This window comes from Benincasa hispida, chromosome 3 (genome assembly GCF_009727055.1).
Source record: "Benincasa hispida cultivar B227 chromosome 3, ASM972705v1, whole genome shotgun sequence".
Taxonomy (NCBI): Eukaryota; Viridiplantae; Streptophyta; class Magnoliopsida; order Cucurbitales; family Cucurbitaceae; genus Benincasa; species Benincasa hispida.
In genome coordinates, this window is record NC_052351.1 from 47,579,134 (window position 1) to 47,651,222 (window position 72,089).

General features: G+C 32.1%; 2 protein-coding genes across 2 annotated transcripts; both read right to left on the bottom strand.

Moving 5' to 3' along the window:
• Positions 1–9,942: 9,942 nt before the first annotated feature.
• Positions 9,943–13,264, bottom strand: LOC120072663 (macrophage migration inhibitory factor homolog). The gene is made up of 3 exons (XM_039025100.1): positions 13,093–13,264; positions 10,427–10,627; positions 9,943–10,114 (listed from the first exon to the last, which is right to left on the bottom strand). Exons 1-3 carry the CDS (start codon positions 13,201–13,203, stop codon positions 10,079–10,081), a joined length of 348 nt encoding a protein of 115 aa, XP_038881028.1. The 5' UTR covers positions 13,204–13,264; the 3' UTR covers positions 9,943–10,078.
• An 11,398-nt stretch (positions 13,265–24,662) lies between these two features.
• Positions 24,663–25,663, bottom strand: LOC120074491 (macrophage migration inhibitory factor homolog). The gene is made up of 2 exons (XM_039027634.1): positions 25,484–25,663; positions 24,663–24,965 (listed from the first exon to the last, which is right to left on the bottom strand). The coding sequence occupies exons 1-2, from the start codon at positions 25,592–25,594 to the stop codon at positions 24,738–24,740; spliced, it is 339 nt and encodes a 112-aa protein (XP_038883562.1). The 5' UTR covers positions 25,595–25,663; the 3' UTR covers positions 24,663–24,737.
• Positions 25,664–72,089: the final 46,426 nt, after the last annotated feature.

A 72,089-nucleotide genomic window follows, 5' to 3' on the forward strand; every position in this document is an offset into this window, starting at 1 on the left:
ATTGTATTTGATACAATAAAAAAACTATAGGTTGTGTGTTATATTCGATATAACATCTGTCTCTTATACACATCTAGATGTGTATAAGAGACAGATCTATCCCTCCTATCCAAAATAGTCAGAGCTCACCACTCTTGGGTTCTCACCCTGAGAATACCAAGGACTCCATTGTGGTAGTGTTCGTTCTTGATTGAGGTTGTTCCTGTCTCTTATACACATCTAGATGTGTATAAGAGACAGGCTTTATAATATCTCTTCCTCTCAACACTCTCAAATCCCTCTTTTCCAAAATAGTCAGAGCTCACCACTCTTGGGTTCTCACCCTGAGAATACCAAGGACTCCATTGTGGTCGTGTCCGAGTTCTGTTGGAGAAAATATTGAAGAAAGTCTTCAAGAAGTTGTTGTTTCTGTTCGAAGTTCGTGACTGTTCAAGAGAGTTTTGTTGAAGAAAGGTTCTTCAAAGGTGATATCTCTTGAACCATTTTTCTTATAAAAAGCATGTTGTAATTTATTTTGAATGCATATCTCTTGTATATTTGCTGTAGATTAAGTTTTCAATAATTAATGGAATTTGGACGATCCGTTTCCGCTCAAGGATCTCCTTAATATGGGTTCATTCTATTCAACATTTAGTAGCGTTAACCCACAAAACCAATAAACAAATATCCAAGGTTATCTTCTGTAGTTTAAACATTATGTAGAGACATACAAGTGGATCATGTTTAAGCGGTAACCTAAATGGTCTGTAGTAGTGGATAAGGTTGAATACCTTATTCTGTTGACAATACGAATACAACCTGCTTTATAGATGTTACAATTATTGTAAAGTTCTAAGAAATTACAAATGATCTGATCCTAGTCATTCATGTAGAGTTATGTAAGCGGGGGTGTTCTATACAAAAGGGTTTGTATAAGATCGAACCACAAAATGAATAGTCTCATTATATAACATCGTTAATAATAGAAACTTACGTTTCACCAGGATGACCATAAGTGACATGACATGAATCTCGAGTGAGTTATGAATTCTTGCCTATGAAGGCGGTCCTTTGATTTGCATGGATGAGAGTGGCCAGTTTGTCGACTTAATATGCCTACCAGTTTGGGAATTCTTTTGATTGGGGAGTTGGGAATATAATTACACAAGACGGAATTCACTCCTTCCTTAATGTCGGGGTAAATAGATAAATTTCTCCCTTAAGGGCTGATTCCAGGGTTTGAACAATGTGGCATTACACCCCTCTTGGCCCAAGAAAGGTTTGGTCATAGTTGGACTATGACTTATTATTCATTAAATGGATTCGTGGTACTTAAGGAGTTAGACGTAACTACAGAGGCAAAATAATAATTTGAACCCAGATATACTTACGAGCAATTCTTGAAGCGTCGTCGTACTGTTGGCTGGCTATATCTAATTGACACAAAAATATATTTGTAGTGTGAAGAATGTAGCTTTCGATCTTTATTGGAGTGACCGGCAGTTAACGAAAGTTGATTAATTTAATTAAAGGGGTTTAATTAATTGATCAAGTACCATTGGAGCTTAAAACTATAGGTCCATAAGGTCCACTATGTAGCTCAATTGGGGTAATTGAGAATCGATTTAATTTTGGATTAATTTGAATTGTTCAAATTAATTGAGGGAATTAATTATATATGATATAATTCATTTAATTTAATTATATATGAAATAGTTAGTATAATGTATTTGATACATTATAAAATAAAGTTTATTTTGAGAGGAAATAAATATTTGAACATAATTCAAATATTAATTATATGAATTAGATTTATATAATTAAATTTAATATAAATTTGATTTATATTAAATATTGTAAATGATTAAGAGAATTCAAACTATAGGTTATATTGTATTTGATACAATAAAAAAACTATAGGTTGTGTGTTATATTCGATATAACATATAGTTTAATATATACTATATGATAAGGTGGTTATCATGTATATGTTAAATAAATTATTAAATCATTTTTTTAATTTAATTAAGACTCCCCTTGTTTCTCTCTTATCAGGGGCGTGGGAGATTGGAAGGTTATGATGATGATCGTCTTCTTCCTCACAAAAAAACACAAAGTGTCAGTAAGGTTTTGGCTCTCCCAAGAACGCTCTCCAAATTCATTTTCTGTGAAAAAAATCCTTCCTTTCCCTCACTACGAAGTTAATACACAAAGCTCACAAACTCTTGTGATTATCAACCCTAAGGAGAATACAAAAGGCTCTTTTGTGGTAGTGTCCATATTGGGTATTACTGTTTTCTTGTTCATTGAGATCAAGTTTCAAGAGAAGAGTTCCTGATCATTGGAGAGGATTTCATGAAGGCTTTGTGACTTCAATGGTCAATAATCTAAATCCTATTTTCTCTTTTCTGATCTATTTTAAGCATGTTGTAAAATTTTGTTAAAATGTGTAACGACCTGACTTTCTAGGACTTATACTAGGTCATTATTACATGCGTGCATAAATCTCAAAACGACTCTCTCACAAGTTTTAACTAAATCAAACAAATTTTATTAAATAAATAACTTCTGTAAAATCTAAATAACTGAAAATCTTTGATTGGGATCCCCTTGAAATATAAGTTCAAAATAAATTTCTTGAAATTTTATAAATAAAAACATCAAAAATGGAACTCTAAGTTCAAATATCAAGATTGGAATTTAAAACACTAAAACATGAAAACATGAGTGGAAGCATCTCTCTAGTCCCAATGGCACGATCACGAATTCCTTTTGTCATTCACCAGTACGTCCTTGCACTTACCTGAAAAACATAACATTAAAAAAAATGAGTATAAAATACTCAGTAAGTAACCCCCACTACCGGGGTTAGGTTAAGCATCTATGTCCTCTAGACGTCACTCTCCAGTGGGACACGCATAAATCTCTACTTTCCATGAGATGACTAACTAGTAAATAGTTAAACCCACTCTACCATAGATTAGGTATACCCACAAATCTCTAGTGAATCCAAAAAAAAACACAAACCTCTGGTGAATCCCAAAGGAAACACGAAATTCTGGTAAACCCCGAAAGAAACACGAAACCTCTGGTGAATCCCGAAGAAAACACAAAATCTTTGGTGAAATCTCGAATGAGATCACCACCTCTGGTGAATTCCGAAGGAAACACAAATCTCTGGTGAATCTCGAAGGAAACACAAACCTCTGATGAAATCCCGAGGGGGATCATCACATCTAATGGGTGTCTAATTACAAGTAAGGATAACTACCACTTTCATAAACATAACATGCATCATAAAACATAGTCCCAAAACATGCAAAGACATATCATCAAACTCAATGTTCATCTAGCAAATCATAATAACAAATTAACTTAGTTCATACGTACTAGCACTCATAACATACTTCAAAACATAACCAAGATCAACTTATATATCCATATTCATCTCGATGTAAGCAGTCTTAGAATCCTTAAAATTAATCTTAAATTTATCACCTAACACATAGGTGGTTTCAGTAGTAAAATTACTTACCTCGAGATGAAATTCTAAAATTAATCCAAGAAACCAACCTCTAACAAAAACTTGAATTAATATCTCAAACGCTTTGTTTACTCCAAATTTATTCCAAACTTCGCTCAAAGATTCAAATCTATACCTAAACTATAATTTATGATTTAAAATCTAATTTCCAATATTTATAACTAATCCAAAAATTTCCATAATCTTAATACTCACTAATTATACACTTCAAAGCTCCGAAACTTGTTGAATAGTACACTAACGACTTTCAAAAACTTGAATTGATGCTCCAAATCTTATAGGTAAATCAAGTTAGCCCAAAATTTAATGTGTACTAAAGAACCAATCAAGAAATCCAAAGAAAAATCATCAACAACTTACCAAATAAAAATCCAGCAGGCGGCGGTGACCGACAGACGCACAATGGCAAACAATTAAAAAAAATATGAAAGTAACGGGGATTTTTCGCTCTAATTGACCTCCCTTTGGAATGAAATGAATTGTTTCGAATGAAGTGAATTGTTTCGAATGAAGTGAATGGTTATATTTTAGAAGAAAATCCATATTTTAATTAATTAGAAAATCCGTCATCTAATTAATTTAATTAAATCCAAATTTCTCTTATCAACTCAAATTCCAAAATTAAAGAGGATAAAATTTAGAACTACAATGTCTCATGTCCTTCTTAAATTTCAGATTCTTTTAATTTCCAAATCCTAATTTTTTTTTCCTTTTCTTTATTTTCAAATCTTTATCCAAAATAATATAAAAAATATCAAATTTCTTATCAAATGAGTCTCAACCCAATTAACTTCTCCAATTAACTTAATTTTGGCTCCAAATTAAATTTAAAGAGAACAAACAATCCAATAGTTGAGATAAATTACATCCTTCCAGATATTTAATCAATTTAAAAACACACTTTCACCAAAATAAATTAATTCAATTTTCCCTCAAATTGAATTAAAATTCCAATTCCTCACAAATATCTTTTAAATTAATTATCTTGACTCCTAAATTAAATTTTTAACCCAATTTATCTAAAAAAACCCAAATATTTCAAGATAATTTAATGCAAATTACTTGAAAAATTCAGGATGTTATACAATGCATAATTTTTGTTTCTGAATTTTAATTCACAGTGAAAGTGTAAATTGGTGACGATCCTTACTTCTGTATCGGATCTCACAATCCTTCAAAAATAACAAGTTATTGATGAAAAATTATGAATCTCCACCAACCGGAACGACACCATTCCTGTGAATTTTAATAATAATCATGGTCGAGGTCGAGGTCGTGGTCGTGACCGCAGTAGAGGAAGAAATAATTTTTCTTTTCGTGGTGTACATTATAATCATCCAAATTTCAGGAGAACCACACGAAATGATGATCATAAATAAAGAAAAAAAAACTCCACAAGATAAGAATTCAAAAGATGATAAAAAAAAATGATTCCAATGTGGTATGACTGGGCATTGGTCACGTATCAGTCGTATATTGAAACACTTAGTTGATCTGTATCAAGCTTCTTTGAAGGAAAAAGAGAAAAATGTGGAAGCAAATTTTGTATATCAGGATAATGATATATTTGACCCATTTTATATAACAAATGTAGCGGACTTCTTTGAATCTCCTGAAGAGAAGATTGACACAGTCGATGGAACATCAACTATTTCTTTTGACTTTGAGAATATTTAGAATTAATGTTTTTTGTATCTATCTTCATGTATTTTTCCTAAGTTAATGTAAACCTTTGTATATTCTAAATGTTGTTTTTCTTATTGTAATTAGTTTATTTTAATGAAGAAACATGGATCATTTTCACATGTTTTGTGATTAAAAAATGAGTAAATAAGATCTATGTCTAGCAGATAGTGCACCTACACATACAATACTTACCAGTAAAAAATAATTTTCCAAATTGACAATGTTGGAAGCTAAAGTAAATACAATATCAGGTTCTGCAAACTTGATTGAAGGATTTGGAAAAGCAAATATTATTTTGCTAAGAGAAACAAAATTTACAATTAACAATGCATTCTTCTCTCGTCAATCAAAGAGAAATCTTCTAAGTTTTAAAGATATACGTTGCAATGGTTATCATATTGAGACTGATAATAAGAATAATATGGAGTATCTTTATATTATCTCTACTATCTCAAATGAAAAACGTATATTGGAAAAGTTGTTTGCTTTATCTTCTGGATTGTATGCTACTCAAATACGAGTAATTGAAACACATGCAACAATTAACCTAAAGTTCATGAATCCAGATATATTTACTATTTGGCATGACAGATTGGGTCATCCAGGGTTTATAATGAGGAGAAGAATTATTGAAAATTCAAATGGACACCCATTGAAGAGCCAAAAAAATCTTCAATCTAATGAATTATCATGTGATGCTTGTTTTCAAGGCAAATCAATAATTAGATCATCACTAGCTATAGTGGGAACTGAATCACTTGCATTCTTAGAACGAATTCATGGTGATATATGTAGACCTATTAACCCACCAAGTGGATCATTTAGATATTTTAAGATATTAATAGACGCATCCAGTAGATGGTCACATATGTGTTTATTATTAAGTTGAAATTTTTCATTTGTAAAATTACTTACTCAAATAATTAAATTATGAGCACAATTTTTTATTATACAATTAAAACTATTTGTCTTGATAATGTTGGTGAATTTGCATCCCAGGCTTTTGATAATTATTGTATGTCAATTGGAATAAGTGTTGAACATCATGTAGCTCATATTCATACACAAAATGGTTTAGCAAAATCATTTATAAAATGTTTGCAGTTGATTACTAGAGCATTACTTATGAGAATTAAGCGTCCTACATCTGTATGAGGGCATGCTATTTTGCATGCAACGTCACTTGTACGCATTAGGCTAGTAGCTTATCATTAGTACTCGTCATTACAATTAGCTTATGACCATGAGCCAAATATTTTCCATCTGAGAATTTTTTGGGTATGAAGTATATGTTCCAATTGCTCTACCACAACATACTAAGACGGGTCCTCAAAGAAGGTTAGGAATATATGTTGGATATGATTTCTATCAATTATTAAATATCTTGAAACCCCTAAAGGGTGATATGTTTACTTCATGATTTGTTGATTTTCATTTCAATGAGACAAAATTTCAATATTAGGATTGGAAAAAGAAATTACATGGAGTAATCATTCTTGTCTCATTTAGATCCCTGTACAGATCAGTGTGAATTTGAAGTTTAGAAAATAATTCATTTGCAAAATATAGCAAATCAATTACCAGATGTATTTATAGATGCAAAGAAAGTAACTAAATTACATATACCAACGGTAAATGTTCCATCGAAAATTGATATTCCAACACAGCAAATGTCACTAATGAGTCTAGAACATGCCAGAAACGTAGTAGATCAATGGGTTCCAAAGATAAAAATCCTCGAAAAAAAATTAGTTAATAGTAAAAAAGACTTGGTTGATGATATAAATACCCATGAAAAATCTTTGACATGTCTAGTGAAGAAGGTGAAATACCTAAAGATAATAATGAGATTTCAATAAACTATGACATGACAAAAAAAAAGATGAAAACTGAACTAATATAATTAACAATATTTTTGCATACAATGTTGCTCTTGATATTATATCTGAAATGAAGATTCTAAACCAAAATCTAAAGAATGTCAACATAGAAAAGATTGACTTCAATGGAAAGAAGCAATCAAGGCAGAACTAAACTCACTTCCAAAATGTCATGTTTTTGGACCAATAGTCCAAACACCAAAATTTGTCAAACTTGTGGGATATAAATGGGTATTTGTAAGAAAAAGAAATGAAAGGAGTGAGATCACAAGATATAAAGTATTACTAGTTGTACAAGGTTTTTTTACAAAGACTTAGTATTGATTATGAAGAAATATATTCTTCAATGATAGATGCAATTATACTAAGATATTTAATTGATTGTGTGAAAGTCTGGGCATGCATCTTATGGGTATAATCATGGCATACTTATATGGATCTCTCAATAATGATATTTATATGAAAATCCCAGAAGAATTTAAGATACCTGAAACATATAAATTAAGTTCTCGAGAACTGTATTCAATAAAGTTGCAAATATCACTATATAGATTGAAATATTCCAGACGAATGTGGTACAATCGCTTTAGGAGATATTTGTTGAAAGAATGATATTGAAATAATCTAATATGTCCGTCTGTTTTTATAAAGAAATCACGGTCAAGATTTATTATTATAATTGTATATGTTGATGACTTAAATATAATTGAAACTCCTAAGGAACTTTCAAAAGCAATAGATATCTTAAGAAAGAATTTGAGATAAAAGATATCGGAAAAACAAAATTTTGTCTTGGTTTGCAAATTGAACGTTTAGCAAGTGAGATATTTGTTCATCAGTAAACTTATATAGGAAAAATTTTGAAAAAGTTTTATAGGCACAAAACACATCCATTAAACATTGCAATGGAAGTTAAACATTCCAATGGAAGTCTGTTCATTAGATGTGAAGAAAAATATACTTCAATGATAATGAAGAGCTACTTAGTCCTAGAGTACCAAATCTTAATACGCTTGGTGTACATATGTATCTTGCTAATAATACAAGACAAATATTACATTTTCAGTAAATTTATTAGCTAGATACAGTTCTTCTCCAACAAAAAAAAAAATGGAATGGAGTTAAGCATATACTTCCTTATCTTCAAGAAACAACATATCTGCATTTGTTTTATTCAAATAAATCAAATTTTGATCTAGTTGATTATGCAGATTTTGGATACTTATCTGATCCATATAAAATTAGATCTCAAACAGATTATCTATTCACATGCGGAGGAACTACTATATCATGACAATTAGTAAACAAACCATAGTCAAGAATGTATAAGATTAAGATCAATGACTCAACCACTCAAGGAACATATGGCTTATCTTCTAATAAAACTCTTCCAACAATATTATAAATCTCAAGTGATGTTTGTACAAGGGGAAGCAATCTCGAGTGATGTTTTCATGAGAGAGAGCAAATATATTATATACTTCTAGAAGTATAAATTATATGAAATGTGTACTCTTTTTCATTCACTAGAATTTTTTCTCATTACATTTTTTCGTAGCAAGGCTTTAACAAGGCATAATATGGACATCTAAGGGAAAATATTATAAATATGTTAATTGGGTGTAATTAGATGTCTAAATCATGTGTCACTCTACCCACGTATCTTATACCTACACATTATTGGTATCCATAATAAGCCACCTTCTACTTATCATTTTACCTATAAATAGAAGTATTTTATGAAACTTGAGAGAAAGATTGAAAAAGTGAAAAAATTCATCTTTTATTATTTATTTATTTTATATACTTTTATTATATTATATTTTTTCCATATTCTTGTTCTAGTTGTTTATCGTTGTGCTCCTCAATTTTACAAAAGATCACAAATTTTGGTTAATTTTATCTTTTTAATAGTTGCATTTTAAAAAATAATAAATAAATAAAAATTATTTTAGTTCTACTTCTATACGGAATAAAAACAAACATTTCACTCTCCTAACTTCTACACATTTCCCACGGGAAAATGTCCACAGTTGTCCAGATTTTAAAGAGTAAACATTAATGGAACAAACATGATTTATTTATATTCTAAAAACCTATAAAAAAATGTATGACCTTAATTAATGGATAAAAGAGAAAAACTAATCACCTAAAAACTTTTCAAATAACCCAGAAACCTCCCAGGTGATCTATGGAAATTACTTAATGTCAAAACTTATCAAATAATTGACTAATATTACTTATTTCCAAAAAAAAAAAAACAAAGAATAACTTGCAAAATATATATATAAATAAATATATATATATTGTAAGTTAGTTGCTCATTGACAATATGTGAGATGAGGTGATCGAATTTCATATCGATTTCGAATGATTTGAAATCAGATTTCATGTTTGATAGCACATGATGAGGGGGTGATTCCAAACTTGGAGTGATTCCATAGCTTGTAATTACTCAAAAAGAAATAGGAAAGGAGAAAAAAGCTGCACAAACAAAAACAATCCAAACTGGATACCAAACAAACCTTAAAATTCTAGATATTTTCTTTAACTACTTTGCGAGATACTTTGGCATTACTTTTAAAAAGATTTTCTTTATAACCCACCTGATCCTATAACATTTGAGTATCAAGAAAACCTGTAGTATATTAAATCCTAAATAAGTGACCACCATGGATTGAACCTATAACCCCTTAGTCTTTTGACCTTTTTTGTTCTCACTTCCACTAGAACAATGTCTTTTAAAAGGATTAGAATTTCAAGGGTGCTAAACCAATCAATATGCTTCTTAAAACATGTTTTTTAGTAGTCAAAATTATATAATAACTAGGTCTCCCCCATGCCCGTGATTCATAACCACAAGTCACAATAAAACTAGATAATACTCGATATAATATTAAGTATTCATACTGCCAAATCCTTATAACACTGTCCCAGTACATAAAAGTTGAGAATTTCAAGAGCTTACAGAAGCAGCTAAGTGGCAAACTTAGAAAGTGGTGCCGTTCCATCCGAGGTTGGAACCCTGCAGCAGCCAAAGAAATAAATATCAGTACCATTCCCAGGTTTAGCATAGGCCATTCAAAGCGAAGCCACTGTAAAAATAATCATCTATAAGTGATTCAAATGTTTGCAAAAGACAGCCAGGAGTTGTGCACATTTGTTTCAAAAAGAAAAAGATTTAGTTACATGATCTCTAGTTCTGGTGTAAAGCATGTAAACACTGTGCATATTCTTGACTCTGATGGGCCTAAACAAAAATAAGAAATGCAATGAGAAGTGCATGCATTTCAGTAACCCATCATTACGACCACTTGAAACAGATCGAATAGCTTGCCTTGGTGTCGTAGAATTTGAGAAAGAATCTTGACTTGGGAACGGACAACTTGGTCTCCAGAATTGCAGAAATTGCAGCACTCAGTTTCTTATTGACATCAGGGTTCAGACCACCGATAGACACCAACTCGCCATATGCTGCTGGCTGCTCATTGCCACCAAAAGACATGGGTACTGATCCCTTCAGCACAATCATCACGTACTGCTTGCAGCAAGATGCTCAAGTTAACATATCAAAAAGAACTTGACAATAACAAATCTATTGTCATATAACCACACAATTTCTATGAAGATCAGCAACAAATCTCGTAATTGGAGTCATACACACGAATTAATAACAGGCTAAATTGCTAAGGATAAATATTGATAACTCAAAATTACAGATATATTGACAGATATTTCAGAAAAAATCCCAGATATCATGGAAGTTTATAAAAATATAGTGAAATTTTAAGTGAAATTTTAGAACAAACCTATTTAAGTAATAAAATATGACTTTAAGTATATTAAACAATAATTACAATCCAAATATGATTGGTAAAGGAGGAGGAGGAGGAAAAGATTAGAGAAAAAATTGTCTAATAATAAAGACTAATAATATGTCCAATAAAGACCTAAAATCCCTAATAATAAACTGAAATCCCCCTACACAATTAGTTACAAATGCCTTTTGACGAGCATTCGCCGTAGTAGGTCAAGTGAACCAAAAACCTATTAATAGATAAGAACACATTCCAACCAATTCCCAAAAAATAAATTTGGATCAAATTTGAACTAATAACTAATCCCAACATTGATGTATTGAACAAACTTATATATGCAAAAAATCTCAAATATCCTTGATCATGAGATATATAATTGTCACTATAAATAAGAACCATAATTCCAACAGTCGGGATTAATATTGACATAATACAACTGCAAGCAAGTGGATTGATCAAGTAGCCCAATTCTAAAGAAAAATCAAATTAGAGAGAAAAAATAACAAAATATAAACTATACAATAGAAAAATAGAAAAAGTGTATAGTGTGAGAATTTAAATAATTGATAAGAGGAGTGATGATGGTTGTGAATGAGAGAAAGAAGAAAAAAAACTATAAATTATAAAAACACAAATAAGTTTGATATAATAATTAATAAAAAGAAAAGTCAAAACATTAAAAAGGAAAAATATTGGGAGATTAAAAAAAGAAAAGTAATGAGACAAAATTGCTAAAAAAAACTAAAAAACTGACACCATTGGGCACTAACACACTTTATAGTTGATAAAGGATGCAAAACAAATATCACCAAAATATCGGGCATATCATCGAAATATCACCAATATCGACGATATTTTCAATATTTAGCCGATATTTTATAAAAAAGATGTTACCTACGGATTTCTCTATGACTATCCGCATCTTGATTTTAGCAATATTTCGGCTATATTTTGATGAAATATCACGATTTTTTCATTCCTTGATTTCAAGTTGCTTCTCTCTTCTCTCTTCGATTTTGATGTAAACATTGTCGGAAATTCAACTACAATGAAGCTAAGAGAAGGTTGCTTGAATATTGCTTGGCTTCTCTCTCTAGCAGATCCTTTTTCAGCCTTTGATTCCCTCCCTCGGTCCTTTCCTTGTTAGGCAAGGCAAATATTTCAAAGAAGGCCAAATTCTTTACATGCAGGTTCTTCATGGAGTGTTAACACTATGAATCATATTTAGAGATGTTCTTCCTTTGCCTTGAGACTTCAATGGTGTATTCTCTATGAGAGGCGTTTGAGGATTTGGGTTAAGGATCATGGATACAATAAAAAAATTTAACGAAAGGACTTCAATGCATGCTGACCACCTACTAAGGATTTAGTGTCCTACAAACTTTCTTGGTACCCAAATCTTATAGGGTCAAGTTATCTCATGAGACTAGGCAAGGTGTACGGAAGCCGGCCAAACGCTCGCGGATACATATATATATAAGAAAAAAAAAAACAAAGATAGTACTAGTTTTCTTGCCTAATTTTGGATTGCATGTAAGACTTTGGGGTAAGCCAGACTCGTAATGGAGATTGTTGCCATATGATGGAAGAATTATTACTCCATTCACCCTGAAGGGAGGAGGGGAGCGCTCCTTAGAGCGCCAATTCTTTTGTTACTACTTGAGGTATTTAGCTAGAGAGAAATAACAGGATTTCAAAAGGATTGAGAAGTTTGGTAGGAGATCTGGTCCTTAGCTTAGGTAGGTTAGTTTTCCAGTTAGGTTAGATTGGAGCCTTTTCTTGGTTCAGTTTGGCTCCTTCGAGATTGGTTTTTTTTTTTTTTTGTTTGCCTAACCAACTACTCTAAGCAGTTGGTAAGCTGCGTTGATTGACTAAGATCAACATTAAACAACAAAACTATAATCACAGCTATAAGTAATAGCAACATTCTAACTTCCATCTCATTAAAAATCTTGGAACCCTAAAACGCCATCTAAAAACAAAAATAATCACAATAGCTCATTCTTTCTATGGCTAATCTAAAATGGCAATCAAGTAAAAGGTAACCAAATTGATTAAAAAAAAAAAAAAAAAAAAAACCCTTCATCAATCATTCTAAAATCAAATAGAAAAGTGAAGACTAAGCCTTAATCACTACACAAACATTTGTAACATGAAAGCTAATTGAATAGAGAGAGAACCGTACGGCCTCTGGTTTGCCGATGATCTTGGCAACGGTGGATGAAGCCTCAGAGAGAACAGAGGAGGTGTCGACACCTTCGAGGTTGACATTTGTAGAAATGTTAAGGCAAGGCATTTTCTTCTTGTTCTTCTTGTTCTTCTTCTCTGTTCACTGATTCTTATCTGCAGAATCGTATGCCCTCGTTTCCATCCTTAATCCCTGCTACTCGAAGAATCTTTTGGGCCCCACATCCCTTAATGGGCCGAAACGTGAAATGTCGGGCCATCATTTTCTACAAGCAATTGGGCCACATTCATTTATTTATGGGCCTAACCCGGAAATTTTCAAATATTTTATCGTTACGCCCTATGGTTTTCAATATTGTTGAATTATACCCTCTCGGTATAAATGTCATGTTATGTCTGAATGATTTTAAATGACGTTTCTTTTTTGTTACTCCAACATATAGAATTATTTAAAATTATTTTTTATTCTTACGTAAAAAAAATAAAATTTTTAACTACAATAATTTACAACGTTTAGAGAGAAGTTACTTATTTAATCTTTAACCAATCAATAATATTTAAAAGGTTATATTTGTAAATTTTTTAACTTTCTTTTTTTATATGGTTATCATCTAATCACAAAATTGTAAATACATTCACATGAAATTTTTCTGGTTCTAAATGAAGTAAAAAATTTAAAACTATTTTTCATATTTCAAATTAATAAATTTTGTTGAACTGTTGAAATTTAAAGTGATAATGAGTACTTATCAAAGAAGGAAGGGTTTTAACAAGTTATTAGTCTTCTCGTTATAAATTATAAACTTCATATTCTTTCCGGATTAAAGATAAAGATTCGAAACTAAAACCTAGAAAATAAGATTTTAGTTTATCTTAGTTGTTGATTTAAGTTTAAATTGACTTCTTTTATATTATCTTAATCACTCGATATATTATCCTTTGAATTATTAATCTTGCCGTGATATCAATTGAAAATTTCAACCACTCTATCACTTTAGGTAACAAAGTATATCAATCATTTCTACTATGATCAAGATGATATGTAGACTTTTATTCTCTCTTTTTCTATTCATATTTATTAATGAACTCAATATTATCCTTTATCTTTATTTTTCATATTCATTGAGCAACTCTATCTTCCACTATTTTTCTACTTTTCACATTTATCGAGTAATTTCATATTATAACTCTACACCGTAAACACAAACTTATTAACTCTAACATATTAACTCACTTAGGGGATTGTTTAGGGCACTGAGTTTAGATAAGATGTCTGGAATTGAGATATATATGTAGAGTTCATATGTCTGTGTTTGGGGTGCGGAGTTATTTGGTCTAAGTTCATACGTATGTATTTTGGGTACAAAGTTGAGTTCATATGTTTGGGGTATCTGGTGCAGTTTTTTGAACTCTAAATAATCTGCTTTTATGATTACTATTTTTGTTTTGAAACTTTTTTATTTAATAATTCTACTCATCTTTGTTTAAATAAAATATGGATTGCAATTTTTCTCTTTTCATTTTTAAATTTCTTCTTTCTTTCTTTTTTTGGATAATGAACAACAACTAACCCACTACATTTTTTGCATGTATATGGTTAAATAAAATGGAAAAACAAAGAGAAATCAAAACTTTTGATTTCTAATTTTCTCGTGAATTTCATCATCATTTTCTTCTATTTCTTCTTCCTATTGTTGCTTTGTATTTATACTCTATCATGATTCTTTTTAAAATGAATCTCCCTCATCATCTTAACAAACAATCAAATGCCACTACATTTTTTCAATAATTTCACTTTCAATTCCTCCAAATTTGGAGGATCATCACATAAAAGATCTCAAAGTTTCACTAATTCTTGCTATAAAATATTATAGGAAAAAAATATCTATTTTATGGGTTTTTTTGTTATATGTTATAATATACTTTTTAACTACATACATACTTTTCAAAATATTCTTAACATCTATTTATTACACGAATTTAATTAAATAAAAATATATTTACAAATTTCTACATTTAAATATTGCACTTAATGTAAACAAAATACTATTATTGATATGATCAACAACCCTACAACATGCTTTAATAGTCATCAATCTTATAATAGTCAGAATGGCTGTCAAAATTGATTATTGAAGATGTTTTTCACTGTAGTTGAGTTAGAGGTGGTTGTCAAAGCCTAAAGTTGGTCGCATGAAGGTGGTATTGAAGTTGGTCGTCGGAGTTTGTCGCCGAAGGTGGTTTTTGGAGTCTGGAGTTGGTCGTGTGAAAGTGGTCGTCGAAGTTGATCATCGAAGATGATTTTCACTGGAGTTTGTAGTCGGAGGTGGTTGTCAGAGCCTGAAGTTGATTACATGAAAGTGGTATTGGAGTTAGTTACTAGAGTTTATCGTCGAAGGTAGTTGTTGAAGCTTAGAGTCGGTCGTCGGAGTTTCTCACTTGAATGTGGTCATTGAAGGAGATTTCCATCGAAGTTTACAGTCGAAGGTGGTCATCAGACTTTGTTGTCGGAGGTGGTTGCTAGAGGCTGAAATTGATCGTTAAAGTTGGTCATGTGAATATGGTCATCGAAGTTGGATCACTGAAATTGTTTATTGGAGATGGTTGCCAAAGCTTGGAATTGATTGTCGGAGTTGGTCGCGCAACAGTGTGGTCATTGAAGTTGTCATCGAAGGTGGTTGTTGGACACCAAGGTTAGTCGTCAGAGTTGTTATCAGGGGTAGTTGTTGAAGCCCGGAGCTGGTTCTCGGAGTGTGACAGCGATAGTCACCGACAATGGCCGATGGATGGAGCAATTGAAAATATTTGAAGGGGAAGAATGAGGTGAGTTGGTAAAATATATCAACTTAACTCTACCAACATTGAAAGTTTGTGGGCCAAACATTGAGTTGGTATATTATACCAACTCAACTCAACTTATGTTGCCAAACACCTCTTATTAACTCCACGCATGAGATTAAACAACCCCTTTTTCTAACAAAAAAAAAAAAAAAAAAAAAAAAAAGAAGTTAGTTAAGGTTAAATTACAAATTTGGTAGTATAGTTTAGAGAAAGTTAAAATTTAGTTCTTATGATTTTAAAAGTTAGAATTTGGACTATATATATGAGGGTTGTATCAAATCATAAAAACTAAATTCTAATTTTCTCTCCATCATAGAGACTAAATTCTAATAATTTTCTCCAAATTATGGGGACTAAATTTGTAATTTAGCCTTTAATTAATCAATCAAAATATTTTGTTTGAAAATTTTAGAAAATCATAAAATATTTATTAAAAAAAATGTCAAAGTTATCGGTTGAACAAAAAAGATGACATGAAATCTGAAGAAAAGTTAATACTTTCCTTCTAAAAAAAACTAAGAATTCAAAATAAAAATGACTAACATTACCTAACACAAATATTCCAATCATTCAAACAAAGAAAAAAGCTTTTTAAATTGTTCAAAAAGTTCCTTACCTAGCTGCTTCCTTCAAAAATAATAATTCAATCGCTAGAACCTAACTATTTTTTTTTTAAATCCATAATAAATTTGCATATAGAATTTAAACACATGCAATTTAATCCAAATTTCTAGTAACACATTGAAAAGAAACCCATAAATTTACAAACAACAAAATATAGGATTTACACAAAAGTAATCTTTGTTCATGCCGTGATAATTAGCATATACTTCTTTAATATGTTGAAGTTGTACTAAATACAAATAAATGAATTCCTTTAGATAATCTTTTAATTTTTGGTTTTCTGTTTTTAAAAAATAAGTTTATGAACCTCAATTCCGCTTCTAAATTTCTTATTTTATTATTTATTTTCTACTAATATTTTCAAAAACCAAACCAAGTTTTGAAAGAGAAAAAATTAGTTAAAAAATATTAACTTTTATTTTTAAAATTTGACTTAGAATTCAACCTATGGTAAGAAATTTAGAAAAATATGCTTAATTTTCAAACGAAAAAACTTATTTTTAAGTCATGTTTGGTAATTAACTATTTGTTCATTTTAGTTGTTGATTAGCTTACAAACCCACTACTTCCACATAATGACATTTCATTGTTCATTGTTACTTTTTAGAGTGTGGTTTCAACATCCAAACTTATGTTTTAAGAACTTGTTTTAATTTTACAAATTCAAATATTTAAAATATGCTATAAAATATTTTGAAATGACTAGTTTTCAAAAAAGAAAAAAAATGAAAAAAAAAAAAAAAGAACCTTAAGGGTTACCAACACTGTCTAATAATTGGTTTGTTCAAGAAATATAATATGGGTTATTTTGTAATTTTTAATTATGGATTTATTTAAAATATACTATAAAATATTTTTGTAATTTATTTTTATAATTTTTCAAAATTTTATTCGATGAATTGTTATATTTGTCTACCAACTGTGAGATTGTTCATCCACCAATAATAGAAAATATGAACTAAGTTAAGATGGTGGTAAGACAAGTTAATTTTACTCTAAAGCTGACGATGCTAAAATAGTAGTTCTACTCAAATTAACACAATTGGTTATCGCGCTTGGGAGAAAAGTTAATAGTGTAAAGCACACTAGATTATGACTGGACATCTCTAAATCAAAATTTGAGTTAGAAGTGATACATGCACCCATCAAAATCGATTGTCGACCAACAGTAGAGGCCCATAAACTATTTTTGTAATATTTTTCAAAACTTTATTTAATGGAATTGCTATATAATAAGTTACAACGTCGTCCCAAATATAGAAAAAAAAAACAAAAAATGTATTAGTGATTTATAGAGTGGTTGAAGGGTTCTTAAAAAGGTTTTAATTGGTTGTTAAACTTTATAATAAAAGTTGATCGACTTTACAACTTAGTGGTTTGGGTCCAATCAAATTAAGGAACTTCATTCATTTCAAAGAGAAACTTTAAGACAACTAAGGAATAATCATGTTTAACAAATAGTAAAAGCTTATCCTTGTCTTTTGGGTCCAAACGTTCTAAAGAATTCAATATTAAATGTCTCATAACTACTTTAGACTCTCTTAAATCTATATTTTAAATATGTCATTTTACCTACTACACTAAACATATTTAATCACTAGAAAATGTGAACAACTATAACATCAACAATAATTATCACATTGACAACTAAAATAGATAGCAAAATTAAACAACATGCCAAGAATATGAGGATTTAATTTTTTTATTGCCTTGAGCACTATAGAGGAGAAAAATAAATAAATGGAATTTTGGGAAGACGGGTAGTGGAAGTCTTCAAGCTAAAGGTGGTAACATAATATATATATATATATTTGAAAGGTTAACTAATTAGATTGTTACTAAATACACTTAATTACTTGAGTACTACTAATTAATACTCAAATTCATAATTGTTAACTTGGTTAGAACTTTACCTAACAAATCTAAAGATTATAAAATTTAAGATTCATTTAATATCACTTCTATTTATTATTTTATTTTTCGTTTCATTTTTTGCTTCTTCTTTAATAAGGAAAAATTGAACGGTAATTGATAATTGCATTTTTTGCTTTTTCTTTCTAACTAAAATTATTAATAGGTATGTTGGTAGTCATGCTGCATTTCTTATTTCTTATTCTCTCAAATTATAAAATTAAAATGTTATAATTTTTAAAACTAAAATTATATTTATTATGCATTTTAAAAAGTGACAAAATAAAATAAAATGATATGTTTTCATGTTTTGGAAAAAAAATGAAAACAGAAACAAAATACAAGAAATTTAATTATTTTTCCCAAAAATTTCTACATAATTTTAACTACGTTTAGAAAATGAGAAACAAGAATTTTGAATTTTTTACTTAATCCGAGGCTCCATTTTCTAGTAATTTGTTTTTGATTTTATCTTTATGAAATTTGAGTTTATTTTCTTCCAACTTTCGTATTATGGTTACCAATTTTTTTTGGAAGAAAAACTTGAATGGTTAGTCCAATTCTAAAAATAATTTTTGAAAAACTACTTTCTTTTTTTCAAAAAATGATTTGGTTTTTAAAAACGTTAAATTAGTGAATAGTGGATAACAAAAGAAATAAACTTAGAGATAGAAGTAATATTTATAAATTTAGTTTTCAATAACTAAATGGTTACCATACAAGTTTTGATAATGTGATCAAAGTCTCACATTGGCTATATAAAGAGATGATCATAGATAAGGGAGGAAAATCTATCCATTGATATGATACATTTTAGGTAAAAATTAAAGCAAAATCACAATACTACTACAAGACTGGACTTTAATGTTGGTTTAAGACTAATATTATAAGGATACAATGTCGGTTGAAAGCTTTGGACTGTTTAAACAATCTTTGCATATTAATTTCCTAGCATGCTTTAATGAGGGCAGTTACCTATGTATAGTTATAACATACACATTCTACATTACTTTAAGGAATGCATACTGCCAATAAAATATTCAAAACAGAATAAAGTTCAATAATTATTAAGCTATTGATATCACAATGTGCCAAGAAAGAAAATTGCTTTATTAGAAAGAATATTAACCAACAAAGGACAAACTTGTGTGTGTGAAGAAAAAATGGGAAGAAGAAACAGTCATTGATCTATGCGTGACCTGATTAAAATGAACTCACTTTTTGAGAATATTTTTCTTTTCAACCACAAGTTTTATCAAGCAATATTATTGTTTTCATATAGATTGGTAGGGTTGTATTCTTATATTGTACTTAGTTATCTCCTAAGTAGTTGGATAGTTCACCTTGTGTCTCTCTTGATCTATGCGTGATACATATCTACATAGTCCTTTTGATGTTTCAACATAAACTCTTCAAGAGCACCAATGCTTTCAAGCTGATTCAAGACAAGTAAAGGAGTCCAACGTGGTGGTTGCATGTACATATACATTTTCAGATTCGCAGTGTTTGAGTAAATTTTGTTCACACGTTGAGAAGTTGATTCATGAAACAAATCTTGGAAAGAAATAAGTTCAATATACGACTAAGTTTAATACCAAAACAATCTAATCCAGATTTAGAACAAACAAGAGATATTCAAATGCAAGATCATTAATCAATTACACAAAGCAATTACAAAGTTAGAAGTCTGTAATCAATTGCCTATAGTCAATAACACACATCCATTGCCTATAATCAAGTCTGCAGATATACTAAAGTTTTTATATCAAAATCATCTAATTATTTCAAACCATGTAATAGGAAGGTTCATAACAACATGAATCAAGAAAATCATCTTTGCTTAATATCGGCAAATTGACAGGTTTTCCAAGAGTTTAACGAGCAAATTGCCATTTCAGGGAGTCGTCTTTTCCAAACCAGGCTTTCAAGGAACTATCAAATGGAAAATTTTCTTGTTGAGAGCAGAACAAAACTAAAACATTTGTAATTGATAAGAAGAATTTCTTATCATTGAAGTGATTGAGTTTTTACTCAGCGTTTCTCTCCTTTGCATACACTCTCTATAGGGGACACAGCACATAGAATCATAGGTCTCCACAGCAGAAGCACACAGTTTTCTGGACCTCTGCACAACACGATAGTCGATTGACAGTACCCCTAGCCATCCTTAAGCAAACCATCTCTAGTCGATTGACAATATCACTTCATATCAATTACAAATTCTTATCAACGGACTGAAAAACCATTGTATTTAACATCAGAATATTTCAATAGAAACACTAAAATATTTGTAATTGATAAGAAGAATTTCTTGTTATGGTAGCACAGAAACTACACTCATGGTTGCTGCTGGTAAAAGAACATCTTCAATGAACTTGAAGAACACAGAAAATTTTTAAAAGACAAAACAATGGTAAACAACGACCAAAGAATATGCACAAAGCCGAGTTAAATCACGAAACCCGGACTGACCTGCACGAAACTCGAATGAATCTGCACGAAACGGATGTATCTGCGCGAACCAAACGGATATGCACTAACCGAATGAATCTGCACTGCACGAAACGGACGAACTGCCACCAATGGATCTGCACGAAAGGGTGCTGAGCTGATGATGACGCTGGCGGATGGATCTGCACGACGCCGACAAGGAGATGGTGAACGGCGGCGAGAGGGTTTTGGGAGATCTTTGTGAGAAAGGAGAGAGTAGAAACCTAGAGAAATGAAAGAGGGACCTTTACTAGAGAAAAAAAATAAATGGGTAGCTACAATGTCATTCTAAATCAACATTGCAGCCTCATTAACATATATATTTAATGCGATTTAAAACTAATATTAAAGATCCATTTTTTTTCCTTTTAGAAATCAACATTGTACACTCGTATTTAATTTTTTCAACCAACATCAAAGGTCAAATTTTTTATAGTGCGAGGATTTCTGTCCGAAGTGGACAATATCATACCATATTGTGAAGATATTTGGAGGTCAGTTGTCTCTAACAAGTATTATCAAAGTCATGCCTTGATTTAGCCATGTTAATAGAATCCTTGGGTGCCTAGTAAAAGAAATGGAGACCCTCTCAAAAGATGTATCCATCTCTGGTAAGGCTTTTCAAATAAATGGTGTGCTCAAGTGCAACTCGGAGATGAGACAACTATTTGAGGGGAAGATCAATGGTCCTCTATTTGAGGAGAAATTATTGGGAATGCGATCAAAGTCTCTCATTGGCTAGATAGATAAGAGGATCATCATAAGTTTATAAAGGAGAAAACTATCTCCAATGATATGACGTCTCTTAGATGACAAAAATAAAGTCATGAAGGTTTCTATCCAAAGTGGATAAATATCATATCAATGTGAAGATATCTAGAAGTAAATTGTCAAGTGCAGAACGGATAATTGGTACACTAGAGATGCATCCTTCCCCACTCCAACAGAATCTCTGGCATATAGGCGAGGGTTTAAGCTTCGTTCTAAGATTCTATCCAATGAAGCCTCGAAACATGAACTCTTTCCTCTTCCGCATAGTAGGAAGTAAGATGATAGGGTTAGAGACCTAAATTAATTACATTTTTTGGTCGATCATGTTTTCTTTTCTCTTTTTGGTCATTGTTCCAATACTTTTTACATATTTAGTGACAACTAATATTAGGCTACTTTTTATATATATAATTTCCAGATAGCACCTACCTATAATGTTTAGGCCTTTTTCGCACGTTTAATAATAAATCTATACTATAATTGTTTATTTTTTAAAGATGATCTTATACAACCATCTTTTTAGAATATATTATACGAAATATATCTATTTTGTTGTGACATTATCGCAAACCAAGTAATTTATTATTTGAAAATGTTTGGAAAAATCAAAGACAACAAGAAAACAGAACTCTTTTTAAGTCTAATTAGAACCCCACCAATTTCTTTCATTATCTAATATCTTTTTCAGTTTCATGTTTATCGTTTTATTACATCACCTTTTTTCAGTCAACTATTTCCCAATGGGAAAGCTATAGCATTAAGAACAATTTTGATGTTAAAAATTTGAATATAAATGCTATTTTTAATCTATGATATCTCAAAGAACACTCTAAAAAATTCTCTTAAAAAAGACTAATCAATGTTATTGACTAAGAAAAATATATAAACTAAATTGGGTAGGACATAATATTTTCAAATTAATTGATACATGTTGATTAGATCGATTAAATATAAAATTATTGACTACGAAGTTAAAGGTTCGAATTCTTCTTTATGTCAAATAAAAGATATATATATAATTTTAAGACATTATGTCACCCATCAAAAAGATAAAAGGTTCAAACCTTCGTTAAAAACACTTTATATTGTAATTATCACTCAATTCAATATATATTTATATATATATATGTTTTGATATTAATAATCGTCAATCAAATTTGACATTTGGTAGCACCAAGAAAATTTCGTATAAAAAAAATGTTTAATATTTCAAGAAATATCTAATCAAGTAGATATTTTCCATCTTTCACAAACGCGTCTAAATATTTGAATTTTTGCATAATTTTTTTTAGCATTTATTCGGTATAATTTCACTCTATTAATAAAAAAAAATTGCATGCATCTCTCCGCATTAATTTTCATGGACTTTATTAATTCTTTCCTTTTATTATCAAGAAATTTTACATGGATTATTAATAATAAATATCTAATTTGTTATTTATATAACTTTCAATCAATAGCTGAATTCCTACTATTTGCTCGTAATTTAAATTTAATCTATATAATTTCAAAAGTTTGATGTCTATAATTATTTAATTAAATCTTTTAGAATATTCCTTCATCTTTGTTGATCAACAATATAATTAGTGATAAAACTTGCATTAGATAAGGTATTGCATAAAAATTTGTCATATCTGCTAATTGGGTGTAGGATATTATTTTAAAAAATTTAACCAAATCGTATTGATCAAATTAAAATTTTAAAATTTGTGAGGACCAAATTAAATTAAACACAAACTATTAAAATTTAATGATACATGCATCAAAACTAAAGTTCGGTTTGATAACCCATTTTGTGGGTTGTTTTCCATTTTTTAAATTAATTAAGCTTACAATTAAACTTTACATCCACTCGTAGTTTTGTTTTCCAATTAGCTACTTTTTAATGAAACATTTTGAAAAACTAAGTTAACTTTCGAAAATTTTAAAATTATTTTTTATTAATTTAATGTCATATTTGAAATTTGCATAAAAAATTGAATTTGCTTTTAGTAATGAAAAAATATTTTTTTTAAAATTATAAACAAACAAACATATAATTTAAAAAATAAAGTAGTTTCAAATAGGCTAAACCTTTTCAAATATTTGGGACTTATTTAGTAATGACCCACCTAATAGATTAACATATATTCAAAATTGGTAGAGTTGCTCTCTTTTTCGTTTTATTATTACAAAACAAAACTACTGAAATCTAAACCCTTTAACCACATCCAATTTAATTACGTAGCTTAATAATCTAATAAAATAAAGGTTAAACTATATATATATATGTGTATGTATATTTTTAAATTTGAAATAGGTTTCAATTATGTCTTTTTAAACGTTTAAAATGTCTTTTATATATATATATATATATATATATATATATACTTACTTTTGAACTATAAATTTTGTCCAAAATATATATTTCCTTTAAAATAACATATAAAAATTGACATGGCAGATAATATCCAAATATTAGATGGGTGAGATATTAATCATACACAAGATTAAGATTGTGTGTTATCACTTATTTAATTTCAAATGATTTATCCCATCAATGGTCTTGTTTCAATTTATACCTAAATGATATATATTGTAAATAATATCATGCATGTCCATTAATTTTTACACATTAGTCATCATATTAATCACAATCTTATTTTATGCAATGATATCTTTTAAAATAAAATTTCAAAATTTAAGGATATAAATATAAGTGCATATGTATATTAGATATTTTGTATAATCAAGTTTAAAATTGAAAGGAAAAATAGATTAATTAAATATGTTTTTTTTAGGCCTTTAAATATATTTTTAGCTTAGTTCAACATACATAATATTTGTATTATCGAATTTAGAAGTTCGATTTTTTAAACTTGTATGTGGTAAAATGGATAACTTTCCCAATTAACTGTCAAGAGAGACAGAAACAGAGAGAGTCAGAGAAACAGACCAAATAAATATAATTATAAAGATGAAAAAATATGAAAGTTGGAAGAGGTGAAAAAGGCAGCCGTCGGGGAATCATAATTTGGAAATGGGGCGACCAGCCGTCGTGTCGTGGACTTTAAGGAAGAATCTCGCCGGCGGAACTGAAAGTTTTTCATTCAAAATGCTTCCGAGGGTAGAGATCAACCTCCTCTTTACTTCTGAGTTTATTCCTCCCATTGACACCACCTCTGCGAACGCTGCCGGTTCCCCGTTCCCTCCAAACGATATCGGCACCGACCCTTTTAGCAACACCATTACATACTGTAAAAAAAAAAAACTGTCAAATTTGATTGTTGGAGGAAGGAAGGAGAAAGACAATTGCATGGAGATGTTAAATTAATAAACAACCCAAAAACTTAAACTTATGGATTGCAGTAAAATGAAAATTTGTTGTAAACTAAACAAGTGAAATGTAATATTAATCGGAGGGGAAATGATTTCATAAAGGTTTGAACATAGCACTTTTTTCTATGATACCATGTTAAATCACTAATCAACCCTTAATCTTAAGATGATGGGTTATTGTGAATTTAATATTATATCAAGTTTCTAACATGTTAAGAGTAAAAAAAGGATAAAGTTTTGCTTTTTTTAAAAAATATTAAACACATTTTAATAGAACTTTTGTATTAGTAATATTTTTTTAAAAAAAAATTATCTAAATAGTTAAGTAATTGGGTGATCCGAAAAAAAAATGAATCCAATCTAGGATGCATCAAAGTTGGAGAAAAAGAAGAAAAATGAGAGGAAGTATATACTATAACAAGCAAAGGTTTTACATTTTCAGGTTTGCCGATAATGGAGGAGACGGCGGTGGTAGTGGCGGAAAAGATGGCGGTGGAGTCGGCTCCGGCCAAGTTGACATTGGTGGAGATGTAAAGGCAAGGCATGGCGATTATGGAGATGAAAGAATTAGGAGAGTTTGGCTGAGTTTTGGGAAAGAGGGAAGAAGGAAGATTTGAATGTGGAAATAAAATTAGAAATTAGGGGTTTTTATAGTTGAGGTTTTTCTAAGATTTGTCAACTTTTTTCATTTTCGGGAAAACGTGGGTTTTGTCAAATTAAATAACACGTTTTCAATGATGGAGCGTGACAGCTTTGTGGTTTTGGTCTGGTTTAAAAGGGATGGACATTTTCTTCCCAATTATAATAACAACAACAAAAAAAAAAAAAAAAAAAAAAAAAACACTACGTGAATTATAAGTTTATGTTTACTTTCATATTTTAATTTTGACCTAACTTCATGGTTAAAAGAATAGTAATTTTCTTAATTTCTCATATAGTTTCTTTCAAAGAGGTCAAATCTTCTCTTAAATTTTTAATACTAAGCCCTGTTCGGATTGTTTTTACAATCGTAAAAAGTAATTATATGAAAATTTTAATCGCCTATGTTATTTGGTAAAACGAATTATTTATTAATTTTTGGACAATCGCTTTCAAGTTTATTCCAGCGTGTGAATACAAGTTTTAGATACCAAGTTTATTATTCCATATTAATTTATTTTCTCACAACTTTACTAAATTTTAGGTTAAACGAAGTTAGTTGCAATTCAAAATCCTATAAATTTTCAAATAATTATATTATAATAAATTAATGAATATAGGAAATAATTGAAATGATAATTTACTTTGGTTCATATGATTAAGGACTCGTTTTAATTGACCTGTGAAAAGTGTTTTTTCAAAAAACTTATTTTTATTTAAACACTTTTGATAAAAACAATTTAAAATACATTTCAAAAACTATTTTGAGAGATTGTTAAACACTCCAATTATTTTTTAAATTAAACAATTAAAATGTATTCTAAACACACTATAAATTACATAAATTCAGTATTGATTTATCAAAGACCGTAATTAGCTTTTTCTAATTTAAAATTTAAATTTATCAAACATTATTTTACTTCTTTTTATAATTGATTTATCTAAAAGCACAACTACCAACAATTGTTTTAAAGGCTACAACAATCTCAAATTAAGCCTAAATTCTTTTTTAAATTTATTTTCATTTAATTTAATAATTAAATTTTACGTTAAATAATTATTCGAATATTTAATGTTAGTCCTTTTTAATTATAACTACATTAAAAATTTTAGTTCACTTTGAAATATTAAGAATTTTATTAATTATAACTGGTTTTAAATACTTAGTCATGCACCCAGAACATCTACTCAGTCAAATAAATGAAGAAAATTATTTCAAATTTTATCTTGAATAATCTAAAAAAAAAATTATATAATTCTTTTTTATATATAGTAAAAACTCATGTTTAACATAAATACATGGAAGATTAGAGTCAATCGCGTAATATTCTTAAAAAAAAAAAAAAGAAAAGAAAAATGTATCGAGTAATATTATTGTATTTCGTTTGTGAGAAAGAAAAAAAAAAAAGCGTGGTCATTGTCACTTTGTTTCTTGTTTTTTCTTTTTAATTGGAAAAAAAAAAAGACAAAAAAACATTTATTGACTATTTCTTGTTTAAGTTTTCTTTCTTTCTTTATTTATTTATTTAAAAAATGAATGGATGTTTGACTGAAAATCAGAATTCTTTTTTTTTTTTTTAATTATGTAATTTAAATAAATATTCTCAAAGATAAAGTAGTAAATCGTACACCTCTACACACTTTTCTTAAATCGTGTATCATCTCTACGAATTAAAATATTTAAAATATTTTGAGCATTTTGACTCCTTTATATTCACCATAAAATATTTAAAAAAGGATTTTTTCATAAAATCCTTTTTCCTCAAAAAAGAAAAAAAAAAACAAAAAGTAACCACATATTTTTCATAAAATTTATAAACAATTTTGAAAACATTTGTTCAAAATACGGAAAAAGTATGAAACGCGCATATATTTCTGGAAGTTCAAAACAAAAGAAGAAAATTGAAAGTCCAAAATAATATATATTTAGAACCGAAATTTAAAATACAAGCAAGTTGGAATAATATTTAGGCAGAAATAAGAGCTTCCATGTTATTGGAGGTCTAGTTTGATGAAAATTTGTACTTTTTCTTGTCCTTTTTCTCTTGCATTTTTCTATTCCCCCCTCGTTTAATTTTGTCATGGGTCAATCTCACCCGTCTTTAATTATTCTTATTACCGTTTTTCACCTAAAATAATAATAATAATAACAATAAAAGACAAGTTTATAAGTAAACAAATTAAATATTAGTTTGCCTTTGTCTCATAAAAATTTCAACCTCCGACTTAAAAGTCATATTAACTTAAGATGACGAGTGTAGTCGAAACATCTAATCAGTATAAGTATATGACATAATATTATGATTGTTCAATTCGATACTGTTTCAACTTATGTTGGACATACCACCATACACGTTTTAAGCTTTTGTGCAAAGAGCCACCTCGATGATCATGTGCTTTTCGATCTATATGTCGAGGACAATAGATTTCCACGATATGATGTGATATTTATCTCGACTTAGGGTATAAGTCATTAGAACTTTGTTTTTGAATTCACCTAAAAAATCTTATAACATTGAAGGTTGTTGTTATTCCTTATATATCTATAATTATTTTATTATCTAGTTATTTGGTTGCATTTCTAATCGTCTTCATAAAATAATTTGGAAAAAAAAAAGTTAGACTTAGTTGGTAATTTTTATAAATTTTCAATTTTACCCATTTTCTGTTAAATATTCTCAATGATTCCATTCAAATAAATAAATACATAAAAGGGAAAAATATTTAAATGGTTGCTATTACTTTAACTTTTCTCAAGTCCACATCTTCCAAGTGGGCTGCTGATATATATAATATAGTAATAAAAAAATTACTTATTTAGAATCATAAGCCATATAAATTGAAAATTTTTAATATATCGCGTGTAAAATTTAAAAATTAAATTAAAAGTTATCTAAATTATTAGTCTCTGTTTAATATGCTTTATCTGTCGACTTGAAAATTTAGAGTCCTCTTTTGATATGAAAATTTAAATTTATACTTAATAGTTGAAGCACTTTTTATAAACTTCGAATGAATTAGAAGTCCATTCCACATAAAATTGAAATTCCGTGGATTTGTTAAACAATGAAACTTTAGAGATTTATTAGACATTTTTAAAAGTTTATGAATACAAGAATTTTAAAATTTAGAAACTAAACTTGTAATTCAAACTAATGAAAATTAATCTAAATAGATATTTAATAACTGTTTCTTTTTATTTTGAACCTCTAACTTTTAAGACATTGCATTAAGTAAAATATTTTTCACTATTTATTAATTACTTAATAAGAAAATGAGATTGTATTTTAAAAAAAAATAAATCTTATATGCAGTTTTCCTTTTTAAAAAAATTACTCATTTGAACTGAAACAGAATAATGATAATTTTGAGGCCTACAATTATATATTTTTTTTAATTTTAATCAACTTTTTTACATAGAAAAAACGACTAAAAAAAGTGATAATTTATTGGGTTTGAAGTATAATAAGAATAAAAGAATTCGATCCACGAATCTTTTTTTATCGTTAACATATATTATATGTCTGTTAAACTATGTTCACTTTGACATTTTTTTGGTGAACTAAATTGTAATATATAATAGGGTTGATTACCATATACCACAACTTTTCATGAATTATTGTGAATAATATAATAAAGGGGGACTACTTTTATTCAACATGAAGTTCAAATATGCACCATGCATTTGATGTTTGTTTTTTTTATAAAATGAAATAAAAAAAAATATTTGGGTCTTGGAGTTTAGTTTTTATTTTATCTTAAAATTTTTAAAAAGATAAACTATAATAATGACATCCGTATTTTGAAGCTTATTCAATTTTAGTCTTAGAATACTTTTAAATGTCAAATTTAGTTCTTATAATTCAATAAATCTTAAGTTTAGTGTCTATTATTAGTTTATTGTTAATTTTTTAAATTTATCTTTTTTATTTATTACCATTTTTACTATAAAATTTGAAAATACATTCGCATATTGTGAAAGTCCAATTAAAAAATTAACCTTGAGAAGTTAAATTTAAGATTTATTGTAAATACATATACTAAAATTGAACATTTGTAAGTATAAGAACCAAGTCCAAAAACATATGAACCAAAATATTTTTTTTTCTTTTAACAATATGTGGGATATAGGAATCAAGCATCTAACTTTGAGATTGATAATATAAGCTTATGTCAATCAATTGAGCTAGGTTCGTATTGCACCAAATGATATTTTAATCTTTAAAAAATTACATTAAATTTTCATTCAAATTTAAGATCAGCAAATTAATCTTAACCAAGGTTTTATGTTATATGAAAATCCATCCATCTCAAGAATCTGAGTATGCACAAAATTCTCACTGGCTTCATGCCCACGTTAATGATCATATTTTGATCACTGTTTAAATTTTAATAGTTAAAACAAAATAAATATTTAAACATTTAAGAACAACCAATGTAATGAGATTTTATCATTTTCAAAAAAAGTAAGTAAAAAAATATTGATGTAAGATTGTTAGAAATGTGAAAATAGTCAAGAACATACATAAATATCAAACATATAGAGTTTTCTCATATAATAGAAGCAAGGCTTAATTGGTCCATAAATAAAGTGGTCCATAGAATAAATACATGATTACAATATGTTTTATATTTATATTTTTAGTTCACATGATACAATACTACTATTTTTATTTTTATTTTTTATTATTATTGATTGAAATGTAACAACACCTAATATTTGAGATTCATTTACACAATTGATAGGTTTACACATTTTGGGAGGACCAATTTATATATTGGGACCGAAGATAGAATATGCACCACAAAGATTTCTGAATTACTTCAAATTATTTCGAGTAATAAAAATGTACTTTTATTTAAGGACTATTTTTAAATATAGAAAAATAAATTAAAATATTTATAAAATATGGTAAAATTTTATAACTATCAATGATAGACATGGATAGACACTGATAGATTTTTTTATAGACACTGATAGAAGTCCATCGGTATCTATAGCGTTTATCATTGATAATTCAAAAAATTTGATGTATCTTGTAAATATTTTCAACAATTTTACCATTTGAAATAATTTTCCTTTATTTAATATGTACCATACTAATTGTATGATAGTTAATTAAAATTGTGAAATTTATATATTATTGAATAATTAAATTGATCACAATACAGCGAAATAAAGAATAGATTGACGTCAAAAGATCCAATAAAGAAAAGAAAAGGAAAAGAAAAAATACTAAAAAGGAAAAACTAGTTTAGGAAAAGATACAAAAAAATAATAATTGGAATAAACCTTAAATAACTTTAGCAAAGAGTATGTTTGGTTTTTTATGTTTCAAGATTGATTGAGCTAATAAATGTATTTTTGGTAGATAATTTAGATTAAGGCTAATTACAAAATGGGCAAAATAAGTTCTTAATATTAGACTTGTAGCCCAAACCTTTTAGTTTTGCAAAAATAGCAAAACACAAGCTCAATCCACGATTTTAAAAAAAAAAAAAAAAAAAAAAAAAAAAAAAAAAAAAAAAAGCAACAAAAACAAACCTAGCCTACGATTTAAAACAAAAAATGTAACAAATATACAAATACCACCTGATACACCTAATATACTTGATATACACTTGATGTGTCTGATACACTCGATATACTTGATATCTTTGATACACTACTGATATACACTTGATACCCCTTGACACACTTGAATTAAAATGTTACACTTAGAATTTAAAAAAAAAAAAAAAAAAAAACTTGAACTTCTTCTTCTTCTTCGAAAGCAGTAGGCCTCTCTCCCCTCCCCAAATATCTCTCTTCAAACAACCAGTACTGTTCCACACAATCTGTCAACGGCTATTGCTCCAATCCCGTTGCTTACCTCCATCGACCGTTGCACGTCCAATCATCGATCGTCGGCTGTCGGTCGTCGGTTCTTTTTCTCTTTCTATCTTTCTTTTCCTTAACATCTCTCTTTCACCAATTACACACAATTAGTCACCAACCGCCGCTCCATCTCTCTACCACTTACCCTCCTTTGATCACCATACGTCCGACCATTGATCGTTGGTTGTCACTTTTCTCTCTCTATCTTTATTTCTTTCTCTATCAATTAATTGTTTAAAGATTTATACAATAAAAAATAATTAGAAATTTATAGTTGTCAAATCAAGAAACGGTTTGCATATTTGCCATATTTGCAATTCTTGAAAAGTGAAAGTCATAATTACTAAATCCTAAACTTACTTTACTATCCAATACAATTTTCCTAAAAATTAACTATTTAAATTAATATTTTCCCAAGGAATTCATTTTGTTGAAGTGAGATAAATAAAAAGAAATCTATGGTAAACCCAATTCCCGCAAATTCTTCTCAAGAAATTATCACCTCCATTCTTCCAAAATCTAACACATTTATTAAATTTCAAAAAATCAAAAAAGAAAAAAAATAATTAAATGCTAGTCCTCAGTTCCCACCTGGATCCTTACAAAACCTATGCTAATTTATGAGATATAAGGTAACTTATAAGTTAAGCTAAAATTTATAGTGCAATAATTCATTAACTTAAGATCCAAAGTTATCTGATATAACTTAAACATGTATGTAGAGACATATAGGTGGATCATATTTAAGTTATAACCTAAATGGTCTGTAGTACATGGATAAAATTGGGTGCCTTATCCTAGTAACACTATTGATACGACCCGCTTTGTAGTTGTTACAATTTTTGTAAAGTACTACAAATGATCTGATCCTGATGATTCTTGTGGAGACATGTGAGTGAGGATATCTTATTCAAAAGAGTTTGTATAAAGACCAGATCACAAAATGTTGACTCTCTCTTCATAACACCATTACTAGAAGAGATCACTTTTCACCGGGATGACCATAGTTGACTTGACCTTAATCTTGAGTAAGTTGTGAACTCTTGCCTATGAGAGCAATCCTTTGATTTATATGGGTGAGAGTGGCCAGATTTTTCGATTCAATAAGCCTATCATTTTGGGGATTCGTCTTATTTGAGAGCTGAGAACACAACTACACAATAAAGAATTCACTCCTTCCCTATAGGATAAAATGATAAATTGCTCCTTTAAGGAATGATTTCGGGACTTGAACAATGAGGCGCCTCACCCTCTTCTGACCCGAGAGGGGTTTGGTCATAGTTGGATTATGATTAATTGTTCATTAGAGGGATCAATGGTACTTAAGAAGTTAGATGTAACTATAGGAGTAAAACGATAATTTGACCCAACTATACTTACGAGCAATTTGTGAAGGGTCAATGCACTATTGATTGCTTATATCCAATGGACACAAAAATATATCTATAGTGCGAAGAGTTCAGTTGTCGGTCTTTACTAGAGTAACTGACAGTTAGTGAATGTTGATCAATTTGACTAAAAGAGTTTAATCAATTAATATCGTATCATTGGAGTTCCAATCTATAGGTCCATAAGGTTCTCTCGTTAACTCAATAAGGGCTTATGAGAATCAAATTAATTTTTGGTTTAATTTGAATTGGTTAAATTAATTAAAGCGAATTAATTGTATAAGATACAATTAAATAATGTATATTGATACATTATATAATATAATATATGTTGATATATTGTATAATTTTATAAGAGAAATAAATATTTGAATATGATTCAAATATTAATTATTTGAATACGATTCATATAAAATCTATATGTTAAAATTTAATGTGAATTTAATTTGTATTAAATTTATATAGTTTTATGAGAGAAATAAATATTTGAATATGATTCAAATATTAGTTATGTGAATATGATTCATATAGGAACTATATGTTAAATTAATATGAATATAATTCATATTAAATTTATATATTTTATTCAAAGGTATTATAATTTGAATATGATTCAATTATTATTTATATGAATGGGATTCATATTAATACCTTAGATTATTTGAGAGAATAATAAACTATGATTTATGTTATATGTGATATAACATTAATTATAGGTTATATATGTTATATGTGATATAACATATAGTTTATGTGTATATATATACATTAAATTCACATTTTTTCAATTTGAATTTAATTTAATTTAAATTAAAGGGGAGGAAGTTATAACTCCCTCACCCATTATTTTCTCAATGGTTCTCATGTAACAAAAACTTTAAAAAAAAAAAAAAGGGAGAGAATCATGCTCTCTCTCATGCTCTCTGTGTCCTCTCTTACTCTCTGGGTAATGTAGATGAGTTTACAGAGAAGAAAAAAATCTTTCATACTCCTCCCTACGCCAAGATTGAGTGCAAGCCCACACCTTTGCACGGTTCTCATTCCTGGGAATAATGGGGAAAACCCCTTGGTGGTGTCTATTCCCGTTCGTTGAGTTCATGGACGTCAAGTTCATGAGATCGGGAGAAAACAACTCGAATTGGAGAGGAACGTGAAGAATTGGTCTTCAATGGGCATGTGATTTCTTAATCTCTTCCTCTTTAATTGCATAATGGATAATATGCTTAATAGATTTTGTTTACCATGTGTTTCCGTCCTCTAATTATTGTTCTATAAAATTAAAATTGGGACACGATCCTTTCCATTGTGAATATTCACCTACTCTTTCAATTGATATCAGAGCCAGATTGAGTCCTAAATTGTAATTTTTAGAACTTTAATTCTGAGTTTTGGTGGGTGCACGAAGCATTTTGAATGTATGGATTTTTTCATATTGGATGGTTTCGAAACTGACCTAGAATTTACTACTTTAAAGGTATTTAAAGTTGTAATTGCCTGGTGTTCTGGACATTTAAATTCATGTAATCGAGTATGTAATTGTCCATGTCGTTCGTGATGGAGTTCCTGTTGGGGTTTATGTCCTAAAATCTCGTGTCCTGCAGTTTGTAAACAGTTTGTACGAACGCTTGTATTGTAAATATATGATATTTATTTCACATCTTGTATTTTACTCAGTTACTTGTTTTATATACTTTACCACAAACCAATAAACATAAAATTCCTAATTATCTGTATGTGACTCAAGCATATATGTGGTGACATACAAGTGGATCATATCTTAAGTAATAACCAAAATGGTTTGTAGTATATGGATATAGGAGGGAAACCTTATCCTCGTAACGCTACGGATGCGGCCCGCTTTGTGGAATGCAAGTGTTGTGATTTGTCACAGATGGTCTGATCCTGATCATTCGTGTTAGAGACATGCGAGCGGGGGCGTCCTATACAAAAAGTTTGTATAAGACATGATCACGAAGTGTTAACGTCTCGTTATATAATACCGTTCATGAAATAGACTTCACTTCACTAGGATGACCATAGGTAACATGACCTCAATCCTAAGTGGGTTAGGAACTCCTACCATTGAAGGAGGTCCTTTGATTTATATAGGTGCAAGTGGCCAGGTCACCGATTCAAACTTACCATTTTGGGGATTCGTTTGATTTGAGAGTTGGGAACTCAACTACACAAGATGTAATTCACTCCTTCCCCGAGGTAGGGGTAAGTAGATATATAGCTCCCTTAAGGGCTGATTCTGGGGCCTAAACAATGTGGCGCCACACACCTTCTCTTGGCCTGAGAGGTGTTCACACATAGATAGACTATGTTGTATGGTTCATTAGAGGAATCAGTGGTATTTAAGGAGTGAGATGTAACAGTAGAGGTAAAACAGTAATTTGGCCCAACTGTACTTATGAGCATCTGTGAAGGGTCATCGTACTCATGATTGGTATATCCGATGGACACATAAATATATCTGTGGTAAGAAGAGATCAGCTGTTTGTCTTTAGTGGAATGCCTGATAGTTAACGGATGGTGGATCTCGTGGCTAAAAAGTTTAGTCAGCTATTCACAGACCGTTGGAGCTTCAAACCACAGGTCCATTAGGTCTCCTGGGTAGCTTGGATAAAGTCGATAACCAGTATTTGGGTTAATTTGAAATGTTCAAATTGACAAGAGGAAGTTCAATTATATATGATATAATTGGACTGATTAATTATATATGATATAATTGTCTAAATGTATGAGATACATTATTTTGGAGGAAATTAGATATAAATATGATTTATATCAAGTAAAGGAGAAAATACTATAGTAGATATGTGATATCAAACTATAGGATAAAAATATAATATGATTATATTTTTTAATTAATTAATTGGTTAATTATATGATAATTAATCCAAAAATTCACGTTCGAACGTAGGTTAGTGAGGCAGCGTCGGTTATTGTAACCGATGAATTAAAATGAAAAATGTTTTCATTTTTGAATCTTTCAATCGATCGCCCAAAAAAAAAGAATTCGCAAGCACGCATTGGAGAAAAGAAAATGATCGCTTAAGTTTTTTCGAGAGCCTATACGATAGCACTCTCCGCCTAAACGACCGTCCACCTCGCACCTAAACGATCGCACACTGTTTCCTACACGATCGCATAGCTTCACTAAATGATCGTATAGTGTGCCGATTTTTCTAAACGATCATATACCATTTCCTAAACGATCGTTCAGTAAAACCTACACGATCGTGTAGCTTCTCCTAAATGATAAGCATTCTGCTATGTGATAGCATCTTTTTTCCCTCCCACTTGCTTATCGCCTACACGATTCATGTTTCCTCCTTCCTCTACCAAATTCACCAAAAACCACGCTTTGGGTTTTCACTCCGAGAATACCCGAAGCTCTTTATTGGTGGTGTCGTCCCTGCGGCGTTCGTGTTCGTGTGTTGTTCGTGTTGTTGTTGTCGACTCTGCTACTAGGTGTTGGTAGATCGCGTGGAGGTTTCCGTTGCATTGGAGTTTCGAAGTATGAAGAACGTCTTCAACTGGTATGGAACTCTTTCCCTTGTTATTTTCTTGTTTAAAGCATGCCGTTAATTAAGATTTGTTTGCATAACTGTATGTTGAATGTATATTGTTGTATTTCGATCACTGTGAGATTAGAGCGATCCGAACGCGCTCATGGAACTCTTAGATATGAGATCATTCAATTAGTATCAGAGCCAAGTTCTGATACTCTGATTTCATCTGTTGCAACGAAATAACATATACATTCATGGTGGGCGCATTTCTACACTATTTTCAATGTTAAATTTGTTATGGATGTGCCGGATTAATGGACGTTTTCGGGATGATTAGCCTCGGTTTGATTTAGATCCTTTTACATTTTCGATTGTTTTAAAGGCCCCTACGTTTTTGGGCATTAATAATCATTATCGAGTTTGTATTCAAAGTTTGTTTGAAGTTTTGAGTCACTCGAAGAAATTCTGGGCAAGCGTTGCGGTTCTTCAAGGAATGAGACGATCTAGGGTTGATCGCATCGTGCAGAAGATGTGCTACGTGATCACTATTGATCGTATCATAAAGATGAAGGAGTACGCGATCGCCATTGAACGCATCAGTTAAACGATTGTGTATGCGATCAAAAGTTGATCGTATCATGATGACGATCGGGTATGCGATTGCTGAGTATCGTGTCGTGTAGACGATGAGATGCTCGCGGATTGTTTAAGGCACGCGCGCTAAACGATCATTTAGGTCAACAAACTTCATCGCTTAGTACCTGACTAAACAATCACTTAGTAACACAAGGTAAATCGTTTACCTGTCGTCGCGCTACGCGATTGCATAAACGATTTTTTAGGTAAGCAAGCTTTATCGCTTAGTAACTGACTAAACGATCACTTACTAACACATGGTAAATCGTTTACCTATCGTCTCGTTACGCGGTCGCGTTTACCTATCATCGCGCCACACAATCGCATAGATGATTGTTTAGGTCAACAAGCTTCATCACTTAGTAATTGACTAAATGATCGTTTAGTAACACACAATAAATCGTTTACCTGTCGTTGCGCTACGCGATCACATAGACAATCAAGCTTCGCAGCCTTGTCGTCGTCTACGCGATCATTTAATAATGCTTCTATCGTCTAGCGTGCGCTGAACGATCGTCTACCTGCCGCGTTTGCTACACGATGAAGACCTCTTAGCGATTCAAGACCCGGTTCGCCTATGAACTGGTTTGCTCGATGAAAAATGTAATAGATAGGATTTTTTTCATTCCGATTTTTGTATAGGCTCATCCCGGTCTATTAATCATTTATTTATTACATGCGATGTATGTCTTTTATATGTCATATTGTATGCACATATAGTAAATCCCACCTTAGGTTATGCAATGGTCATGCATCATCTCTTTATTTTAATTGTTCTAATTTAGAGAAGCATGAGTTAATTATGTAAGAGCATGCTCGTGCATCATATAATATAAGAGTTATATTTATGCATGCATAAAAAGCACTGACATGCATCATCTTTATATTATAATTATTATAGTATAAGGGTGAATGATAGCATGTTTGCTTGGTTGTTACGCATTATATAAAAGTTATATATAGTAATGAATGGAAATTGCATGAAGCATGATACATATGTTACTTTATAAATGTTATAAACGCCTCGTTGTGCATAATGGTTTAATGCTTCTAGAAGTGAAAGTTGTCCCCACACACCAACACGGGTCCTTAACTTTAGAGTTCTTATGATTGAGCCACCGAAAAGGAAGGTGCACCTCGTTGGTATAGGTAGTAACTTTCAATTCTTTTAAGTCTTTCTTAACCATACTTTCATGTCCTCAGGATCTCTCTCATTCATATGTGATATCGGTTCATTCATGTACCCTCCTGAACTCGGGTTGTTACAAAATTCATGGTTTTAAAGTGTTTAAAACTTGGATAACATAGACCTAAGATCACGATTCTAATACGATTAGCAACCTTAAGGCTTTAATATTTTAATCAGTTTAATAGGATTAAGTTGGCTAATAAAAGGTTAAAGTGTAGTCAATCTATCTATAAGAGACCTTTTGTCTAAGGCAGGTTCTGTCTAGGGTGGGGTATTTAAGTTGACGGAAACGTAACACCCCTACCTGGGAACTTACCTGGAAAGTTGAATTAGATAGATTTGATGCATGCAAGCAAGTTAAGAGCAGTCCACTAAAGGGTTTAAATGGGACTACTTGAACTTAATATTTCATAGACAAACGTTGTTTATGCGCAGAGTTTAAAAAGACGACTTAGAATAAAATCAGTAGTCGGGTTGTCTAGGTTAATGAACCCCTAGGTAGAACATTCAGTGGGAGGTACTTGAGGCATGCGGTGCTTCACTTAAACCTTTCACGTTTATCCTAAATAGTCCACACCGTGAGATCTACCCTCGACCTCGCGACACCTTTGGCGTGTCCCCCCAACGAATGGTGTTTGGGTAGGTCAATATCAAGGTAGATGGAGAGAGTGTTCATAGTAAGTAGAAGGGGGAACTACGACAGCATATCCCTCGGTCTCCCTCGTTAAGTTGATTAAAGCTACTGCGCATCGCCTCGAGGCACCTTGGGAGTGTCCCCCTAAAGGATGGCAGTTTTGTGTGTTTCTTTATTTGATCTTCTGTAAGAAGATAAGGTAACTTAGTCTCTTGTCCTAATCTGCTTCTTTCCTACGGTGGGCTCATTAGGGCGGGACTTTGGCACCGAAAGTGAGGGGTTACACTTACGCGAGGGGTTACTGGCTCTTTACAGTTATACCTTAAGTATGCAATACCCAAGCACTCTCACTAAGTGTTGCAATGAAGATAAACATGCTAAGCAAAGAAGATGGAGATGGAGATGGAGTCGAAGGAACAGAGAAATGCATTGAAAACAAATTGTATTAATTCCTTAATTCAAAATGTCATACAATACAATATAGGAAAAGAAAGGAAAAGAAATGACTAGCTGGAAGCAAAACTTTGCTTCCAGCGGATGTGAGTCAAGGCTGCCGGTGGTGCCATGGATGGGCGGAGGAGCTGACTCTCTCGAGATTTAGCTCCGGTCGAAGGCTCTGGTCATCATTGGAAATGGATGAAGGAGGTGAAGAACTCTCAGCCATCTTCTCACGCGTTTGTCTGGATCGCAAGGATTCGCCCTAGGTGAACCTCAGGCAAAAACCTTGGATGATTTGAACTTCTGCTCATCGGCTTCAATTTATAGAGCTTGGGTCGCCGACAACATTAATTGGACTGCTCTGAGTCTAACTTTCGGCGCGTTAGTCCTTTTCTGAACCTTTGCCACTAACGGCGTGGTAGATGAAATGTTAGCATCAGCTTTGGATTTTCTCGAGCTAGATGCGTTGATGCGTTCATTCCACCTACCTTGCGTTGATTCTATTAGAATGCGTTGATCGATGCGTTTGCCTTTGCGATGGAATGTTTCTCCGCATGCGGTCACCTATGCGGTCGTCCGATTTTCGTGTTTGCGTTCATTTCCTGCATTAGCTATAAAAATAGAAGATTGAACGCATAATTAACGCAAAGTAACGGGTTAGCTGAGATTCATCATGTTGATCGACGTAACTCTTTTTCTCGTAAATTCCTATCATGATCGACGCAATTTCTGCCTAACAACCGTCATAATTCTAAGTAAAAGGCCTAAGATACATGCAGTTTTGCATGTCATCATGTTTAATTTCAACAACTTTTTCAAAATGGAAACAGCCACGTTGGCATTGTTAAACACCGAGAAACTTACTGGCGATAATTTTGCAACATGGAAACACATGATCACGATGATCTTGATCATCAAAGATCTCATGTTTGCTCTCACGGAGGCTTGTCCTTCTATTCCAGCTCCGAATGCCGCTCGAAATGTTCCGAAGGCAAACGAGTGATGGACAAGGGCGAATGAGAAGACTCGAGCCTACATCTTGACAAGTCTTTCTGAAGTCTTAGCCAAGAAACACGAGCCTATGGTCTTAGCGCGTGAGATCATGGAGTCTCTGCGGGGGATGTTTGGACAACTGTTTGAACAACTTATGCATGAGGCTCTTAAAAACATATAAACCTACAAAATGCAAGAAGGCACCTCTGTTCGTGAACATGTGCTTAATATGATAGTCCACTTTAATGTGTCGGGGTTGAACGAGTCTACCATCGATAAGGGTAGCCAGGTTAGCATAATCCTGCATTCTTTGCCAGAGAGCTTCCTGCACTTTGTTAGTAATGTGACTATTAACAAAGTGAAATATAACCTTACAACTCTCCTCAACGAGTTGCAGACCTACCAATCTTTACTAAAAAGTAAGGAAAGGCAGAAGGGTGAGGCAAATGTTGCTTCATCCTCTAGGACGTTCCATAGAGGTTCGACCTCAGGAACGAAGTCTGTACTTTTTGCTTCTAACTCTGAAAGGGGAAAAAAGAAAAAGGGTAGTAACGGTAAAGGGAAGACACCTGCTAACTGATGACGAAAATTAAGGTGAACGCAATTTGCAATGCATGTATTAGGTTATGCGTTGATTCTCATGCATCGATGGTCATGCATTGAAATGAAACAAAGCGTTAACGAATGTATGCAATTACCATACGTTCCCGTTACAAGTTTTTTTATGCTCGCGTCAAGTATAACGTGAACGAAAGTTTCTCGAGTGATCCGAGGTCGAACTCAGGGACTTGTAGCTAGACATAGCGGTAATGTGTTTGCGGTGGTTAAATAAAAGAATGATGGGGGTATAAGCTAATAACTACTCCTACTCCATCTAACAGACAAAGCAATGAGAAATATGAATGAGAGGTAGAGACATGATAACTGTTGACGCATAGTAAATGGATGGAAAAATAGATAAAATGTAGGGATGTCTTTATCGCAACCCTTAAGATTGACCATAAGGACAACCTTAGCCAACGCAAGCTATGTGATCATGCTACACACACTTGTGCCTAAATCTAGGACGTATGCGATGTATATGCAATAGTGCCAAGAAGCTTATTTCTAAACCTCTATAACCCGCTCACGTGCTCTCGCCGCATGAGTGTGATAGCCGCATAGTACCGTATCCTACTTCTGGATTCATGCAATATCCTATCCATAGTGTACATACGCTATGTAATAACAAACGGAGCTTATCTCTAAGTTACCCATTCTTGCTTATGCGTTCCAATCCGCTCTCTCGAGTTTTAGATTTAGTTTTTAAACTCTCTCAAGTATGCCTAAATGATGAATGATGCGCTCATAAGACAAGGTAATCGCATAAACTTGGCTGACGCAAGATTATTCCTATCTCTAGTGAACACTGGCTTACATTGCTTAATGCGACCAACCACTTACCCTCCCGGGTAGTTGGTTGTTGCTGACTTTACTCATAGACAAGCATTACGTCTGCCTATAGACAGGCGTTGCTACAGCTTCACACTAAGCAAATAAGGTTTTCTCACACACTTGCACAACGTACATCTCTCGGTTATTTACTACATGCTTCATATCTCTAATCCGCATGATTAAATATGTGATACTCTAACAGTCTCACTAAGTGATGCGATGAAAGTTAAGGATGCTAAGTAAAGGAAGATGGAGATAGAATCGAAGGAAATATAGAAAGGCATTGAACACACAATGTATTAATTTCTTAATCCAAAATGTAATACAATACAATATAGGAAAATAAGAGAAAATGAAAGGACCAACTGGAAACAATGTCTTGCTTCCAGCAGATGTGTGTCAAGGCTGTCGATGGTACCATGGATGGGTGGTGAAGTTGACTCTCTTGAGATCTAACTCCGGCGAAGGCTTTGGTTGTCACTCGGAATGGATAAAGGAGATGCAGAACTCTCAAGCCTTCCTCTCATGCTTTCGTCTAATTCACAAGGATCCACTCGAAGGTAGGAAACGTTGGATGATTTGAATTTCTGCTCAACGGCTTCTAGTTATAGGGCTTGATCGCCAACAGCATTAATGAACCTGCTCTGATTCTGACATTCGCTTCGTGTTGGTCCTTTTCTGAATTTCTGTTACTAACGACATGGTAGGTGAAATGTCAACATCATCTTTTGATTTTCCCGAGAAATGCGTTGATGCTTCCATTACACCAACCTTGCATTCATCCCACTATTATAGTTATTGTGTAACTGCAATCTTACAGTGACCGCATTTGCTTGATTACTGTAACCTCTACACGATGACCGCAATCGTTTGACGATCGCAACTCCTATGCGATGGACGCATGCAGTTGATTACTACAATACTCATGCATTGATCGTATGTGTTCGCCTTTGCGATGGAGAGTTTCTCCGCATGCTGTCGTCTATGCGATAGCCTAGCTTCCACGTCTGCATCCGCTTCTTGCGTTAACTACAAAGATAGACAATTTAATGCATACTAACGGATAATAGTGGGTTAGCCGAGATTCTTAATGCTGAACGACGCAAACTCACTTTTCATGAATTTCTAACATAATTACCGCATATTCTGCTTAACAGCCTTCATAATTCTAAATAAAAAGCTTAAGATGACGTGCATTTCTGCATGTCATCACTAACCCACCGTTTGTCGCCCCGATGAGGCGTTCACAGGTTGCTAAGGGAAAATGTTTCCACTGCAACCAAGATGGACACTGAAAGAGGAACTGTCCTCGGTACCTGAAAGAGAAGAAAGCAGCTAAGGCTAAGGTCAAGACCGATAAAGGTAAATATGATTTACTTTTGCTTGAAACTTGTTTAGTGGAGAATGATAATTCTGCCTGGATAATTGATTCAGGCGCCACGATAACACGCAAAAATGCATGTTATTACAGTGCTAAGTTAGTAAATAATGAAGGTTTGTGTTGATAAAATATGTTAGATTGCGTCCAAAAAGCATTAAGTTCATAACATTGCGATCGCATGCGTTCATTGCATAGAAACAATTAATTTTTGTATTTTTATGCAGAATATGTATTGACGGAAGGCAAAAAGCGAGATCACAAGAAATCAATGGTCGAGCGCAGCATTACCGCAAGGCTTTTTGGTGATTTCTGTTCGCAAGCATCTGCTAAAAAAGGATTGCCGCATAGAGCCGGCGCAACTTGATAGGTGCATCTGGGTGCAAAGCATAATTAATCATGATGGGATAGAAAGTTGATGACAGTCGAATCCAAATTAAGTTGACAAGTCGTTAACGATAACAAGTACACTCAACTTTTTGGTGATAAATATTCGGCGCATCAGTCAGAGAATTAAAGCCATCTCATCTATGCAATCATGAGAGAGAAGTTGCCTTTCACCCTGAAGCTCTATAAATATCGAAGGCAACCTTCAGAAAAGGGGTTCAAGTAGTTCAGCAGTTCGGAGAATTAGATAATTTTCCCTTAGATAGTTTAGCTTTGTTCTTAGATTTTATTTTATTTTAAGGCGGAAGCAAGAGAAGCGAGATTGTGCCGATAGATCGTTCCGGTGAATTTGGGAGAGTGTCAGAAACTTCAAGATCAGAGAGAGGGCTAGCTCCTACGGAAGTAGGAATATCTTTTGAACAGAATAGCATTGACAGTGTAAAGGCCTTGGGAAGCAAAGTATTGCTACTAGGCTCTCTATCCTTAACTTCCATTGTCATTTTGTACTCAAACTTGTCTATAAAATTGGAATTTACTTCTTTATATCTATTCACTCTCTATTTATCACGCATGAGTAGTTAAATCTGTCGAATGGGTTGAGAAGTACTTAGCTAGCTTAACTGGGGATATTCACTCTATGCGATTATCTTGTATTATGTATGCTTCATTCGTCCATTAGAGATATTCGGGAGGGTAGTCTAAGGACAGGATCTAGGTTTGGAAAGGTCAGGTTAGAATCTAGGCTCGAGAGAGTCAGATTAGAACACATAATCAAGAGATAGGAGCTTAGGAATAAACACTGTTTGCTATTAACGCATCGCATGCATCCTAGAGATAGGATATGATTATGTGCGATCACCTTGTCTTTGTACACATCTTACATCATCACATAGGAAAATAGTAGAGACTTAGGAATAAGCTCTATGGACATTGTTGCATTCAACACATGCATCCTAGAACTAGGAGCACCGCATTTGCATTGGAGAATGATCTGCTGTCGCATGTTTGTAGCATGATCACATAGTATGACGCATTCCCAGGAAACGCTAGCTAAAGACCTTCTCAACCCATTTCTCCGCATACTCAGTGTATCTACCGCATAATCAAACTTTTCTCAAATCCGCCACATTCGTTTATTTTATTTTATTACCGCAACAACCCAACAACTATTTGATTATTTGGTTACCGCAAAGTCTTCTTATAAATTACCACCACATATTGATTTTCCAAGTCCCTGAGTTCGACCCTGAACTTACCAGGAAACTCAGTGGGGTTTATACTTGGATTTCACTGAGAAAACTTGTTGCTCAACGTACCTCCATCACCGCATTTCATTCCATATTTTCACTTCATAAAATAACGCATCAAGTTTTTGGCCCCGTTGCCGAGGACTTCGACAAATCACTGTGCTAACGGTAATTTTTCTGATTTCTTTGCAGCTCTCAATCTCTGGAAAATTAAGACCCAGAGATTGAAAGAACATTTCGACGACGATTAAAAGACAACCGCCAACAAAAGAAAGAACTCCAAGAATGGCAGGACAACCGGAAGAAAGGGCTGCAAACGCAAATAATGGAACGGCCCACCCCATCCTTCTGGCGAATGACCGCAATAGACCCATTCGGGACTATGCATAACCTAACCCCTACGATTTCTCTTCAGGAATCATAAGGCCAGAGTTTGACGGATCGAGGTGTGAAATGAAATCGGTAATGCTGCAGATGATCCAAGCTTCTGGGAAGTTTGGAAGGAGGTGTGGCGAAGACCTGCACGCCCACCTCCAAAGCTTCATAGAAATCTGTAACACTTTTGTGTTCCCGAATATCTCCACCGAGGAAGTTCGACTCACTCTGTTCCTATTTTTCTTATGCGATCAAGAAAGAAAATGGGCGTATTCACTTGAACTGGAGAAGATAACCTCGTGGGAACAAGTCATCAAAAAATTCATGAAGAAATATTTCCCACCAACCGAGAATGCCAGGAGAAGGAAGTTAATAACAAATTTTGAACAAAAAAAAAGACGAATCGCTCAGTAATGCTTGGGCGAGGTTCAAGAGGCTGGTAAAAGACTGTCCACATAATGACTTGCCAGACTGCTTGCAGATGGAGAATTTTTACCAAGGACTGAACCCTACTTCACAGACCGCTGCCAATGCGGTAGCAGCTGGTGGTCTGCTTGAATAAACATATAAGGAGGCCAAGAGTATACTTGATCGTATTTCCAAAAATCACGAGGATTGGCGGGAAAGCGATCAGAGATTAAGAATTAAAGACAGTGACATAAACAACGAGGCCATCGCATCCCTTCAAAATCAAATGACTACGATGATGAGTTTGATACAAGGCATTGCAATTAACAGTACATGAGCGAAGAAAGGGCAGGTCAACGCAATTGCTCAAACGACCGCAAGTTGTGTCATCTGTGGAGATGCTCATTCGCTGGAAGAATGCCTAGAAAATCCGCAGTCAGTGGGTTTCATAAAGAATAACCCCTATTCTGATACATACAACCTCGGGTGGAGAAACTACCCAAATTTTGCGGGAAAAAATCAACAACAAAACTTCTAACCAGTGGTGCAAAGAGAAGGGCCACCCAGATTTTTCCCGCAAACAAACGATCCAACGCATAACCAAGCTAGCAGCTCGCAAACACCGCAATCTTCGCCCTTAGAGAGCTTGTTGAAGCAGTACATTGAGAAGAACGAATCAGTGCTTCAGAATCAAGCAACATCCATTCGAAATCTCGAAATTCAGCTGGGACAAATTGAAGGCGAGCTCAAAAATAGACCGCAAGGAGCGTTTCCGAGATCAACTGAGCTACCTCGTAACGCCGGGGGTACAGAAAAGGAACAATGCTTAGCAATCTCCTGACTAAGCGACAAAATGAATGCGGAAGTAAGGGAGGAACCCACCACGGCCAACTCGAATGTGGTAACAACCAAGGACCCGTTGACTTATAATTCGAAAAAGCCCGAGAAAAGAAATCCCGAAGTTGCGTCTATCCTCAAGCCTCTAGAACATGAGACAGAAAAAGTCCAGCTACCACCAGCCCCGCAAAGATTGAAAGAAAAACAGAATGATAAAGACAAGATCGCGACAGTGGCAGCAACGTAAAATGTCATGATCCTGGAAAAAATGTGCGATCCAGGAATCTTCACGATACCATGCTCCATTGGAGGGATCTACAGTGGCCAAACACTATGCGATCTTGGGGGCGAGTATAAACATAATGCTACTATCGATCTTCAAACGATTGAATATTGGCACACTCACGCCTATGATAGAGACTCTCCTACTTGCGGATAGATCCCGAATACATCCTCAAGGAGAGTTGAAAAATGTTGTAATCTCAATTAATAAATTCATCTTGCCGGCAGGCTTCTTCATTTTGGATTATAAAGCGGACGAAGATGCGCCCATCATATTGGGACGACCATTCCTTTCGACCGATCGCGCTCAAATTGATGTGCGCAAGGGGGAGATTGTGATGAACATTAATGGGGAAAAGCTCCGGATTAAGGCAGTCAAGATTCCATAGAACAAAGAAAAGAAGAAAAAGTCACTGAGGACGTGAGAAGGCCGGCTTGGAATAAGCAATCCCTGAGTTACTATATGACTCAACCTCATCAGGGATGCAATCTTTTTCAATATCCCTTCTCTACATCAATACTTCATGAACTTTTATCATCTTGTTATTATTTATTATCGCATATCTATTTTACTTTTATTTTTACCAAAAAACAATCATGCTAAACGATTGCAGTGAGTGATTTTGTTAAACTTTGTTTTTTTTATATTATTTGACCCTCTCGATGTTTTTCTTGCAACGATCAAGGCGAATGATTGCGAAGGTGCTACACGAAGACGCAACTACTTTCCTTCATCACCGCAATCCCAAAGAAGATAGATCGCCACAAAACAGGATGCATCAACAAACAATGCGGGCAACAACGTAAATTTGGGGGTTGTATTCTTAAACTTTATTCCAAATTCTGCACTATCGTATCGTATTTTAATTTTGAAAGTCTTATTACCGCATTTTTTTATTACCGCAATCATTTAACACTGATAAATTTAGTAAGTCACCGCATGCTTTCTCTTTGCCAATTATTATTTCAATGATGAAACACATGCTTCTATTTTTTCATATATACTAAAGTCAACTTAATTTTAGGATAGTCACCTCATCAAATATTTCTAGAAGCCAGTGGTCTGTTAGCTTTCTTTCAAACTGACTCTTTCAAAAGGTTTGCAAACTGAATCGGTCCATTTATAGACTGAAACAGGCGTCTCGATCTTGGAACATACGGTTTGATACTGCGATCAAGTCGTATGACTTTGACCAAAACGTTGATGTATCTTGTGTCTACAAGAAGATCATCAATGCTTCAGTAGTCTTCTTGGTGTTGTATGTAGACGATATCCTACCCATTGAGAATGATGTAGGTCTACCAACTGCAGTTAAGAACTGGCTAGCGACCCAATTTAAGACCCAGAGTGCTAGCATTGTCTCAGGCATACAGATCTTTTGGGATCGTAAGAACAAAGTGCTAGCACTGTCTCAGGCATCATATATTGACAAGATGTTGTTCAAGTACTCGATGCAGAACTCCAGGAGGGGTCTATTGCCGTTCAGGCATGGAGTGTTGTTGAACTTTTTACAAATGTATCCTAAAACACCTCAAGAGGTTGACGAGATGAGACGGATCAGTCTAACCTGAGCCATTTTAATGTTGTTGACCTGTTTACAAAGGCTCTCACGTCTACATGTTTGAGTGTCACCTACGGAGCATGGGTCTACAGGATCGCCTGCGACTGGACTAGGGCAAGTGGGAGATTTTCTTGTACTGGGCTTTTATGCCATAGTTTATTATTTTGTTCTAGTTTTCTGTACAAGTGGTAGATTGTTGGGGTTGATGCCCTAAAGCCGAGTGTCCCGTAGTTTGTAAACAGTTTGTACGAACACTTGTGTTGTTAATATATGATATTTACTTCACATCTTATATTTTGCTCAGTTACTTATTTTGTATACTTTACCACAAACCAATAAACATAAAATTCCTGGTTAGCTGTACGTGACTCAAACATGTATGTGGTGACATACAAGTGGATCATGTCTTGAGTGATAACCAAAATGGTCTGTAGTATATGGATTTAAGAGGGAAACCTTATCCTGGTAACGCTACGGATGCAGCCCGCTATGTAGAATCATTAGTGTTGGAGACATGCAAGCGGGGGCATCCTATACAAAGAGTTTGTATAAGACCTGACCACGAAGTGTTAACGTCTCCTTATATAACACCATTCATGACAGAGACTTCACTTCACTAGGATGACCATAGGTAATATGACCTCAATCCTGAGTCAGTTGGGAACTCCTGCCGTTGTTCGTGCTGCTACTGTCGACGCTGTTGTTGGGTGTTGGTAAATCGCGTGGTGGTTTCCATTGCGTTAGAGTTCCAAAGTGTGAAGAACATCTTCAACTGATATGGAACTCTTTCCTTTGTTATTTTCTTGTTCAAAGCATGTCGTTATTAAGATTTATTTGTATAACTGTATGTTGAATGTATATTGTTGTATTTCGGTCATTGTGAGATTGGAGCGATCCGAATGCGCTCATGGAACTCTTAGATATGAGATCCTTCAGTTCCAACTTCGATTGGATGAAATTTTGGAGCAAGAACGAAGCAAATCAGATGGACGGGCGATGTAGGGCAGGCTTTCTGCCTTACAGCGTCGCAACGCTCCAACCGTAGTGTGGCCCAATGCTGCAGCAACATAAAAATCAGAACCGCAATACTAGCATCAAAGTGTTGCTATGCTCCGGATGGTCAGCGCATGCATTAGAAAAGTTAATAAGAATTTTGACGCTCAAATTCCACTAACTTAAAGTGGGAATAGTGTCCTCAGGTGGGATTGACACCTAGCACTGCAAAATTAGGATTTTTCCCACTAAAAAATGTTAGGTTTTTCCACTAACTTGGTCAAATGTCTATTTTTTACTCTAAAAGTCCAAAGTCAACAATTTGACTTTTTGACTTCTCAAAGTCTAAAGTCAGCATCTTGACTTATGTTGCAATTTTGATATAGTCAATAATTTTTACTTTTGTTGCAATTTTGACCAATTCCATCTAATTTTAAAATTAATTCTAATCATTAATCTAGAATTAAATTAATATTAATTAAATAAATAATTAATTTAATTTAATATTCAATTATTAAATCCAACGCTAATCCCAATCAATATGAATCTCTATTCATAGTCTTTATATTTAAATCTTATTTAAATATCTCCAGTTCTCTTTTTATATGTTTAATTCATAATTAAACATTAAGTTAAATATTTCGAATATATTCAATACTTTATTCCAAAAACCGATTCGAACACTTCAAACTCGTTTGTCATATTGTTCTAAGGTTTAGTCCAATAAGAGCTAGTAGAGAAACCTCATAGACCTACAAATCATCGACTCTAACGATCCGAGATTAATCGGGTAAACTCTTTAACCTAATTAACCAATATTCGTTAACTACCATGTCACTCAATTCAAGCCCAGTAGTTGCACTTTTCCCATTGTAGATATATTTCTGTCCACTCGATATAACCATAATCAGTAAGTCAACTCTTCATAGGTTGTTTGTAATAACGACTGGGTCAAAAGCTGTTTTATTCCTAAGATTACATCTTGCTCCTTAAGTCTCATTGATCCTTTAATGAACAATTGGTTTGTTATCCAATCACCAAACCGAGTTCCTCTCGGGCCAATGAGAGGATAGGGCCCTTTATTCAAGACCTAGAGTCGGCACTTAAGGGAACAACCTCTCTACTATCCTTAAAAGTGGATAGAAGTGAATTCCATCTTGCACCCTATGTGAGCTATCTATTCGATTTTACTCCTGAAATGGGAGGCTTACTGAGTCAGCGCTATTGAATCAACTCTCACTCATGCAAATCTAAGGATAATCCTAGATAAATAGAAGTTCATAGTTAACTCACAATTAAGGTTAAGTTACCTAGGTCAGTGTTTTGAAATAGTCAGTTTTAAATAGTAAACAACGTTATAAAGTAAGAGTGATTTATTTCCGTTGGAACATAAAGAATGCATGCACAGCGAAAGTGATGAAATCAATGTTGGAGTTTGTGCCCTAAAGTCTCGTGTCCTGTAGTTTGTAAACAATTTTGTAAGAACGCTTGTGATATATAATATATATGATATTTACTTCACTTCTTGACTTTGCACATTTAGATGTTTTTATTTTACCACAAACCAATAAACTTAAAATCCCTGGTTTTCTTTAGGTAACTTAAGCATGTATATAGTGACATACAAGTGGATCGTATCTTAAGTGACAACAAAAATGGTTTGCAGTATATGGATATAGGAGGGAAACCTTATCCTGGTAACGTTACGGATGCGGTCTGCTTTGTGAAAAAGTTACAAGTGTTGTGACTTGTTACAAATTGTCTGATCCTGATCATTCGTGTAGAGGATATGTGAGTGGGAGCGTTCTATACAAAGAGTTTATATAAGACCTGACCACGAAGTGTTAACGTCTCGTCATATAACTCCGTTCATGACAGAGACTTCACTTCACTAGGATGACCATAGATAATATAACCTCAATCCTAAGTGAGTTGGGAACTTCTGTCATTGAAGGCGGTCTTTTGATTTTCATAGGTGCGAGTGGCTAAAGCGTCGACTTAAACCTACCACTTTGGGGATTCGTTTGATTTGGGAGCTGGGAACTCAACTTCACAAGATGGAGTTCACTCCTTCTCCGAAGTAGGGGTAAGTAGATAGATTACTCTCTTAAGAGATGATCTCGAGACTTGAACGATGTGGTGCCACACACCTTTTCATAGCCCGAGAGGTGTTCACACATAGTAGGACTATGTTGTATTGTTCAATAGAGGGATTAGTGGTACTTAAGGAGTAAGATGTAACTATAAGGGCAAAACAGTAAATTGGCCCAGGTGTACTTATGAGCATTTGTGAAGGGTCATCGTACTGATGATTGGTTATATCTAATGGACATAAAAACATATCTATGGTAAGAAGAGTTCAACTGTCGATCTTTAACCTGGTAGTTAATGGATGGTGAAGATCGTGGCTAAAGAGTTTAGTCAGTTATTCACGTACCCTTTGAGCTTCGAGCCATAGGTCCATAAGGTCCCCTTGGTAGCTTGGATACAAGTTGAGAATTAGTTTTTGGGTCAGTTTGAAATGTTCAAATTGACAAGAGGGAGTTCGATTATATATGATATAATTGAACTAGTTAATTATATATGATATAATTAACTTTATGTATTAGATACATTAATTTGGAGAAAATTGGATATAAATATGATTTATATCTAGTGGAGGAAAAATACTATGGTTAATATATGATATTAATCCATAGGTTATGAATATGATGTGATTATAATAATTGCCAATTAATTGGACAGTTAAGGGATAATAGGTCGACATCTCTTCGTTTTCATAATGGATGAGTAAGTTGAAGAATCGCTTTGAGACGCTTAAATAACTTACTGTGTGTTAAGTATTGGATGCGCGAACATAGAGTATCGCTTAGTAAAATCAGTGCCTATATGATAGTGTTGAACGATCGCTTACCTATACAATAGTGCTGAGCGATCACTTAATGCTTACACCCACATGCACTATTTACTAAACGATCGTTTACCTTTTTCTAAGCAATCGTTTAGTGCTCGATATTTACTAAACGATTTTATATACGATCCCTCAGTTTTTTCCTAGACGATCGCTTACCTTTTCCTACACGATCGTATATTTCACCTAAACGATTAAACATTTTATTTATACGATAGACGAGGCTTTCTCCCACTTGCTTGATCGTTGTATATAATCTCCCTTCCACCTCCCCTCTACCAAATCCGAACAAAGCTCACCCTTTGGATTCTCACTCTGAGAATACTGAGAGCTCTGAGTGGTGGTGTCGTCCCCATTTCCTTCTGTTCGTGTGGAGACTATTCGAGGTAGCCGATTGGGATTTGTTGAACGATAGCTTGTCATTCCAGTGAAAGCGAAATTTGCTGTGAAGAAAAGTCTTCAACTGATATGATCTCTCGATCTCTTATTTATTGTTCCTATGAGCATGCCAGTAATTTAACGTTATGAATGCATATTAGTATGTTCGAATGTATATGTAGAAATTCTGTCACAATGAATTGGAAAGATCTGCTTCCACTCGTAGGTACTTTTGAGTAAGAGTTCCTTTAATCGACAACGTTCTAATTGCAATAAAAAGAAGAATAAGCATGCAAAAGGGATAGAAAATACAACCTTTGAAGACTCCACTGCAAACTTCCTCTCCCGTGCACAAACGACACCACCAACGGTAAAATCCGTTATTCTCTGGTTGAAGAACACGTTCGTGGGGCCGTTTTGTTAGTGAAAATAAAGGAATTTCACTATAGAAAGAATGAGAGTAAAGAAAAATGAGGTGGAAGAATATTGGTCAAAAGTTGAGGAAGCATTAGGCTTGCTAATTTTAAAAACAAAGCCTTTTGAAGAGAAATCCCATGCAAAATCTCATTTTGCATGTCTTCCACCTCAAACTCCACTAACATGTGATTTCCAGGTATCAAGTTTGGGAAATGTCACTTCAAAGTCTACTTAATTAGTGAGAAAATCCAACAATTGGATTTTTCCACTAACTAATTTGTATTTAAAAAATGAAATATAATTTTTAAATTTTAGAAATTATTTAATTAAAACCATTTCAATTAAATAAAATAAACAAATTTAATATCACATATCAAATTGTTTATGACACCTAGCTTTGATTAATCACATTAATCAAGTTTAAAAAACACTTTCATGCTATGATTAAGTATACTCTAAAGAATAATTAATTATTTAATTGTAAATTATATCTCATATAAAATAAAATTTTCTCTAAAACCCGAATTTAAACATTTCAAATTCATACTTCACCTAGTTTTTCAATTTTGTCCATATTGAACTAGTAAGGAGACCAGATGGACCTACAGATCATGGGTTCCAACGATCCGAGACTAACTGGTCAAACTCTTTAACCTAGTTAATCAACATTCGTTAACTAATAGAACTGTCCACTATAGCTTGTAGTTACACTTCCCTCACTGTAGATATATTTTGTGTCCATTTAATATAACCATCATCTATAGGTTGATCCTTCACAGATTGTTCGTAACCTCAGCTAGGTCAAATACCAAAATATCCTTGAGTTACATCTTTTCTCCTTAAGTACCACTGTCCTTCTAATGAGCAATTGATTTAGGATCATAATCACTAAATCCATTCCCTCTAAGGCCAACAAGACGATGGGGCCCCTTGTTCAATACCCAAGATCAGTCCTTAAGGGAACAACCTTTCTACTATCCCTAAAATGGGTAGGAACGAATTCCATATTGAAAATTCTATGTCCCCAGCCATCTACCTAGTCTTATCCTTGAAATGTGAGCCATATTGAGCAGCGATGTTGAGCTTACCCTCACCTATGCAGATCAAGGGACAATCGTGAATAAACAGGAGTTCATAGACAGCTTAGGATTCAGATCAAGTTATCTAGGTCATCAAGAAGTGAAATTAATTGATGTTAACAGTAAACGGTGTTAATACGTAACAGTGATTATTTCGTGGTCTGTCTTACACAATTTCATCTTGTAGAACACCCACATTCACATGTCTCTACATGAACGAATTGATCACATCGTTTATGACACTTTACAACATTTGTAACAATCATAAAGCGGATTGTATTCAATAGTATCTCCAGAAATAGGTACCTAACCTAATTCAAGTACTATAGATGGTTTAGGCTATTTTACTCAAACTCGATCAAGTTTATGTCTCCACATAAAGTCCAAGTATTCATGACAATAGCCAAGTGTTTGTAGTTTATTGGATTTAGAGTTATTAAACAATCAACAACACTTTTCTAAATAAACTTCATATATGTTTACTGTTTACAAAACTACGAGTTTTAGGACATACAACCCAACAATATCTTGGTCCGGTTTTATACAAACTCTTTGCACAGGACGCCTCCACCCGCATATCTCCATATGAACGATTCGAGATCACATCGTTTGTACTAAATACAAAGTGGGTTGCATCTAATAGTGTTCCAGGATAAAGTACCCAGCCTTATCCATATACTATAGATCATTTTGGCTATCTACTCGAACTTGATCCACTTTTATGTCGCTACATAAAGTCCAAGTATTCATGTAATAGCCATGGATCTTAGTTTATTGAATTTAGGTTCTTTCTAAGATGAAATAAGCAATTCATATACTCAATAAAAACTTTATTGAATAGACCTCAATAACATCTTTATTGATAACATATTAAGTTAATTGTTTACAAGCCACGAATTTTAGGACATAAAACCCAACTTAATGTTTATTAAAATGTTTAATAAACATAAATCAAAGTTGTTAAACTATCCAATATAATTTTTATATTGGGCCAAGTTAATAATTAACTTAGATAAATTTATTAGCCTAATTTACCTAAGTAATGAACCCTCCTTTGTAAAATACTCAGTGGGAGGAAAATTATGTATATGATACTTCAATTTTATTTCCATGTTTGTCCCTAAATAGTTCACAACATGAGATTTATGCTTGGCCTCAAGACACCTTTGCTTGTGTCCCCCTACGGACGGTGTTTGCATAGGTCAATGCCAAGGTGAATGGAGAGAGTGTTTATAGTAAGTGAGCGAGGGAAGTGTGACAACACATCCCACGGTCTCCTTCATTGGTTTGCAGTAAACTTTCATGTTTGACTTCGAGATACCTTTGCTTGTGTCTCCTACAGATGGTGTTTTCAAGAAATTTTACCCAAACTCTAAAAATTGATAGGATTGCTTTACTTTTTGCCCCAATCGATTTTTTCTCTATGGTTGGCTCATTGGGGCGAAACTCTAGAATCTAAATGAAAAGTTACACTTACAAAAAATTGTTAAGTAAGCTAATGGTTTCTTAACTAAAATATGGTAACTAGATGTTATAGGAATAAAGAGTTATTCTGGTGTAACATTTTGTTGAGAATGTTTCAATCTAGTGAAGGAATGACTGACTGCCCGATGATGGGTTTTATTCTGACTCACTGAAGTAACATAGCAATAAAAATTTTACATTTATATGAATAGGATTCATATTCAAATTCATGATTTCATCTTTAAATCCACTTGCTGAATTAAAATGAATTATATATTGCATATAGTTGATTAACATATTTTATATAATTCAAAGTTATGTCTTTTTCTCTAAAAGTTTTAATTATCGATAGAAGTCAAAGGTTTTGATGAATATATTATATTGAAAATTTCATCAACATATAATAGTAGTGTACTTTTGTCTTTTAGTTTGCAAAATGTTTTCAAAAGAATTGTTGTCATTTCATGAAGTGTTCATGAATAAACTTTGCAACGATAACTTATTGTAATTGTCTACATAACATATGATGTGTCTAGATAAAAACATGACAAAACATATTGTATACTGGAGTCATGGGAAGCTCAATGACCTACAAAGTTAAGTATCATCGGGGTTCCAAGAAAATTATAATGACTAGAACTAATGAAGAAAAAGTTTCATAATTAGTTTGGGATGTCGGTTGTTGAGGGATTTTGGAAATGTCTAAAAAATAAGAAAAATGAGAGCAAGTAAATCTAATTTACTAAGTTCATGGTGGAGAATATAAATTCAAATGTTGATAGTTGAATAATGATTCACTATCAGAATTTTTCTTCATCATAATTAAATTGTAAATCTTAGTGAATACTTATTTAAGTGGAATAAGTCTACTAATTGGCAACATGATGCTCATTTCAGTTAAAATAATGGGAGACATTAAAATGTTATTTAATTTTATTGAATATGGTGCTTTTATCACTATAAGAGATTCCATTTCTACAAGCTTTATTACTAAATATTTCATAGTGTATGAATAGTTAGTAATAAAGCATGCTTTTCAAAAGTCATTTTTTAAAACATATTCAACTTTAATTAAATGCATTTTTGTGCATTAAAATGTAATGATGTTTATTTATGTTGAGTATGGTGTTTTTTGAAGGAATGAAATATCATGCAACGGAAGACTTCACAATCAATAAGCACTTAAACTACATTTAATTTGAGTTTTAAGCATGTTGTTCATATGATATTCAAAAGAAGATTTGAAACACATATTACCTTTGAAGATTTCCTTCACAAATTCAGCTGATATCCACCAAGACAGAGCTTGAAACTTCAAGAGAACTACCTCCGAGTTCTTCTCTACTATACTCAAGTTGGAACGTGTGGTGGAAACACTAATCAAGTTGAACTGATGAAGAACAAGTAAGGGGTATATAGGGTTTTCAGGTTATCACTTCAACAAGTATAACTCTAAATTCATACTTATCTTCATGCATGGAGCTTCTATATATAGGTAGAATTCATGCAATTATACAAGGTTGCATGAAGGGCAGCTCCATCTTGAAGATCCTTACACAAAAAAAAAAAAAGGAATTTGGTGATAATCCATTAAATATGGTTAGTGAATTTTTCCCAAAAATTAGAAAAATCAATTAACTAAAAATGATTTCAAAAATCATTTTCATTTTCGTTTTTATATTTTAATTTAATTTTATAAAATTAATTAAATAAAACTATTTTTAATTGATTTTTAATTAAAATAATATTAATTTAATATCTAAATATTAAATAAACAAAATATCAATATCACCAATAAATAAATTTTATATTTAAATCATAACTTAAATATTAATTGATTTTTCAATTTCGATTAATTTCAATTAAATTAAACGTTTATAATTGTATATCAATCGAAAATCCTAAAATTGAATTTGAACTCGAAATTCATAACCCTAATTTCATACATCAATACTCAACTTGTTATTCCAATTTAATGAGCTACTAATGAACCTACAGATCATGAGGTCCAACAGTCTATAATTAATTCGTTAAAACTCTTTAATCGAATTAATTACTATTCGTTAACTATCAAGACATATCACTATAGCTCGATAGTTGCACTCTCCTTACTGTAGATATATTTCTGTCCATATAAACTATAATCAGTAAGTTGATCATTCACAGGTTGTTCGTAATTACAGTTGGGTCAAAATTACCGTTTTACCCCTATAAATACATCTTGTTCCTTAAGTTCCTACTGACCCTCTAATGAACAATTTTTATTCATAATACTACTTATGAATCATGTCCTTCTCTATCATGAGAATGCGGGGCCCCAATTGTTCAAGACCTCGAATTAGCACTTAAGAGAACAACCTATCTGCTAACCCTAAAATGGGTAGGAATAAATTTCATCTTGCAGAGCTATGTCCTTAACTATCCATCTAGTCTTATCCCCAAAATGGAAGGCTTATTGAGTAGTGTCGTTGGACTACTCTCACCCATGCAGATCAAAGGATAATCCCAAATAAATAGAAGTTCATAGCTAATTCAGAATTAAGATCGAGTTATCCTAGGTAACTTAAGTATGAAACAGTCATTTTTAACAGTAAATGGTCATTATAAAAAAAAGTTACTATTTCGTGGTCCAATCTATATGTAAACTCATTGCATAGGATACCCCTACTCACACGACTTTACATGAATGATCTGTGGATCACATCATTTGTATTACCTATACAAAATGGGCCGCATCCAATAGTGTTACCAGATGAGATACACAATTTCGTCCATATACTTATAGACCATTTAGGCTATATACTATTAACTTGATCCTGTTTATGTCACCACATAAAGTTAAAGTATTCATACTATAGCCATGGATATGTTTATTGGATTTCATAATAGAATACAAAATCAACAACTTTATTGAATAAGACACTCAATAATATTTTATTGATAAATAGAATGTTTAACACAAAATTTACGAACTGCGAGTTCTAGGACATTTCCAACACTTTTATCATCATGAGAGACATTTAATTTCTCCAAGAAAAATTACTAAAATATTTCATAACGTATGAATAGTTTTGGTAATTAGACATATTCTTAAAAGTTGTTTTGAAAATATGTTCAGCACTAAATATACACATTTTCCTATGTTAAAGGTTAACACATTTACTACTCAACTGTGAGAATATAAGGATTAATGAATCCGAAAATAAAGACAAGTTTTATTCTCCTGAAGGATACATGACTTTGGTTTTTAGAATTGACAGTTATGGATAATTCTCTAAGAGTTAGAGTTAAATTATTATTATCTGTCAAAAGTCTTGCTTCTCATACATATGTGTCATTAAACCTTATTAGATAAGGTTATCTAGCCAATGTGAGGCTTTTTTTCTTTGATCCAAGTGGTCCTATGTTAGAAAGCATAAGTCTGATTTCATAGATAATCCATTAATATGATTTATGAGTATTTATGAATAAATGTATCTTATTCTAATGCAACTCATGTCTTATTTTCTTTTAAATATTCAAAGGAAATTAGATTAAAGTTTAAATCACTTAGGTAAATGTATTGTGACATTATGATCTAATCATAATTAGTACCGGATATTTGATGTACTAAGCCTAATTGACTAAGATGGTGAAATCTCGACTTGGAGCATCAGTACAATTTAGGTGAAATTATGATGCAGCAGGAGAAATATGGTCTTGTTCAACTTAGTACATTTTATGTGTTGGGGTTGATACCCTAAATCTCATAGGGTCTTATAGTTTGTAAATATATTAAACAAACTCATTGTCTATTTAATAAAATATATGATATTTTATTCAATTTTTTTGTTGCATTAACAACAAACCAATAAACTAACATCCAAAATTATCTTGTAACTTAAACATATATGTAGAGACATACAAGTGGATCATGTTCACGTGATAACCTAAATGGTATGTAGTAAATGGATAAGGTTGGGTACCCCTGGTGACACTACGAGTATGGCCCATTTTTTAGGTGTTAAAATTGTTGTAAAGTGCTACAAATGATCTGATCTTGATCATTCATGTATAGACATGTGAGTGGGGATATTTTATACAAAGAAGTTTATATAAGACCGGACCACGAAATGTTTAGTCTCATTATATAACACCGTTCATAATAGAGACTTACATTTAACCAGGATGACTATAGGTAACATGACCTGAGTCCTGAGTGAATTGTGAACTCATGCCTATAAGAGCGGTCATTTGATTTGTATAAGTGAGAGTGGCCAGATCGCTGACTCAACAAGTCTACCATTTTGGGAATTCGTTTAATTGGGGAGCTTGGAACACAACTACACAAGAAGAAATTCACTTCTTCCCCGAAGTCAGAGTAAGTAGATAAATTACTCCCTTAAGGGCTGATTCTAGGGCTAAAATAATGTAGCGTCACACTATCTCTTGGCTCGAGAGGGGTTTAGTCATAGTTGGACTATGATCTATTGTTCATTAGAAAGGATTAGTGATACTTAAAGAGTTAGATGTAACTACAAGGGCAAAATGGTAATTTTGGCCTAACTGTAGTTACGATCAATTTGTGAATGGTCATCGTACTGTTGATTGATTATATCCAATGGATATAGAAATATATCTGTAATGCGAAGAGTACAGTTGTCGATCTTTAGTGGAGTGCCCGATAATTAACGGATGGTGAATAATTTAATTAAAGAGTTTGATTAATTATTCATGTACTATTGGAGCTTCAAGCTACAGGTCCATGAGGTCCCCTTGGTAGCTCAATAGAATTAAATGAGAATCAATTTTTGGATTAATTTGAACTGTTCAAATTAGTAGAGGGATTTAATTATATATGATATAATTAAGTTATTTTAATTATAAATGATATAATTATTATAATGTATTTGATACATTATAGATTAATTGAGAGGAAATAAATATTTAAATAAGATTCAAATATTATTAATATGAATTGGATTCATAATTGTTAAATTTAATATAAATGTGATTTATGTTAAATACCATATAAGAGAGAAAAGAAATTATAAGTAATATTGTATGTGATACAATATTAAATCTATAGGTTATATGTTATATTTGATATATTTTAATTTAAATAAAAACGAGAGAGGGAGTTATAACTCTTTTCCCCTCTTTTCTCTCCACCCACGTAAGTGGGTGGTTGTGGGTTTTTTTTTTTTTTTTTGAAAGACGAAAGAGTCAACTTCTTCCACAATTTGATGATCATTTTTTTTACAGTGAGAAAAGAGCAAAAGAGTTTGGTGAGTTTTGGATTTGTTGTTGAACAATCTTCAAGACTTCTTCCTCTCTACTAAAATTTCTCTCTTTCCAAAATAGTCAGAGTTCACCACTCCTGGGTTCTCTACTTGAGAATATTGAGAAAATCATTGTGGTTGTGTTCTCATTCTTGATCGAGGTTTTCTTGAAGAAAGTCTTCAAGGCGTTCGTGTATTGTTCGAGGGATTCTTGAAAAAAAGTCTTCGAAGGTAAGGTTTCTAAAACCTAATTATATGGCATGTTGTAATTTATGTAAATTCATATCTTGTTCTTGATTTACTATAAAATTTACATTCAATGAAAAATGAGATTTGGACATCTTTCTTCTGCTCACGGTTCCTTGCAATTTGGGATCCTTCATTATGTTCTTTATTGAACTGAGTCCAAGTGTTATTAAATTACACTGATGTCTGACTTCATTAAGGTAATACGATATAGATTGCATTATTTTGAACGTTATTTCTGCAAACATGTTTGCAAAACATTGTTGTATCATAGTAGTGTTATAAAAATTGTTTACATTTCAAGTATTGGGTAAGTTGATACACTTGTGTCAAAACAAACTCTTACTAAAAGAAATGTTCAAAAGATGGAGTAGTTCTTTGAACATAAAAAGTAAAATGATGTGTTTGTGTGACAAATACAGATTCATTTGAAATGTTTAAATGGTGTAGCCTGTGTTGTTGAATTCAAGTAACACCAAGTTATAGTTAACAAGTGTTGATAACCATTTGTTTCATTTGAACGTCAATTTCTAATTGTCAAACAGATAAGTTTTAATCATAGTGGAAAAATTATGAAATAACTCAACTTTTGCAAAGACTTACTTGAAGTCTTTATTGTCATATAAGATGACAAAAATAAAAACTTATGAATCTTTTAGTAGTGGGAGAGACGTGCGATGACTCAACTTACGCTATGACTTATTGGAAGTCAAAGTTGTCATACTAGATGACAAGTATTGAAGGAAATTGACAAGAAGAGAAACGTTGTTAAAGTCATAAATATAAGATGAAGTGTTGTACTTAATCTCAATCAACCTTTTTTGTAGACTCTCATTGATGGGGCAACCTAAAAGGATATGCATGGGTCTATGAAAAGAAAGCTTGGAAGTGTAGTATATGGAGATAGAGATCTTCAAAGTAAGACTCTCAGCGTCAGGTGAAAACCCACGCTAGAGTTGTTGGGTGAAAATGGACTATAAGTCAATTTTCTACCTAATTTTACAGCAAAGTCTTATGGATTCATTGTTGCATATGAGATATGTAAAAATGAATACCTTCTTTGATGAAAAGGAACTTAAAGCATCTATACAATTTCAAATTTGTTTATATATATAGTATCATAATCAATTACTTTAAGCGATGACGGTATTCTTGTATAAACAAGAAAATGAAAAGTGGGTATTTACCTATTTTATATTGATATTTGTTCATTGTGAATGAAGTAGAAATCAATATACAAGTTTGACTGATTAATCAATTTCAAATAGATGATTTGAGTATTTTTGTATATTAAAAGTTCACATGCAAATGTTTAGGACATGAGGTTAAGTTTGTCTCATACATTTTACGTTTACAAAGTAGTTGTTTACTATTTGATGCAATTACTTCAGATGGAATGGTAATGTACAATCCTACAATAGAGTTGATAGGTCTAAGGGAATGGTTTCCTAAGATGCCTCAAATGTTGAGGGTTTATCAATTTTACATGAGATTTCATTAACATTTAATATACAATTAATTGGTTTAATCGAGGAATTTGATGGCATAACTATTGAGAGTTGAAATTTAAAACTTACGAATAATGAAATTTTAGTGTATATAGTTTAAGATTTGATTTTTTACGAGTTACCCTGTTTCAAATTGAATTTAGATAAATCCATGTTTTATCCTAGATGGTGTCTATTGGACTAAGAGGCAGTATTTTGCTTGTGAAGCAATAATTTACCTATGTTCGAGGTGTCTTGAGATATTTGAAAATTGTTTCATATATAACTTTATCAATTCACTTTATGCAAGAATGTGATTCAAGGATTAGGTTGGAGATCATATGCAAGCACCTAGTGGAAGGAATAACATAGAATGTGGGTACATCTCATTGGTGAACATATAGTTCTATTGACATAATTGTTTGTATTATATAAAAGGATTCTCTACGCTAATGTATGATAGGATTTCCTAGATTGTCTAGGACTACAAGACATGTCTCTAGTTTTCTAGTGCAAGTGGGAGAGCATATAGGGTATAGTGTATGCCCTAGGATACATGTCTCATTGGCTCATATTTCTCTGGCTTTAGTGCAAGTAGGAGATTGTTGGGGTGTATGTGCTAAAGCCTCATAGTTTTATGTTTGTTGAATCAATGGTTGATTAATTTTATATTACTTGTGCAACAATCCATTAACCTAAGATCCAACGTTATCTGATGTAGCTTAAATATGTATGTGGAGACATATAGGTGGATCATATTTAAGTGATACCTAAATGGTCTAGAATGTATGGATAAAGTTAGGTGTCTTATCCTAGTAACACTAGTGATACGACCCGCTTTGTAGTTGTTGCAATTGTTGTAAAGTACTACAAATGATCTAATCCTGGTCATTATTATGGATACATGTGAGGGGGGTATCTTATTCAAAAGAGTTTGTATAAAGATCGGACCACAAAATGTCGACTTTCTCTTCATAACACCGTTACTAGAGGAGACTCACTTTTCACCAGAATGATCATAGGTGACTTGACCTTAATCCTGAGTGAGTTGTGAACTCCTGCCTATGAAGACGATTATTTGATTTTTATGGGTGAGAGTGGTCAGATTTTCCGACTCAATAAACATACCATTTTGGGGATTCGTCTGATTGGGGAGCTGGGAATACAACTATACAATAAGGAATTCACTCCTTCCCCATAGTTAGGATAAGAAGATAAATTGCTCCCTTATAGGTTGATTCCAGGGCTTGAACAATGAGGCGTCTCACCCTCTTCTGACCCAAAAGGGGTTCGGTCATAGTTGGAATATGACTAATTGTTCATTAAAGGGATCAGTGGTACATAAGAAGTTAGATGTAACTATAGGAGTAAAACAGTAATTTGACCCAGCTGTACTTATGAGCAATTTGTAAAAGATCGATGCACTATTGATTGGTTATATCCAATTGACATAGAAATATATCTATAGTGCGGAGAGTTTAGTTGTCGATCTTTAGTGGAGTAACCGACAATTAATGAATGTTGATTAATTTGATTAAAAAACTTTAATCAATTAATCTCGTATCATTGGAGCTTCAATCTATAAGTCCATAAAGTTCTCTCGTTAGCTCAATGGGGGCTCATGAGAATCAAATTAATTTTGGTTTAATTTTAATTGGTCAAATGAATTAAAGGAAATTAATTGTATAAGATACAATAATGTATATTGATACATTATATAATTTTATGAGTGAAATAAATATTTCAGTATGTTTCAAATATTAATTATTTTATATGATTCATATAAAATCTATATGTTAAAATTTAATGAAAATTTGATTCATATTAAATTTATATAGTTTTGTGAAAGAAATAAATATTTGAATATGATTCAAATATTAATTATATGAATATGACTCATATAGGAACTATATGTTAAAATTATTATGAATGTGATTCATATTAATACCTTAGGTTATTTAAGAGAATAATAAACTATGGTTTATATTACATGTGATATCATATTAACTATTATATATGTGATATCACATTAACTATGAGTTATATATGTTATATGAAGGAACCGTGAGATCCGATGCAGAAGCGCGGATCGTTCCCAATTCCCAATTTTCACATAATACAAAATTCAGAGAAAAAATTTGCAATTCAAAAAGAATTTATAGCATGCATCTAGAAGGAGAAATTAGGGTTAGAAGATAACTTACCCTTGAACACTTCGATCTCCAAAAATCCTCAGCAACCCAAATGACCACCACCACAAGAGAACCTCATGTATTCTTCAAAAGAATTGGGAATTAATAAGAGTATGTGGGCTCTGCTATACTTTAGGAAGAGAGAAGAATTTTCAGAGGAAAAATTATTCTGAAAACAAATACGTCGGGAGAAGACCTTGTAATCTTCTATGAAGAAGATGAATGAAAATGATAAAAACGTACCATTCACCACCAACACGATTGATCTGAGAGTATTAAGGGGAGGGAAGTTGTAACTCCCTCCTTTTAATTTTAAAATAAATTAAATCTAATATATATATATATTATATCAAATATAACACATAACCTATGGTTTTTATATTGTATCAACTTCAATATAATCTATAGTTTAAATTCTCTCAATCAATCATGGTATTTAATATAAGTCAATTTTATATTAAATTTAATTATATGAATCCAATTCATATAATTAATATTTGAATCATTTTCAAATATTTAATTCCTCTCAAAATAATATTATATTTACAATGTATCAAATATATTAAAGTAATTATATCATATTTAATTAATTTAAATTAATTATATCATATTTAATTAATTTAAATTAATTATATCATATTTAATTAATTTCCTTAATTAATTTGAACAATTCAAATTAATCTAAAATTAATTTTCAATAATCCCTGTTGAGCTACAAAGGGGACCTTATGGACCTCTAAATTGAAGCTCCAATGGTACTTGGATAATTAATTAAACTCCTTTAATTAAATTATTCAACATCCATTAACTTAATTAACTCCTTTAATTAAATTAATTTAATTTAATGAGTTTAATTAATTATCCAACATTCATTAACTACCGGTCACTCTACTAAAGATCTGCAGCTGCACTTTTCGCACTGCAGATATTTTATGTGTCCATTACATATAATCAGTCAAAAGTGCAATGACCTTTCATAAATTGCTCGTAAATACATCTAGGCCAAAATTACCATTTTGCCCTTATAGCTATATCTAACTCTATAAGTACTACTGATCCCTCTAATGAACAATAAGTCATAGTCCAACTATGACCAAGTGGGCCCATATTGTTCAAGTCCTAGAATCAACCCTTGAGGAAGTAATTTATCTACTTACCCCGACATTAGGGAAGCAGGAAATTCCATCATGTGTAGTTGTGTTCCCAACTCCCCAATCAGACGAATCACCAAAATGGTAGACTTATTGAGTCAGCGATCTGACCACTCTCACCCATACAAATCAAGGGACTGCCTTCATAGGCAAGAATTCACAACTCACTCAAGATTCAGGTCATGTCACCTATGGTGAACATCCTGGTAAAATGTAAGTCTCTATTATTAACAATGTTATATAATGAGATTATTCATTTCGTGGTCTGATCTTATACAAACCCTTTGGGTTTGTATAGAACACCCACACTCACAAGTCTCTACATGAATGATCAGGATCATATCATTTGTAGCACTTTACAACAATTGTAACATCTAGGAAGCGGGTCGTATTTATAGTGTCACAAGGATATAGTTCCCAACCTTATCCATCTACTACAGACCATTTAGGTTATCACTTAAACATATTCACCCGTATGTCTCTACATACATATTTAAGCTATAGAAGATAATCTTGGATGTTAGTTTATTAGTTTTGTGGGTTAATGCTACTATGTCGAATAAAATACCTCATATTTTATTAAATAAATATATTTTTTTTGTACATTACAATTACAAACTACATGACCCACGAGATTTGGGACATCAAACCCAACAATATATACATTAAATTCAAATTTTTTAATTTAATTTAAATTAAATGGGAGAGAATTATAATTCCCTCACCCATTATTTTCTCAATGGATCTCCTGTAACAAAAACTAAAAAATAAGAAGAGGAGAGAATCTTGCTTTCTCTCATTCTCTCTTTGTCCTCTCTTGCTCTCTAGATAATGCAGATGAGTTTATAGAGAAGAAAAAAATCTCTCATAGTTTATAGAGACGAAAAAAATCTCTCATACTCCTCCCTACGCCAAGATCGAGTACAAGCCCACACCTCTGCATGGTTATTGTCCCTCGAAATAACGGGGAAGACCCCTTGGTGGTGTCTGTTCCTATTTGTTGAGTTTGTGGTTGCCGAGTTTGTGAGATCAGGAGAAGACGGCTCGAATTGGAGAGGAACGTGAAGAATTGGTCTTCAATTATCTTCCTCTCTAATTGCACAGTAGATAGCATGCTTAATAGATTTTATTTACCCTGTGTTTCCGTCGTCTAATTATTGTTCTATAGACTTAAAATTGGTACACAATCTTTTCCACTGTGAGTATTCACCTACTACATCACTTACAATATTATTAAAGAAAACGTTGAAAAAATCAACATGAATATAACTCAACTAGCATAAAATATGTATCTACCAAGAGATCAAAAATTCGCACCCATGATGGAGTTGGAAAATTTTGCAAAGAAATAATTTAATAATTTAATAACTTCGCATATTATTGATTAAAAAATAATAATTTAAAAAATGAAGTTGGAAAATTTTGCAAAGAAGTGCATGATTGAAAAAATCACAATTGTTTTTTTTTCCTACTATTTTTGTTGTTATTATTAGTATTATTATTATTATTTTACTTTTTGTTACTTTGACATCCAAAGATAACTGAATCCGTTTGGTAGAAAATTTGAAAATAAAAATTTAAAATAAGGGATACAATAAAAACATAAGTTATATTTCATGTTTTAAGATATGTATTTATTAGCAGATTCGAAAATTGGATTCTACTTTAAATAACTGTTTAAAATGTTTTTGATACTATGTATTTATAAATTATTAAACCAATTATAACTATCCATTAATATTTAAAATGTTTTTGTTACTTTGACATCCAAAGATAGAGTTGTATTAAATGTCTTCATACATGTTTTTGTAGCATATTTAGAAAATTGATTTTAATTGAAATAATTGTTTCAAATGTGTTTGGTACTATATATTTATAATCATAAAATTAATTGTAGTTTCTCATTAATATTTAATTGACAATAAACTATTATTAATATATTTATGAATATGATTTATGTTTAAAAAAAATGTATATAATCATTATTTTATAATATTGTTTACTTTATAATATATTATATAATCTCTCTCTATATATATATATTTAGAAAATAAATTGACTTTATAACATGACATATTGTATTTCTAAATATTTTTATTTTTATTTAATATAATTCAACATTTTAAAATTGAAATTCAAAATCTTGATACAATGAAAACAAAAAAAAGTAAATGTAATTAAAAAATTACTAAGTTCCGTCTCGTTGTTAAGAAGAAAACAAGTAATGGAACCACAAAATCTGTCACATTTACTATTATCGTTAACCTTCATTAATGGTAATAATAAATATGAAAAATTCTTAATTTTGAATAAATGTAATTAAAAATCAATAGTTACATTCTTGGTTCATTAAAATTACACTAATTATTATTACAAATTATTAAATGCGGCCTAAAACAGCCATCACATTTTCATCAATCATAAATTCATAATAAATATGTCAACTTAGTCGATTAATAAATCAAAATGAGTATAGTTTCATGACCTCTCTTATAATTGAAGGTCGAATTTGTTAATCGTACTTTGTAATTTTACATTCTTATTCTTAAATTTTAAAATACGAAAATAATAATCATCAAAATATGCTTCTTTTGTGAATTTGTGCATGGTTGTGTGGACACGTAGCTAATACGAACTTGGAAGTTGATTAATTGATCTCTCATATATTTCATTTATGTATTTTCATAAAGTTTAAATATGTCTACTTTAGAAACTTCAAAAATGATTATTTTAGCATTTCTTGTCCGTAACTTACATTAGTTCAAACACTCAAAATTACAACGTTAATTTGTTTTTTTTAAAGGAAATTACATCATTAATTTGTTAAGAGTTATAATAAATATAATCATCAAAATAGTTATTATTGTTGTCGTAGTTAAATTTGGATCTCACAAAAATTTAAAAACTGTGGGAAGATAAATACTAGATAAAATGGATTTATCTAATCATATTTTAGTCTTAACTTATTAGGATTAAGAAAGACTCATCTCATCCATATCATAGGAGAAAAAGGTAAACTCTATCTCATTCTCATTATAAATACATTATTATAGCTCCATAAGAGATAATTTGAACTGGAACTTGATTTAGATCTAGATCTTGATTTATAACTTGAACTTCTGACTCACTAAAAGAAATCTGACTTCTCCCGACATCACATTTCGTTGGGAAAGTGTGGAAAATTCGTCGGGAGAGGATCTCCCAACGCATAAACGATTGTCGAGAGTTTGGTCGGGAGAGGATCTCCCGACTCACTAAACGGCGTCGGGAGTTATAGGGGAACTCCTGACGCCGTTTTAAAGTACATCGGGGGATCCTATATGCATGGGGAGTATTAAAATTTAATATATTGTTTGTAAATTTTTAAAATTTGATCTGAAAACCTGTAAACATATTATACCAAATAAAGATTCACATAAACGAAAATGAAGTTCATTTTATAACAAGTAAAAAATTACGATATCCAAACGAAGTCGATACTAGAAATTACAATATCCAAACAAAGTCGATAAACATTCATATCACAAATACATAAAAGAAGTAAAATCAAAACAACATCTAGAACACTTCTCGAACACAGCATCTCCAACAATTGTCTTAGCTCATCTCCGAACAGCATTCTACAATAAAACAAAAACATTGAAATGTTATATCGATAAACATCCACAACACGTTCAAACTCCAATAGTTTGAGGAATGAATATATGAAACTGGGTGTAACTTAGACTGCAGCTAACTATTGCTCTTTGCATTAATAATTTACGTTTAAAAGGAAAATAGAGAGGATCATCCCAACAAAACACATCTTCCCACCCCCTTTTTTTCTCTACTTCCCTTCCCTTCTTTAATTTGTATTTCATCTCTACCAACGACAACACTACTTTCTCCATATTTTGCTTCTAATCACAACGGAGACAATAAATGACAAAGTTGTTTCTTTTTTCTTTGACAACGAACAGAGTTTTTTAGATACCAAATAAATCAAATGGAGAGAATAAGAGTAAGAAAGTGAGCAAAAAAATATGTGAGAAAAAAAACAATTAAAACAAGTGAGAAAAAAAAACAATTAAAACAATATGTGACGCCAACAAAAATTTAAAAAGCTAATCAAATTGCATTGGCAAAAAAAAAAAAAAAGGTCATCCATATAAAAATTTTCTAAATTTACTTTTGATCATCCTTACAAAAATCTCATAAAACGATATGTAATTTTAATTTTAGTTGTATAAGTGTGTGGTATGTGGCATCATTATCATCATCATTGATCAAACCATTTTGTCAATTTGTTAAAAGTTTTTCAAATATTTTAGAGAGAGAGAAAATGAATGTGGCTGAAATAAGGGGCAGATGAAAGTCTAAACTTTAAAGAATAGTACAGGGAAAGAGCAAGAGGCAGGGAGAGAGCGAGATATAGGGAGAGAGCGAGATTCCATGATTCAAATTCACCAAATATCTTGTGATCGGAAATGTTATCATTATTTCATTCATCTCTATTGAATTTCGTTTCAATCCCACTTAGATATCGCGAGTAGAAGTTCCATGATTCATTCATTGCATATGCTTCCGCTATAGACCCCTCGGGACGTGCTTTGTTTCGTACAAATTGTTTTAATGTTCGTAAACTTCTTTCAATAGGATATATCCAACTGTAACTAACTGGACCCACCACTTTGGTTTTATATGTAGATGAACTACAAGGTGTACCATTACATCGAAAAAGGCAGGTGAGAATATTCTCTCCAATTTACAAAGTATGACCATGATGTCTGCTTGTAATCCATTCAAATCACTTACACATATTGTCTTTGCACATAAGTCGCGAAAGAATGTACACAACTCAACAATAGCAGTGGATACGTTTTTCGGTAGGTATGCTCGAATACCAATAGGGAGTAGTCTGTGAAGCAACACATGACAGTTGTGTGTTTTCAGTCCCGATATTTTTTCATCTTTGTCATTGACACATCGTGATATGTTAGATGCGAATCCATCAGGGAATTTCACTGATTTCAAATACTTACAAAACGAAATCTGTTTACCATTTGTTAATGTGTATGCTGCATGTGGTTTTATAAATCTGTTATCGACCTGTATCAAGTGTAGGTCTTTTCTTATCTTCAAATCTTGTAAGTCTAATCGAGCGTTCGTTGTATCCTTTGACTTTCCTTCAATATTTAACAATGTGCCCACCAAATTGTCACATACGTTTTTTTCAATATGCATTACATCCAATTTATGTCGTAACAATAGTCTGGACCAATATAGAAGTTGGAAAAAAATACTTTTTTTAGTCCAGTTTAGAATTCGCTTTCTTTTTTTATCTTGCTTCGATGGATGTTTGCTAAGCACATAAAAGTTTAGCGTATTTATTTGTTGTAATCTCTTTTCTCCATTCATTACGACTGGTGGAGGTCTACGTTCAACTTTTCCATCATGTTGACTACTTCGACGCCAACTGTGATTCTCTGGAAGTAATATCGATGTCCCATGAATGATATTTTCCCTTTTATCCCGAAGGACGATTATCTTCTTTGCATATTAGACATGCTTGATAACCTTTTGTACTCCACCCAGATAAGTCAACGTAGGGAAGTCATTAATCGTCCATAATAAGGTATAGTATAGTTGAAAACTCACCAGCAACAAAATCATAAGTTCGCACACCAATTGTCCACAACTCTTTCAACTCTTTCAATCAACGGTTGCAAGTAAACATCAATTTCCTTTCCAGGAGATTTTGGACCAGGTATGAGCAAAGACATCAAGAAGTTTGTTTCCTTCATGCATTTCCAAGGGGGCAAATTATAAGGAATTATCACCACAGGCCACATACTATAAGAAGTGCTCATATTTTCAAACGGATTGAAGCCATTTGAAGCTAATCCCAAACGAACATTTCGAGGATCTAAAACGAAATGAGGGAATTTGCGATCAAAATGTTTCCACCCCTCTGCATCAGCTAGATGTCGCAATACATCCTCCGTTTCAACTCGCTTATCTTTATGCCATCTCATGTCAGAAGCACTTTCTTTTGATGCAAACAATCGTTTTAATCTCGGTATCAATGGAAAATGATGCAATACCTTATGTGGTATTTTTTCTATCAATGGAAAATGATGTAATACCTTATGTGGTATTTTTTTACCCTTGCCATCATTAACTTTGTACCAAGACTCACCACAAACAGGGCATTGTTGCAAATCTACAAACTCATTCCAATACAATACACAATCATATT

Excerpts from the sequence above, each read along its gene's own strand:
- LOC120072663 (XM_039025100.1), bottom strand. The coding sequence starts at position 13,203 with ATGCCTTGCCTTAACATTTCTACAAATGTCAACCTCGAAGGTGTCGAC. Across the intron at positions 10,628-13,092 it reads TCATCGGCAAACCAGAGGCC|TACGTGATGATTGTGCTGAA; the intron begins GTACGGTTCTCT and ends TGCTGCAAGCAG. Across the intron at positions 10,115-10,426 it reads TCAAATTCTACGACACCAAG|GGTTCCAACCTCGGATGGAA; the intron begins GCAAGCTATTCG and ends TGGCTGCTGCAG.
- LOC120074491 (XM_039027634.1), bottom strand. The coding sequence starts at position 25,594 with ATGCCTTGCCTTTACATCTCCACCAATGTCAACTTGGCCGGAGCCGAC. Across the intron at positions 24,966-25,483 it reads TTATCGGCAAACCTGAAAAT|TATGTAATGGTGTTGCTAAA; the intron begins GTAAAACCTTTG and ends TTTTTTTTACAG.